At 44.5% G+C, this 72,089-nt stretch overlaps 2 protein-coding genes across 2 annotated transcripts; both read left to right on the top strand.

The window, feature by feature from the left end:
* Positions 1–6,312: 6,312 nt before the first annotated feature.
* Positions 6,313–11,236, top strand: SMIM30 (small integral membrane protein 30). Its single transcript, XM_074984095.1, has 3 exons — positions 6,313–6,377; positions 6,642–6,725; positions 7,924–11,236. Exon 3 carries the CDS (start codon positions 7,987–7,989, stop codon positions 8,170–8,172), a length of 186 nt encoding a protein of 61 aa, XP_074840196.1. The 5' UTR covers positions 6,313–6,377; positions 6,642–6,725; positions 7,924–7,986; the 3' UTR covers positions 8,173–11,236.
* A 32,917-nt stretch (positions 11,237–44,153) lies between these two features.
* Positions 44,154–46,703, top strand: GPR85 (G protein-coupled receptor 85). The gene has a single exon (XM_074984094.1). It carries the CDS (start codon positions 44,242–44,244, stop codon positions 45,352–45,354), a length of 1,113 nt encoding a protein of 370 aa, XP_074840195.1. The 5' UTR covers positions 44,154–44,241; the 3' UTR covers positions 45,355–46,703.
* The last annotated feature ends 25,386 nt before the right edge of the window (positions 46,704–72,089 follow it).

Genomic DNA, 72,089 nt, shown 5'->3' with positions numbered 1-72,089 from the left:
TTTCCCTCCTATTGTTCCTTAGAATCCTGAACTCTAATATTTCATGATCACTTTCACCCAAGCTGCCCACCATTCTCAACAAGTTCCTCCCTATTGGTCAAAATCAAATCAAGAACAACCTCTCACCAAGTTGCTCTCTCTACCTTTTGAAATAAAAATAATTGTCCCAATGCATTCCAAGAATGTGTTTGAACAAATTTTGCTCAATTATATAATAGTAGTAGCAACAATGATCTACATGGTTGTATTTTAACCATATAAAATCACAGTAATACTGTAGGCACAAATTATCAAAGTATGTTATGTAATGTGCCAATGGAAAAGTTATGGTTCACTGGATATGATTATCTTATTTGTATGCCTGTATCATTTTCGTGTCTGAAGTTATGAATATTGACAAGGTACCCATATTTCAAATGTTCTTGCTCCTGGGCAACATCCAGAAGGTAATTTACATCCAGTCTAGCCAGCACATTGTTAATAAACCATTCAAGTTGATGGCCATCAACAAATACAAAGGGCCATGGAAGAAGCTTATCCACGCCTGATGGACTTTCCTGTGGGCATTCCAGCCAGAATATGTGTCACGTGGTACTGAATTCCATCTTGTACCTGTGCTTTTCCAAAAACTATGCTGCGGTCTTTGCTTGGAACAATGAAGTTCCTTCCACATGACAGACACAATGAAAGGCACAGAAATCACCTGTTTTGCTTTTTTCTTGCTGTAGTCTCTATGATGGATGTATAGAAGCATTCTATCAGAGAAATTCAGAACCTCCCAAACGTGGAAGCAACCAGAAAATTAAGCCAACAGTTTATTTCATTACTACTTCAAACCTAAGCCAAGAACTTTGCAATTATTGTATGTATTTGATTCCTTTAACCAATTTAAACTTTCACCTCTCTCTTCTTCCTTATAAATAAGCCTTTTGCTATTAGATACTGAAGAATTAGCAACAATGGGATTATTGAATAAGATCTGAGTTATATATTGACTTGAGTATGTGGCTGGTCCTTTGGGATCATATGAACCCTTTGGCTGATGACACAGATTTTAAATAACCATTAAGTCTAGTGTTGGAGTGTAGCAGCAAGAACTGGAATACCCTAAGAAAACTGCACACATGACCTGTTGCTAGCCAGTGTGGTGAGACAGAAGTTTACTTTTGCTGCTGTTTTGGTTTATCTTATGAAAGAATAACCATCAGTTTGGGGGGCATCTGTCCTACTTCTCAGCAGTTTGTCTTTAACTTGGTATTCTCAGTAGTGACCCACAGAGGCATGGTGACAATTACCATGACCAAGACTACTTCAGAGTCACTGTTTCCCAGGATAGCACCTTTCATCCTGTAGGTATAGCCTGCATTCTTCATCCCTAACTCTAACTTCACATTTAGCCATACTGAAACATCTTGTTTGCTTGACCAGTTTATCAAATGAGCCAGGTGGCTTTGTATTGGTGACCTGTCCTCTTCACTATTTACAGCTCCCCCAATCTTTGCATCATCTGCTGACCTCATCAATGAAGATTTTGTGTTTTCTTTTATGCTGTGCCTTTTTTGTACTTTAAAAAAACAGTGCCAGTACTTAGCCGGCTCCCTGCCCCTTCCCCCAGCTAATCCTATGGCTGGGACTGCTGAGGTGCCAGTACTCAGTACCGGCAAGTAACAGCTCAAAAAAAGCACTGCTTCTGTGTCACTGATAAAAATATGAAATAGCTTAAAACCAAGAACCAGTCACTGCAAAACCCCACAAGAAAGGCACCCATTCAACAATGACTCTTCGTTTACAATTACATTTTCAAACCTGTCAGTTACCCAATGAAATTTCAAGAAAGATATCTAAGTTCAGGAGGAACCTGGATGGTTAGTATAGGTTTTATTAGTTAGCCTTGTCAACTTAGCTAGTGTGCCTCAGAACTGTTCTCCTTGCTCCCTATAAGGAAATGTATTGCATCCAGCAATGCTGACAGGTACATGCTGTACTCGTCCGCAATGTCAAAAAACACATTCCTGCTTGTAAATTTCCACACTATTTGTTGCCACCTCCACCTATAACCTAAACTTTTCAATGTTTGTTATTTATTCCTACACAGTAGATGTGAGGTGGTTGCACAATGGAGCTGTAATTCAGCCAATTACTCACAGAAACAATAATGATCAAAACCACAGGACAGAAGCCCTCTTGTACCTTGCCTAGGGAAAAGGCAGAAGAGTATAAACTCACAGTGACAGTGCGGGCCTGAGCAAAGTCGTCTTGTTTCACCTTCCTACCATTTAGCCTTAATAAAAATTAAAAGCAACTGAAAAACTTAGGAAAATAAGTTGGGAACTCCTACCTTCTTCCCTAAATCTGGGAAACTTGTCCGGTTGTTGTGGAGACAGGAACACATGGGCCGTATCTACACTTAGAGACAACTTAGAAATAGCCATGCTAATGGCCATTTCGAAGAATACTAATGAGATGCTGAAATGCATATTCAGCACCTCATTAGCATGCTGCCAGCCGTGGCACTTCGAAATTGCAGCTTTTTGCTCCCACGCGGCTCGTCCAGATGGGGGTCCTTTTCGAAAGGACCCCGCCAACAGCAGATAGGAACAAGGGGATTTCAAAGGGGACATTTCAAAGGGGACATTGATCTCTAGCAGTGCCTGCTCTACTAATCCCCTGCCCACTTCATGGGGAGCTCAGCAGTCCTGCTTCATTCAGGGGACTCACCACTGTGGCCCACTGCAGCTTTGGTTTAGCCCCTCACCACAGGGGCAGACTCCAGTCTATCAGAGCCACTCTAGCATAGCTAGGTGCAGTACAAACGGGAAGGGGAGTGACTCAGGTCCACCCTATACTCTGAGTCCTGGCCCAGGAACCCTCTGGCAGCAGCCTTATTCTGTCCCCTTTTTCTCTCTCCCCCCGCCACTTCTTTGCCCTCTTGCCCCTTCTGGGCCTCTATCACAGAGCAAGCAGGCTGGCAGGTATCAGGCCAGAGCCTCTCCCGAGCTCCCCTTAGCCTGCCCAGCACTGCTCTGCCAAGGTGCTGTTTTAAGAGGGAGCTGGGCCTCTCCTCCTTCCATGGGTAGGACCTAACCACTCCAGCTCTGCTGGAGCAGCTCCTTATATACTAGGCTGCACCAGAAAGTTGCCCTGTGACTGGCTCCGCCCAGGAACCCTTCACTTATTGGCTGGGGGAGTTGCACATGCTCTCTCCAGCCTGCCTTAGCCCTTTTCTTGCAGGAGAGGGCACTTGCCCCACTACACTCACCATAACTTATTAAACCTGTTGTGATGTTGATGAATTAATTAGAATTTTGGTTCTAACCCGTTCTCATCACTACTGTGAGATTTGTTGACCATGTCAGTCACTGGAACATACTTTCACATACAAGTAGCAAAGAAACCGTGTCTTTCCTATAAAATGGTACTTTAGCCTTAATCATCCACCTGCTGGTACTTGTCTTAATGGCATACCTTTCAAGACAGCTATTGTAACATGTTCTACCTTTGACTGTCTATGAATACCGCTCAGAAACCCCAGGGCCGCTAGAGTGCAGATGCCCCTCTCCTGAGTAGCTGCTTATGGTGAACGCCTCCCTGTTGATCCATTGCATGTTCTGGCACATAACTGAGTCTGAGGGAAGTGACATCATATATTTGTGTGGGGATCCAGGCAACAGTAAGAACAGAGATGTGGTGGGGATGTCACTTCCTTTCATCTGTTCTGCAAAGCTTTTCTGGAAGCAAAGGATGCGTAGATGTGTGGAATAGTGAAATGGTTATGGTTGAAGGTGTCAAGGGCTACGTCTACACGTGAAGCCTACATCGAAGTAGCTTATTTCGATGTAGCGACATCGAAATAGGCTATTTCGATGAATAACGTCTACACGTCCTCCGGGGCTGGCAACATCGACATTCAACATCGACGTTGGGCAGCACTACATCGAAATAGGCGCTGCGAGGGAACGTCTACACGCCAAAGTAGCACACATCGAAATAAGGGTGCCAGGCACAGCTGCAGACAGGGTCACAGGGCGGACTCAACAGCAAGCCGCTCCCTTAAAGGGCCCCTCCCAGACACACTTGCACTAAACAACACAAGATCCACAGAGCCGACAACTGGTTGCAGACCCTGTGCCTGCAGCATGGATCCCCAGCTGCAGCAGCAGCAGCCAGAAGCCCTGGGCTAAGGGTTGCTGCACACGCTGACCATAGAGCCCCGCAGGGGCTGGAGAGAGAGCGTCTCTCAACCCCTCAGCTGATGGCCGCCATGGCGGACCCCGCTATTTCGATGTTGCGGGACGTGGATCGGCTACACGTGCCCTACTTCGATGTTCAACTTCGAAGTAGGGCACTATTCCCATCCCCTCATGGGGTTAGCGGCCTCGACTTCTCGCCGCCTAACGTCGATGTTAACATTGAAATAGCGCCCAACACGTGTAGCCATGACGGGTGCTATTTCGAAGTTAGTCCCGCTACTTCGAAGTAGCGTGCACGTGTAGACATGGCTAAGGAGAGCCATGTCATGTGGAAAGGTGTTCATTATGATTTTGTAGCTTTAACAAAGATTGTACAGCTAAATAACACTGAGTTAGCATATTTTAATATAGGGGAAGATTGAAAAGAGTCCCCTACATAGAATAAACAGCTACACCTTAATGGAAGTATTCATTTGTAGGGAAATTAAATAGCCTAAATATTAGAATATCATGTGAGTTAGATTTGGCCTGAAATTTAGGCTTTTGTTGAAAAAACAAAGCAAGTTTTAAGCAAACGCAAATAAAAATGTCCGTCCAGTCTCTAAAAATGCCAATTGAAACAATATTTTTGAACGCTTTTCAGCATTCACAAGACAGATAATGCAACATATAAGGCAGCAATTTTACAATGTCGAACCTTGCCACCAAGCACCATTCTTCAATGGAGAATATACAGAAAAATAATCAGGAAAACTAGCTTTTACACTTGACTCTTTCAGGTGATCACAAGTAAATGAGTTAACTGTTTTAAAGGTGCTCTAATGATTTTCACATCTTAGAAGTGTTTTGAGATTTCTGTATGAAAAGTGTTACACAAAATGTTAATTAGTAAAATTATTATTTATTATGGCTGGTACATGAAATTCTAACAGTCACATTAATTAAGAATTGGCTACACCAAAAGTGAAACTAACTTATCTCATTTACTTTCTCCAAGTCGAGATGGCAGAAAATGAATGACCAGCATGCCAAGAAAACTAGATTTTTAAATTATTTCAGTTTGAATAAACAAAGGCATTATTAGCTAGATATTTAAATGTGTGTGTGAGTGACTGTGTGTTCCTTTAACTGGTTTATAATAATGTTTGTTTATTAAAAAATATTGCCCCGAATTAAGATTTTCATATATACTTCATGTCTTTTAGCCCTCCCTTACACTAGCATTATTGGAGAATCCCCTCAACAATGTATTGCACAGCAAGCAGCTGCACTGAAGAAGGTAATGCTGGCAGGTAGCTCTGCATTATCCTTCCTACTCTTATTCTGTGCCCTAACTGTGGTATGCTTTTGTAGCTTTGGTCTAAATTAAATCCCTGACCTGTCTGTCTGACTCTAAAAAGAGAGAACTTTGCGTCTGTTGGGGCCGTATGTTTTTGTTTGTGTGGTATCAAACATAATTTTGGCTCCTGCAGAAAGAAAGAATTATGTATTAATAGCAATAATGTGTATTATGAATTATTATCTTACTTCTAATTATCAGGTAGTACCACAAAGTTGTTATGATTTCGTTCTAAATGCTGCAGGGGAATAATTAGTATTGTTTTAGGGGATTAAACAAACAGACATAAAACATTTGCCTGGTTATTAGTTTTTGATAATAAAAAGAAGTACAAAATGCATACCTACATACAGGCATACAACTAATCATAGAGAGCTCAGCAGGGTTTTTTTTTTTCTGTTAAAAAGCTACATCACTATTAATCATACATTCCAAGGTCCTGATTCTACCGTCATTTACACGGATGTAAATTACGAGCAAAAGTCCCGGGAGTTGCACTAACGGAAGACTTCGGCAAGAGCCGAATCAGGTTCTAAAAGTGGTGTAAAACCCCGAGCTTAGTGGGGAGCAGATGAAGTATAGAGATGTGTCGACTGCTGCATACTCAGGCGGCAATCAGTCTATTGCCACTGGGGAGAAACTGCCTGAATTCACCGCCACCCCTCCCGAAATCTGCGGCCTGTGTGCACCGAAAAGGTTAACTCTGGCCTACTCCAATGTACGGTGGGAATTGTAGGCAAGCGCGGATGCCGGGAAATGTAGTAAAAAGGTCTTCGTCGGTCTCTCTCTTCCTCTAATGGCTGCCTCCAGGACGGGAGTGCACGGGTGCCTGGCTCGTGCTAAAGGGGGTGAGGTTCTAAACGCTGTAGATTAAAGCGCTCCCAGGCTTCGCAACTCAGCCCTAGGCTTTCAGACCTAGAGTTCATATTTTGCACAAAGTTGTCTGCTGAGAAAATTGTATTTGCCTGTCACGTCTTGCTGCACGTGACTCTTAAGCTGTGAGATCTTTTTACTCCATCGCCTGTTCCTGTTTTCCTTTCCACTAGATATGGCTAGCAAAGCTTTTCCATGTCCAGCAGCCGAGCAAATAACTCTCTCTTGATTTTTGACAGGTGATGCTTGAGTGGAGTTCATTGCTTTACAGATTCCGGTGCTAACCAAAAGGGAACAATCAGAGCGTAATTATAGAGGTTAAGGTAAGTTGCTGTTAGATTTTCATTAGAAGATGAAGTCCTGTCGATAATTCACAGTGTTATCCTGTTTTCTCAGTCTCTTTGTTCAGCAGCCCTACAAACTCCAGTATTTGGACAGAGGGTAGAGCAATCTGGAAGTGTACGCATGAGCAAATTCATTCAGTTTTAGTTCCACTTTTTTAGGGGAGGTAGAATGTTATTTTGCTGGTTGGGTCAACGTAATTATGGTAATATAAATGTTGTATCACTGACCAGGTTAATATTGTAAAGCAGGGATCTCTCTAGCAATGCAAACCACTTGGGGATAATTATGGGAAAACTGAAAGAGAAATTTAAGTGACTTGCCCTAGATCCTATAAGAAACTTTGGCATAGCCAGGAATAAAATCTAAGGGGTTGTGTACAGTGGGATATCAACCAGAATAGCTCCCCACCTAGACACATTCTATTCTGGAATAAGACTGGTTTCTTTCTGATTTAGCATAATCTTATATGGAAGTAAAGCTAACCCGAAAAAAGACCCCCATGTTCCAGAATAGAACATCCACACAGGCACCTTTTCCACAATAACAATTTTTGTTTTAAAGTCCCACCCTCCTTTATTACAACATATCTTCCCTAAAGCTGTATTTTCACTGACCTAAGAGGCTTCTTGTTTTTGTGCATTAGCTATCCTGCTGTGTAATCCTAGTGGAGAAAAGGCACTTTAGTGGTACTGCGAGATAAACCAGAAAAGATCAACCCTGGGCAGGGAGTACAGTGCTGACATGATAACCTTGTTATCCCTACCCTTGCTCTGGCTTATTTATACCTGGCCCTGCAGATTTCCAAGACCAGCATCTGATGAAGTGAGTCTGTGCTCACGAAAGCTCACGCTCAAAACTTTTCTGTTAGTCTATAAGGTGCCACAGGACCCTTCGTTGCTAGTGCTGACATCGGCTATCTGCCTTATGCTAACCACTATGGTGTCTTCACTTAATATTTTACAGTGCAAAATCTCCCAGGTTTTTATCTTAATTGTAAAGAAAACCCCTTTTGTTTCTTTGAAAACTAGGCCTGAACCTCCCTGCTTGGTGGATCAGTCACACTATAGTACATTTCTGTACAGATTTGGTGGTACTCCAGTACATCTGTTGACACAGAGTTCTTGGAAATAAATGTAAAGTAAAAGCCCTGTCTTGTTCCTTTTTGTTTTATTTTAGGTACATTCGAAGTACCAGCTTCTCCTTGCTTAATCTCCCTTCCAAGACCACCAGATCAGCGACATGGCTTTTCTTGGGGACACCTCAAAACTTTTTGAGGTGCTCATTTCACTGTTGCTTATGCTGCCTGCAGTGGAAGCCCTGGACACTGGGGATGCAGTTGCCCTCTTGCTAGGCATTGTTCTGACTATCATTGGATTCTGTGCCTGTCTAGGCTTCTATGCAAGAAAAAGAAATGGACAGCTATGACTTTTTACAGACCTGGTCAAGCATAATCCTAAACGCTATTTGTTATGATTTAGGATTTAAAACTGAACCTCGGTTCCTGACAACTTTCAAAACCCTGGAGTATGAACCTGCAAACCCTTCTTGCCATGCCATCCTTTGTAATAAAAAGTAATAATGGTCAAAAGGGCTTGCAGGATCTGTCTCCATTTCAGTAAGAAGATGATTATTTCATATTCCTTGGGATGAGGGGTTGTGTTGAAATAAGATGGAAACAAGCTATTTGAAGAAGAAGAAATTGCCCACAGTGAAAGTTTATCTAATGAGTGCAACACTTCTACAATTTGATTTCAGAGGTTAGTCAGCAGGAAGGCAGCCATAAACCACCTTGTCAGGATAATAAAGATTTGGAAATACTGATGCACTCTTAATATGATAGCTAAAAAACAGCCTACTTAGACTTCTGCATGAGTGCAGATGTTCTTTCTAATTAGAGTTAATCCCCTGCAACAGCTCACTGCTGCTGTCGTCATGCTGAGACATGGGGGAAATAGACAAATATTCAAACCCATCTGTATTTTTATCTTCTGTAGCTTGGATCCCTGTTACAAATTAAGTCAAATTTAATCAATAGCTATGCCTAAGGATTAGGCAGTGATTTTTCTTAAAAACATGTATGAAACATTGCATATTATATGAAATACATCAACCAGTCAAATCAAACAAGGAAAAGGTTTCTGAAAACAATACTGGAATGACCAAATGTTTTGTGCATGCACTGTTGCCCTATATGCACTTATGTTGAGTTTTCTTAGAGATGCTCAGATTTTGGGGATTGTTTGTTCTGAAACCAATAGAAGACTTACATATTTTGTTCAGTGACTGTTTTTCAATTCTGAGGTGTAGGGTTATTATAACCAGATGATTATGTATTTTTCCCATGTGATCAATAAACTCAGTACGCTCTTTGACAAAGTCTAAATGCCAATGAAAAGCCACCTGGATATGCTTGAACATACACTGCTGAACATTTGAGTTAGCACCCCTTGGGTTACTTGCTAATGTCACAGTTTGAAACACAGTTGTCCATGTGATCGCTGTGTAAAATTGGAGCTGAAGCTTGTGCAAAAACAAAACTAAATTTGTGGTTTGAATCATATTACAAAGCTGGAGAGTGTTTCAGTGAGCTTCAGTCATGTAGCTAACAGTTTCATTTGCCACATGGTCAGCCAGGTCCTCTAGTATGTTCTTTTATAGGCTTTGTACTGCTTGGCTTCAAGGGCTATGCTAAAAATAAAAGGTACCTGGCCCTTCTGGGCTGATAATGATGATGAAGAACTTCTGATGCCACACCCACCTCTGCTGCCACCAGAAGGGGACATATTGAGGGACACCCTTATAGCACATTAATTGTATTGGTGGTTTTGGCTCCACGTGTGTTAACAGCTGGAAAATGGCTGCCCTAACGACCAAATGGGTAGAGGCCTGCAACAAGCAGCAGCAGAATGTGCAAAGGTGAGCTTTACAGCATCTGCAAACTCTTCCTACACAAGCAGTGTGGTAGCTGCTCAAGCTGTACCAGTGCAACTGGTCTAGTGTCAATGGGAGACAATGAAGAGGCTAAGACAGATAAAAATCTGTACTTTTTACTGCCCACCTCTTCACCCTGCTGCCACCCATCCTCCTCCAAATGTCTCTATGGTGACATCACCGCAGAAGATCACCTGCCCAGGGTTGATCTTCCAGGGCACTGTTTCACGCATGCACAAAACAGCACTTTCCAGGGTCAACATCAACGTCATAACTCCTCACAAGCCGTGAGGATTAAAGAAGGTCAGTGGGAGGAGCGCTTCTGTTGACCTTTTCCATGAAGACAGCCATGGAAGTCGACAGCTGAAAAGTCGATTTTAGCTATGCAATTGGCATAACTAAAATTGCATAGCAGCCATCAACTGCTACATCTACTGTAGACATAGCCCGTCAGAAGTGCAGCATAGAAAGGGCTAAAATGTTCATGAGACTCACTCGACAATTCCAAGACATCAGACGAGTCATATTTTGAAAAGCTGGAGTTGTAACGCTTCCAAATGCCATTTGCATTTTGTCCCATCTCTTCCTCTTGTGAGGAAACTAGACAGGGGAGAAGAGAATGCAGTTGTTAAAGCCATGGACTTGTCCATTTCATTAGTCTTCCCTTCTAACAGCTTCCAAGTACCCTACAGAACTACCATCACAGGACCAAATGCAGTCAGTCACATTAATACCTGAATATGGAGAGAACCAAGATTCCCCAGCTCAAATGCTATACAGCAACGCAGCACGTAAGGCTGTTCTGTTGACATGCAGGGGTCTCTCTAGCTTCCTTAACAAGAACCCTCTCTCTTCCTAAGTTTCTGCCAGTCAGAGGAGGAGTTACTTCTGCATGCGACAGAGGTAACAATGAAATTTGTGTTTTAAGATGTACTAGCCCAAGAGAAGGGAACAAAGTGCCTAAAGAAGCTGACACTCTCCCAAGTGTTCAGTGTAGGGCCACTGCATAGCAGCAACAGATGTCCTGGACACGGCCAGGCAGCAGAGCAGATGCTACCAGAGAGCCTTGCAAATCTTCTCCATGCTGTAAACAAGAGCAGGCACATTCCGTGATTTCCTTCCTTCTCCTCATCTCCTCCAAGCCCTTAACTTCTTCCCATCACTGAATTTATTTACCTTTGTCATATTCTGAACTCAGCAAATTTCATTGCAGCTAGCTCTCCCAAGCACCTCCACTTTCATTTTAGAAGAAAATCTCTGATAGCTGGTTCTTACCTTAGTAGTTCCATACAATTAAGCAATAGCTTACCCTGTACAGTGGCACAACCATACCATTAGTTTTAAGCTATGGGATACCTGGTATTTTATTATTTTGCCTATAACTGCGTGTTCCTATCTAAAGGGCATTCAGAATGCATAATGGTGTATTTGCTGGGTTATAATGGAAATTATTTATTGTATTGTTTGAAAATTGCATTTGTTTGATTAAGAGCACGTCATGGCTGATCTTCCTGTTTTTCCTCCGTTTTTAATAAACTCAAAGATGTTCTACTGTTAATGTGATGACTCAGCACTTACAAGCCAGGCCGGGGGGGTGTGGGGGGGATGAGAGAGAAGTGACTGAAAATGGTTTAAAGAGATGATTCAGTTCTGCAAGAAGGGGAAAATGAAATGAGAAAAATAAGGTAATGAAAACAGTTCAAATAAAGTGTTTTATTTCATGTTAGTTAATTCAGGGCGTCTAAGTAAGTGTAAGTGTTTTACATTTACTTGTCATATAGGATGTTTGGTTTTGTCCTATTGCCAAGTATATCAATACTGTCTCATTTCACTGTTCACTACCAACATCATGGTAATTTAAATCTCCTTAAAGGTACGATACAATTCCTCTGACATCAACCACAAAACTCCTTGACCACGAGTTGGTGGGAGACACAAGGTATTTTTATAAACTGTTCATTCCCAGGATTGCAATAAATGGCTTTCTTCATACAAAAAATCCGGCAAGTAATGGCAGCTTTTCTAATCAGGTGCCCAAGTCAAACGACTATTGTACTTTTGCCAAAGAAAATAATAATAAGGAGCCCTTGAATATTGAGTAGAAGCCATCAGAGCCAAGGATGACCTCACCTTGTCCAACACCCACCACCAGAGCAAATCAGGCCTCTGCATCTTTCAGTTACCCAACTCAGTTCTCTATAGTCTTTCGGCAACAACGGTGGGATTGGGAAAAAATAATGGCAGCTCTCCAAAATGCCATGCATTCATGGCATCAAAATGAGCTGTAACTCCCAAAACACTGCAAGTCTTTGCACTGTAACCCTCCCTCTCCTTTCATAAATGCTTTCATCAGATGTAAGGAAGTTAAAAATGTTAATGTTTAAATTGTCACTGAACATCTGAACTAAAACTCCATTTCAGAGCTAATGCTTCAGGGCTGGTGAAAATTCAGATTCAGTACATCAGCTGCACATGGGTCATGTTTTAAATATTTTCTTTGCAGCTATAATGACTAGAGACTTGGTTTTTGTTTTGGGTTTCTTTGTCTTTTAACTGAAAGCTGAGTTTCTGTGGAACTTGGATTTGGGGACTATCACTTTTGTTGTGTATGGACACCACCTAGCCCAGGGGGTCAGCAACCAAAATAGTGAGATGAGCAATTTTTTTCAAATTTGGTAAAAAACTCAATAATTCAAGAGCTGCAATGCATGTGAATACAAGACAGTCCTTCATAAATAACATTAAACTATACTTTTTGTAATCCCTATTTTAAGAACAACACACACAATTGTTTGTAATGTGATATGTTTACTGCAGGAAGTTCACAACCTTTTTATATACTCAATTTCCTCACGCTTTACATGGACGTGTACCACTGTTTTCCTGACTTTCACTCCCAAACCCACTTTAATTATGCCAATCTTACTTCACATGTACATTTAGTTTTCTTTCTTAAAATACGTGTTGCTCTTCACAGCAGCAAAGCCACAAGTTTCCTTTTCCTTTTCAAAATCAAGACTTTACAGTATTAGCAACACAGTCAAAATATAGATACACTATCATATTCTACAATGCACAGCCCATATTAAAGGGAGAGTTATCCAATGTTTTGAGATCACATGTTTGCCATTCAGATATCAGTTGGGCTCACTGTTGAGCTTTTAGACATTCACTGTCTATCAAAAATAATCAGGAGGGGTTTTCTTTTTACTTTGCAATTATAGCATCAGGAGCCTTAAAGAAGTACTTAGAGATGCATGCAGCTCAAGAGCCTCAGGTTTGAGGCCCCTGATCTAGCCCAATGGGGCCTGGTCCATGACTGGGACCTTTACATGCTACCACAGTACAAACCATAAATAATAAAATAATGCCACTAGAAACAGACTACAGACCACAGACTCAAATTTAGCCTTAAGCCAAATTCAAGGTAAAAGAAATATTCATAGAACATAAGAATGGCCATACTGGGTCAGACCAAAGGTCCATCCAGCCCAGCATCCCATCTGCCGACGGTGGCCAATGCCAGGTGCCCCAGAGAAGGAGAACAGAAGACAATGATCAAGTGATTTATCTCCTGCCATCCATCTCCTGCCCTTGTTCTGAAGGCTAGGGCACCATACTTTATCCCTGGCTAATAGCCATTTATGGACCTAACCTGCAAAAATTTATCAAGCTCTTTTTTAAACCCTAATAGAGTCCTGGCCTTCACAGCCTCATCGGGCAAGGAGTTCCACAGGTTGACTGTGCGCTGTGTGAAGAAAAATTTCCTTTTATTAGTTTTGAACCTACTACCCATCAATTTCATTTGGTGTCCCCTAGTTCTTGTTTTATGGGAAAAGGTAAATAATTTTTCTATATTCACTTTCTCCACACCATTCATGATTTTATATACCTCTATCATATCGCCCCTCAATCGCCTCTTTTCCAAACTGAAAAGTCCCAGTCTCTCTAGCCTCTCCCCAAAGAGAAATGTACTTTCATCAAAATACCTCATTTTTATATTTTCTGAAACTTTTTGTGAAATTAGAACAACTTTAAATAATTTATGAACTCAATGACATTTTCCCCAACCATCTTGAGAATTAGGATGGTTGTGAAAATTATGCAGCAAATGTTTGTATTCTCTTATCATAATTTTAAATGGGTTGTTCCTGATCAGTCATAAGTAACATGACGTAAGTTCTTTTTCTCTGATCATCTGAACCTACACAGGCAATCTGAAGGGTTAGTAGAAGTCATTTTGACTTATTTGCTGAGAATACATGGCTGAACGTAATTCACTCTCTCTGTGCCGTTTTGTAATACAGCATTGTGGAAAGGTCACCCACAGGCAACCTCCAAAAACGATCAAGGATTTTAGCAGATCAGTAATCTTGAGAAGCCTGCAGAAGAGCAAGTACATTTACCAGAGATGCATGGCAGAGAAGCAGGACATATGCCTTTCCTCACAAGAAGAAATTGCCAGTTCAGGGTGTTGGTCAGACCTATATTGTAGTGGTTGCTGTTAGTAATATAGTAAACATAGTAATATTTACTTCCTATTGTAATTATGGGAGAAGCTGTGAATCCCAGATATCTTTGTATAATAATGGCTGTGTCTACGCTAGCCAAAAACTTCGAAATGGCCATGCTTCGAAATGGCCTGGCTACTTTGAAGTCCCCTTATTCCTATGAGCAGATGGGAAGAAGGGGACTTTGAAGTAGCTGGGGTCCTTTTGAAAAGGAGCCCCGTCTGGACGAGCCGCGCGGCGGATGAGCCGCATCAATTTCGAAGTGCTGCAGCCGCCCGCATGCTAATGAGGCGCTGAATATGTATTTCTGTGCTTCATTAGTAAACTTTGAAATGGCCATTTGCATGGCCATTTCGAAGTTTTTGGCTAGTGTAGACAGAGCCAATCATTGGCAAATAGTGACTTTTTAATTACAATTTGACTGCAGTCAATGAGGACTTCATCCTGCTCAAGAAGCCTACTAAGGTCAACGGGAGTCTTTTTGCCTATTTAAATGGGCACTAGATCAGGCCATATTTCCCTGTCAGATTTCAGCTATCACAGTTCAGTGCTTTTTGATTTATCTAAGAGAGGTGGAAATAACTGTGGGGTGCGGACGATGGTTGGGTTTGAGAGGAGAAGTGGGACGGTGGTATCATTTCCCTTGGCTCAAGGGATTTTCTTAAACTCTCTGCCCACAAAAATCCTCTGCTGGATCCAGAAATAAAGCCTAGAAAATATCACGGCAAACCCAGAGCAAGTCAGTCCACTTGTTCCTTTCTGGAAAATCAGGCTGTATTAATAGTGAACAAATCTATTCACTGTTAAAGTCTATAGGAAAGCTGTCAGCAAAAGCTGTGAATCTGTTCAGTTATCATGTAAGACCATGGGGAAACCAGATGTGCTAGCATTCTCCCACTGAGTCTAGTCAAACTCCGTCCCTGTGGCATTAAACCGTTATGGAAAAGAAGGCAAATACAGCATACAGAAAGTAATCCTTTTATAGGCTGGGATTTTGAAGGGGCTTATAGGGACTGAGTGCTTTAACTCCCAGTGAAATTCAGTGCTTCAGTTTAAACCCTGAAATGTTAATATCTCATTCCTGACGAAACCAACTTTTTGAAAATAAGAAACGTTGCCAGTCTTGTCCTGGATTCCTCCTACTGATAGCAGTGGGATGATCAAGGGTGGAATACAACCCTTAATATGTGCTATCTGAATCTTCTATTTTGAAAATCTCAGGGCCAGATCTTCAGGCAATATGAACTGAAATGTCAGTTATGCTGAAGATCCGGCTGTCAGCCTTGCAATTAATTTTGGACAGCAGTCACTCTAGGTCTGACTCTCATCATTTGCTGATGTGTAACACCATTGACTTTAGTACATTTACTCCTGATTTACGCTGATGTGAGATTGGAATTAGTTCTGAAAATCACTATTAGCATTTCTCTCTTATTCCTAATACTGCATTTGACCTAAATTTTTACGCATATTGAAAAAGATTCCCCCCTGCTCTCCTCGCACATGCACATGTTTCAGAACCGGTACATTCAGTTTCAATTCAAATATCCCTCCTCCCAAACTCCCTTTCCCTCCATAGATTTATGAACCAAAGAAGGTAGAAATGATCAGGTGAGCCCAGCCTCAACAACATCTCACTAATGTATTTTGTAAATTGATACAGAAATATACACAGGTACATGGGCACTGCATACAGATGTGCATTACATACTCAAGATCCTTATCTGGGTTATATTAACTATAATCTCAATAACAAGCCAATTCTGTTTCAGAGCTTTTCCACATCTTTCCTTCACTCAGTCTGCCTGGTGTTCCCTTCATTAAATCTCAATGCGTTTTTATGAGCTTTCTTCTTTTCTCTTCCAACTCAGATGTAATTTAATGAACGTTCAGTAAGAAATAATTTGCACTTGATTCCAGATGGATGAACAAATATGTTAGTTAAACTGTGGATTATAAATGTATTGTACACAGAATCAGTACTCAGAGATTCCAAGGGCAAAAGGGACTATTATGATCACCTAATCTGAGCTCTTGCATAATACAGGCCACAGAACTCTCTCCCAGCTCAAAATTACAAGAGCACATCTTTTAGGAAAACATTCAACCTTGATTCTAAAATTGACAGTAATGGAGTATCCACTGCAACCCACGGCATGTTGTCCAAATGGTTAATTACTCTTGTTTAAAATCTACACCTTATTGCCTGCCTGAATTGTCTGGCTTCAACTTCCAGCCATTTGTCTGCTAGATCAAAGAGCTCATTATCACATATTGTTTCCCCATGCAAGAATTTATAGACTAAAATCAAGTGACCCCTAAACCTTCTTGATTAAGATAATGGGTTGAGCTCTTTGAGACCATCACTATGGCTATGTCTACACACGCCCCTCCCTTTTGGGAGGGACATTTAAACTACATGGCTCAGAACTTGTTAATGAGGCACTGGTATGAATATTCAGTGCCTCATTAGCATAACGGCCAGTTGTGCTTCGAAAGTGTTGCTTTCTACATGCAAACTGGCCATGTAGATGCGGGTGCTTTGAAATAAACCCCCGACTTCGAAATTCCATTATTCCCAAAACAGGTTGCTTGTTTTGTAAAGCTACAGACTAACACAGAATCCCCTGAAATCTTTTTCAGAGTCGCTGCTTCCCAAGATAAAGAGTTTCTTCTGTCATCAGTTTCTAAGGGATGTATGTGTTTATCTCCCATTAGATTTTATGGGAATTAACCATAATCCCCTGTGCATCTCGGATAGTACTGGCACTTTGAGTAGAGTGAAAAGTCTAGAATAGCAGGCATAGGAAAAAGTGATCACCTTCTGCTCACTATGTTGTTAAATTAATATTGTACTTCACAAAGAAACCATAATAATTTGAAATTGTCTGGAGGTAGTGGAATTTTCAAAATGCTGCCTTACTTGGTTATGGATTGAATTTTAACAACAATAACAATAAGTTGTCAAGTAACCAGGCTCAATCACATTTATTAATCAAAGATTTATTATAAGAAAATCAATACACCACAATACAGAAAAGATTTTACATGTTACCAAATCAATCTGTTGATGTGATCCTGCTTCTCAATTCATTCCCAGCTAACTCCCAGACACCTTCTCCTTTATATGTAATGTTCAGCATAAAGAAAATTCCTTTCCCTTAACTGATCTACCCAACAGTTCCTAGTATGATAGCTCATATTACATAACCAGTATGCTAAAATCAACTGCAACCAAGTAATTGCTATAGAAAACATCTGTGACAACAAACAATTCCTGTTAAATGAAAAGCACCTTTCAATAATCATTATTTTATCAATTGCAGAACATGTCTGTAATAACAAGCATTCCTTATCCATCATAAATGCTCTTTTGTCTTGGTTTCCTGAACTTCTGGTCATATTTTCTATGAATATGTGGGGTCAGAGCAAGATATTACATGCCTTCCATCACTGATTTCATAGGCTGCATCTACACGTGTCAGATCTTCTGGAAAAACACAGGCTTCTTCCAGAAGATCGGGGGAGCATCTACATGTGTAAGATGCTCTTCTGGAAGGAATCCAGAAGAAATCTCCACTTCTTCCTGATCCCTAATACCGGTCTCACAAGGGGAATAATGCCTTCTTCCAGATGATTATTCTGGAAGAAAGCATGTGTGGATGATCGCGGATCTCTTCTTCTGGAAGAAGCGGTCCGCCATGACGGCACGCCCCCCCCCGAGAGCCAGCAGACACAGTAGCAAGACCCTGAGGGGGTCTACGGTGCCTAATTCCAGCAGCAGTTAAAGCTGCAAGGACCTAGAAACCACAGAGCAGGAAGTGGGGGCTGTGAGGCTGGCATCATGTTCTGGACTACAGTGCTCAGCTCCCTGCGACCGCAAAGCCAATGGTCAGCAGCTGCATGGCCACCAGCCAGTCCTCCCGCGCCCCCTAGGGCAGCCCCAGGGAGTCAGGGGACGGAAGCCAGAAGAAGGAGCAGCCCCACTGAAGGAGGGCCCTTGCCTGGACAGGGCTAGAGCTGAGGGACCACTTCACGCTCTGGCAAGAAGACATCCTCAGGGACACGTCGGGGCACCGGCAGAACACCGCAGCCTGCATCTAACTGGCCACAGCCCTGGCCGCCTGTGGACATCTTGCCTGGACTGTAAGACCAGGTCCAGTGTAAGATCAAAGAGCTCCACCAGGCATACACAAGGGCCAGGGACAGCGGCTGTCGGTCTGGAGCTGGCCCAGCCAGGTATCCCTACTATAGGGAGCTGAGGGACATCCTGGCAGGTGACAATACCTCGCCACCACACCACGTCATGGACACAGTGGCCAAGGATCCCCCTGCTGCACCGGAGGGGGAGGATGGCAGCTCCTCCAAAGAGCCCAGGGAGAAGGGCGAGACCCCCAGCCGACACCAGGGACCCTTGGATGACTCCTCCCCCGAGGGGTCTGTTGTGATTGCCATGGCCTCAGAGCTGAGCAGCTGGACCACATCTAACCAGGCATCACCGGACCTTTACAAGGTCACGCCAGGTAAGTGCGCGGCATGGGGCATCCCCCGGTGGGGGCACATGCAGATCCCACTCCCGCAGCCGCCATGCCCTACAGTAGAGTGTGCCCTGGGGCCGCAGGTGAACTGCAGGGCACCCTGCAGGTGACCCCCCATGAGTCCCTGCACACACAGGTCCACGCAGGGTGGAACCTGGGGTGCACAGCTGCACCCAGCCTACCTGTGCCCTGGGCATGGAGCCCCCTGTGCCTGACCACATCCCTCTCACCCAGTGCCCCGTTCCCACACGGGGCCCCTCACAGGTGGCAGCATCCCTAAGGAGTGTGGCTAGCCAGACCACTGTGCCAGGCCCATGGCTTGCAATACAAGGGCTTCCTGGGTCCAGCCCAGGGTGGGGTGCCCAGGGGGCCAGGGGACTGCCTCAGGGGGCTTGGCTGTGGCCCTAATCCCCTCTTTCCCCCCACCTTGTTTTACAGGGGCTCAATCCCAGGGATGGGTGAAGCGCCAGAGGCACCCAGGCCTAACCTGGAACATGCAGGCAGGAGGTGCTGGAAGCCCACTGCCTAGAACCAGACCCATGCATGCAGCCGCAGCCCGGCAGGTGTGGAGGGCCCACCGGTGGAGTTGTGCACAGGAGGCAGTTGCATATGCAGACGCCCTCCACTGCCAAACCGAGGTGGCAGAGAGGCAGCTAGCCCTGGAGGCGGAGGACCGCCGGTGGTGCCAGGACACTAGGGGGAGGTGGTGGGGATGCTCCAGCAGGTGTGTGGGGTGCCCATGGCACTCCCCACTGCTCCCCCTGCTGCTCCCTCAGCCCCCATGCTGCTCCAGAGCCACAAGTCCTCCCTGCCCCTGAGGCCTAGCTGCCCTCCTTCCCTGGGATCTTCCCATGGCAGCCCTTTGGGACCTTGGGGCCTGGCTCCTTGCCAAGGCGGGCAAGCTTTTATTTTTTATACATATATACTTACTATAGTTTGTTATTTAAATAATACAGTTTTGGTTGGCACCCCTGTGTCTGTGTTCATTGGGGGGCAGAGCAGGACCTGTGTTGGGGCCTCAGCTCAGAAGTCTCCGCGAGTGAAGGCCTCCCAGAGAGCCTCCCAGATGTGGATACCATCCCAGTCGAGCTGCTGTTTGGGTGCCATGGGTGGCTGCTTGTACTTCTGAGGTGGTGGGGCCAGGCCACCCTGGTGCTGTGTCCGCTCACTTGCCTCTATGAGAAGGTGGAGAGTTCAGCAGGCGGCCATGAGCTGCGGGACGTTCTCCACCACCACATCGAGGCACATGAGAAGGCACCTGAACCGTGCCTTTAAGCGCCTGAAGGCACACTCCACAGGGTTTCATGCATGTCCCAGCCAGGCGTTGAAGACCTCCCGTGAATGGGTCAGGTGCCCCATGTAGGGTAGCTGCAGCCATGACTGTAAGGGGTACACCGGGTCAGCTACCAAGCAGAGTGGCATGGCGATGTCACCGATGATGACTTTTCGTTGGGCGACGTATGTGACTGCCTCCATCCGCTGGCACAGGAGGAATTCCTAAGGATGCAGACATCATGTGCGTGGCCAAGCCAGCCAACATATACATTGGTGAACCAGCCCTGAGCATCCACCACCACCTGGAGCACAATGGAGTGGTACCCCTTGCAGCTGACATATTGGCCGGCAGGACGGAGCCCTGATGGGGATATGGGTCCCATCCAATGGCCAGAAGCACTGGGGGAAGCCAAGCTCCACGAAGCCTGCCATGGCCACACTGAGGTCCCTGAGGTGCACGAGCCACCACACCAGCACATTGTTGATAGCCCTTACGACCTGCAGGGGACAGAGAGCAGTGATGTTCATGGGTGTGCCATGGGGTACTCTGTGACGGTCCCTGTCCACTCCCTCTCTCCCTGCATCCCTCCCTCCCTATAGCCCCCATGGCAGGGTGTCTCTCCAGGAGCAGGCTTGTGTAAGGGTCGGGTATCGGGGTCCCCTGTGATGGGCCCCTGGCCCATGTATCTGGTCCCCCACCTGGGGCCATCATGATTTGTATGGAAAGTTCCTAGACCTTTCTGCAAATGAACCAAAGTGCTGACACACGATACCTTTAAATCAAAAAGAGCTCTGCCTGTCGGATGAATCTTAGAGTGTGAGCATATGGGGCCCAGGTGTTACTACTGCCTGAGACCACCCTTCCGGCTCCCCGGGCCAGGCTGGGGCCCAGTGTGTGGCTTACCTCCAGTATGACAATCCCAACGGTGGACTTGCCCAACCTGAATTGCTGCCCCACTGAGAAGTAGCTATCCAGGGTGGCCAACTTCCAGAGGGTGACGGCTACAAGCTTTTCCATCAGCACAGCTGGCCACATCCCTGTGTCCTGGAGGCAAAGCAGAGGGGGCAGCCAGGCACAGATTTGGTGGAATGTGGCCTTCTACATACCCAGGTTCCGCTGTTACTGTTTGTCGTCCCACTGTGCCATGACCACTTAGTCCCACCAGTCACAGCTGGCAGCGTGGGTCCAGATGTGGTGGACATGCTGTTAGGGGGTCATGCTGGAGCAGGGGTGGGTCTGGGTCCCCGGTGCTCAGGCTGTGTTCATGAAGCAGGTTGAAGAGGGTGGCCAAGAGACTCCCCAGCCCCCTTGTCAGGGTGAGCCTTTGCTGATGAAGGACCTTGGGATCCATGGCCAGCAAGGGAATTTTTGCAGGAGCAGTGATATGGTGCGCTGTGCAGGGAACAGCGCAATGGGCCTCAGCAGCTAGTGCAGGAAGGGTCTATTGGGGGGGCCCTTTAACAGGCTGCATGGCCAGTGCCCTGGAAGGACTCTCCGGCATTGCAACCCCATCTGAGGTGTTGCCTGCCCCGTTCTTCCAGAAAAGCATCCGCACATGTGTGAACATGATCTTCCAGAAGACCAGGCAGCTCTTTCGGATGCTGCTTTGTGTGTGGATGCTCTCTTCCGGAAGGTTCTCCTCCTCAAGATGTCTTCCAGAAGATCCTCTTCCGGAAGCTCTGACACGTGTAGCCACAGCCATACACTCCATCATTTGCTCACACTCTAAGATTCATCCTACAGACAGAGCTCTTTTTGATTTAAAGGTATGGTGTGTCAGCACTTTGGTTCATTTGCAGAAAGGTCTAGGAACTTTCCATACAAATCATGATGGAAGTTTTGTATCACCTGACAAACGTATTATTTAGCCAACCATGTCTTAAGGCTCTAAGACAATAAGAATTGTTTGATCAAATGTTGTGTACAGTTTAGTACACAAGATAGGTTCTTGGATTTAATGGCACAGAGTATGTACAGTATGAATGAGAATAAATACGAACTCTATTATAGGCAGTAATACCAAAGCTATTCATATACATGAAGAGCTCCATTTACAGTAGCTGATGGGCTGGGGTTTTGCTTTTTATTTTCTAAAACCATTTTCTGTTTTGTCTATGTAACAAGTATTCTCAAGAATTAAGCCTTGAGGAAGAAAACTTGAATGAAAGAACATTTTTTCACTGTTGAATTGGTTGATCTATGTGACCTTTTTTCAGTAACTGCTTATTACCAAAACAGGTAAATGTACAGATTATATGAGAGTCAGATAGTTCTATAAAGTTTTATTAGTACATATGTTTCTGTAAATTTCCGTAATTTATGTGTGTATAGAATATTTTCTCTGTATCATGGAAATAATAAAAGCCCTGAACTAGTGCTTGATACAAACAAATCACTGAGGAAATTCACATACTGCCTGGTAGCACAAACATTTGACTTTCCCCACAATGATTATGGGACAGACCAAAAAAAAAAAAAAAAGCCTTTCCCAAGAAACTGTGGTGCAGTAGAGCTGTATTCACATTAAACCATTCATTAATGTCAAATTGAAGTCTACTATACTTTTTGTTTCCTTTTCTTCATTTCAGCTTGCTGAAAGCAATTGCTGTGATCACACATCCTCTTTTCATGCTTTCCAGCATTGTTCTAGTTCTTATCCCTTAAAGAGTGGTTTGGCATGTAGGTTTTTATCGTTAAAAAGAAATGCTTGCATTTTTTTAATCACACACTGTCAGGTTTGTGATTTTAATGTACTTTACTGTATTCAATTGTTAGGAGCAATGTTTGACTATACATATGGCCCTGTTTCAGAAAAGCACTTAAACATATCCTTAAGTAAAACATTAAGAATTAAATTGTGGCCAAAGTGAAGTAAATAGCAAAATTCCCATTGACTTAAATATGGCAAGGATTTTAAAATGCCATAATTAAGGTAGTTTATGTAACCTTAACTATGCCCCCCTGTAACAACTGAAGGGTGTTCCAACCACACTCACTAAAGTTTTTTCCACATAGGCCTAAAATCAGTCCACACGGGAGATAGAACCTAGTCCTGCAATGCTGCCAGTTCTCAGGTTCCTGTTCCCTCTTGAAAATTTGCAAATCTTGTTCAAAAAATTTCAGAAAAAAAAGCAGAAAATTTGCATATATTTCACTCCCTGTATTTGTATAAGGTCGGAACAAGTGTTCCCTGTAAGCTGATGAACAGAGCGCTTACAGAGCCTACAGCTGGCAGCTTGTGTTCCTATGGTCGTGTACATCTGCACATGCCTTGGTGCACGTAACAACATTTATTCTGCCCAGGGATAAATGAATTAGAGAGAACACTGTGCTGAACTGTTTTAGCTGAAACTTACTTGGGAGAAAAGAATCTCTCTCTAACTGAGAACAAAAATGCTACATTTTAGCCCAAATATTAAAGATTTGAGAAACTAATAAGAAAATGAAAAAGAACATTTGGAATGAAATGCTTGCACAAACCTAACTATACGCAAAGGTAAACACATATACGTATGGGGGTATAAAATGATGAAATACTCTCTGATACCTCAATTTTACAAAGCAAGATGCCATGTTGCATTGCAAAATAGGGTATGTTTTACTGCAAGTTCTCGATATGGTGCTGTGAGGCATCAGCATGTTGAGTGTATATATGGCCAGACACAAGTCCCAAACTGTCTGAAAATATGTTATTATGATTATCACTAACTAATAGTTTGTAGAACCCATTTTCACATCTCATAGAGCTGGAAGGGACTTCCAGAGGCATTGATCCCACTCCCCTGCTCCCTTGGCAGGACCAAGCACCCTCCCTAATGGACTTTTTTAAATCTATTTGTCCCACACTCCCAAAATGGCCTCCTCAGGGATGGAGCTCATAACTCTGGGTTTACAAGGCTGAGGTTCAAACCACCAAGCTCTCCATTCCCCCAAAGAATGGGCTGCCCATGGCTAGTGGAGAATGGTTTCCATCCATCAACCTGTGGCTTACAGGCCCAGCACAATACTGCTGTGCCACTCTGCTCACTTGCTGACTGTGTTCTAGAGAAGCAGGCCCACTCACAGGGCCCAGGGCAGAACCGACAATGGGCCCCACAACGAGTCCACCTGACATATAGGCAGTGCTGCACACAGGCCCACTGACAGGAATTCCAGGTGCCAGGGCAACACAATCAGTGGGCCCCTGGTCCCTCTCTCTCAGACAGAGCCCCAAGCCACACACCCCCACACACACACACACAGGGAAACCAGAAGATCCCCTGGTCAGTGGCAGCCCCATTCCACACCTACCTGGAGGTGCCCCTCTGATGCTCCCTCCCCTCTCGGTCCCCCACTGATCCTGTGCCAAGCTCAGCCCATTCCCCTCTCTGCCCCATCAGCAACCCTCTGCCCAGTTTGGCTCCTTCCCATCTCTGTCCCTCCAGCTCACCTTTGCCCCACAGCCATCCTGTTCTGCTCCCCACCACTTGGTTCCTTTCTCCCAGCTGTCCCTGCCTACTTCTGCCTCCGCTTCTCTTGCTCTTTTCCCTTCCAGTCCCAGTTCCTCTGACCCCTCAGCCCTCACTCCCTGCCATCCCATGCACAGCTCTACCCCCAGAGCTTAGTTTACTCTTCTTTTCCCAGCCTGCCCCCCACCCTACCCTCAATTCCCAGCCCATCTCTCTCCTTCAAGCTCTCTCACCTGATTACAACCTCTGGGCCCCCTCCCACCCTGCAGCACTGTGGATCCCAGCTCCAGGGCTCCCTGCAATCCTATCACACTGCTCCAGCAGCACTATTTAAAAGGGCCTGGGACCCGCTTAAATCTACTGAGCCCTGATGGAATTGTCCCCTTTGCCCCCCCCACACCCCACATCAGCGAGCCTGCAGAGAAGAAACATATTTAAGATTAGTGAAAATATGTAAGTAGTAAATTTGTTTTTCAAGCTCTCTCACTGTACATGAGAACTATACCAAAGAGTCCCTCTTCCTGTCACCAATTCCAATTCTGCTCCATTTACATAACTATTTGATACCTTCTGCAGTTGTTTGTGCTTAGGCAAAACCAGTACTGCCACCCCAAGAGTTTACAAGTCACCAGTCAGGCCATTTCCTACCTCCCCGCCCTCCAAAAACCCATAGGATTGACTTAAAGATTATATTTGTGTTAAAAACAACTTTGGTTTCTTTATACAGTAAACTTTGAGTTACACGGGGGTTGCATTTTTGTAACCCCGGCATAACTCAAATTTTCACGCAAGTCGGGGTTGCGGGGAAGAGGGAACCAGTCTGCTACCTGGTTCTCAGTACCCCTGGGCTTGCAAGAGCTTGGAAACAGATCAGCCCACCAGGGCTGGCCAGTTTCCTGGCTCCCAGAGTGGTGGGGAGCCAGGAACCAGCGGGCAGCCTGGTTCCCGTCTCCACTCTGCTTGCAGGACCCAGGAAACTGACCAGCTCATGGCAGTCAAAAGTCATGTCGTAATGAAGCTTATAGAGAAATATGTATAATTAATTGGATTCATTAAACTCTAGAAGAAAACAAATGAACTAAATGAGTCATTCTTGCTATACAGCTATTTTTACTGCTCATATGCATTTTTCAGTGCCCCTCAGGTATTGCATATGATACTGTGAAGAGTTTGTAGGTCTGGGGCAATTCTATTGGGGGAGGAAGCAATGGTGGAAAGAGGCTTTGCTGGGTCTCATACACTTTCTTTAATTACCAACAACTTCCTGTTTCCCAATAATGGTATTTGTATCTTTCGGCATCCCTACTAGGTTAGGCACTCAGGGCCTCGGTGCAGATCCTACTAAGCAGGAAGGGATTTTTTTCATAGGAAGGATTTCCCGGTAGAAAATGTCCTTTTTTGAAAGGAAAAAAAATAGGTGGGGAAATTTCAGTTTTGTTGAAGCATGTCAATTGGACATTGGGAAAAATCCAAATAATAGCTCCCCCATTGGCTGCTTGGAAGGCTCTTGTCAATTTCACCGATGCAATATTATTAACTTAATCTTTAATACTTTAATGAGGTGGGCTACTAGAGCCATATTCAGGCACCTGCCTGATCTTAAAAACTACGGAGACTCAACAGTTCATATTTCTGACTTTTTGTCCTGATTTAGGATGATATTTTGTTTTAAATGTGACATTTTTATAGGAGGGGATTTCAACAATTTCTACCCTATCATGAACCTCAGCCTGGACCATTCCACACAAGAGATCCATTTCCTGGGCAATACAGTATAAAGGAATGATGTTCACATAAACACCACTCTATACTGGAGACCCATTTATCACTATTCTTACTTATATGCCTCCAGCTTCCATCCAAAGCACATGACACCATCCACTGTCTACCGCCAAGCCCTAAGATACAGCTGTTATCTGCTCTAATCCTACCAACAGAGATAAAAGCCTGCCAGATCTTTTTCAAGAATTCTTAAACCTTAATTACCCACCTGGGGAAGCAACAAAACAGACTGACAGAGCCAGACTACCCAGAAGTCACCTACTTCATGATAGGCCCAACAAGGACAATAACAAAACTCAATTTGTCATCACCTATAGCCACCAGCTTGTGCCACTGAAAACCTATAACCTCTCCTTGAACATGATTCCTAACTCTCTCAGACCTTGAGTGACATGCCTGTCCTCTCCTACAGAGTCACCCAATCTCAAGAAAATACTCACCAGCAGCCACACACCGTACCACAGAAACACTAACCTAAGAGTTTAGCCCTGCAACAAACCCTGTTGCCAACTCAGTTCACATATCTATACAAGTGACACCAACACAGGACCTAACCACATCAGCCACACCACTCTTATACCTGCACATCCACTAATGTGATATATGCCAACATCTGCCAGCAATGACCCTCTGCTATATACATTGAACAAACCAGACAGTCTCTGCGACAAAGGACGAATGGATATAAATTCAACATCAGGAATTGGAATACATATAAACCTATAGGGGAACACTTCAACCTCCCTGGACATTAAAAATGGATTTAAAAGTAGCCATTCTTCTACAAAATAATCTTACCACGAGGTTATAGAGAGAGACATATGAATTGGAATTCATTTGCAAATTCCACATGTGGCCTGAACAGAGATCTTAACTATCTTATGCATTACAAGGGCATTACCTGGTCCTACTAGCGAGAGGTAACCCTTTTTTTTGCCTCTCCCCACCCTGCCACCCCACTATATAAATGATGGATTCTATTTGTCTACACCTTTTATCTGAGGAAGTGGGTTTTAGCCACAAAAGCTCACTACCAAATAAATTTGTTAGTCTCTAAAGGCAGGTCTACACAGCAAAGTTATTTTGAAATAACAGCCATTACTTTGAAATAATTATCCTAACATCTACACAACACAACCACAATTTCAAAATAATTTTGAAATAGTGGTTGGCTTATTTAGAAATTGGTAAACTGCATTCTACGAAGCATAGTGCCTATTTTGAAGTAGCTATTTCAAAAGAGGGACTAAGACAAGGAATAGAGACTATTTCAAAATAAGCCATACTCTGTCCAATGGCTCTACTTAAAAATAGGCACTGTCTGTGTAGACACTGTATTTTGAGATAGCTAAGTGCTATTTTTAAATATATTTGTGTGTGTAACTGTGTTATTTCTAAATAAATTATTCCAGAATATCTCCTCAGCTGTGGCTACACTAGCCCCTGCCTTTTGAAAGGGGGATGATAAACAGCCACTTCGGCAGATGCTAATGAGGCACTGCCATGAATATGCAGTGCCTTATTAGCATAGTGGCAGCCACAAGCATATCGAAAGTGCCGCTTTTGAAATACATGCCGACAGGGGTGTTTCGAAAGGACCTCCTGACTTCAAAAGTCCCTTCTTCCCATTTGGTTTTGGGAAGAAGGGGCTTTCAAAATCCAGGGGGTCCTTTTGAAAGGCCCCTGTCTACATGAGTGGTGTGTGTTTTGAAAGCAGCACTTCTGAAATGTGTGCAAACGCCATTATGCTAATGATGCACTGCATATTTATGGCAGCACTTTGTTACCATCTGCCGAAGTGGCTCATTAGCATCCCCCTTTCAAAAGTTGGGGGCTAATGTAGGCATGGCACTCTAAAATAGCTTATTTCAAAATAAGGCTGCTGTGTAGATACACCTTAAGATGCCACAGGACTGCTTGCTATTTTGTAGTATGTCGAGTCATCACTGGGCCATTGACCAGTTTGGCTAAAGATAAAGATTGGAATACTATTTGCAAAACTCAAAGGTCACAGAATCACAAAATCCTAGGGCTGGGAGGGATCTTAGGAGATTATCTAGTCTAGCCCCCAGCCTAAAGAAGGATAAACACCAACTAAATCATCCCAGCCAGGACTTAAAAACCTCTAGGGATGGAGATTCCACCACCTCTCTAGGTAGCACATTCTAGTGCATCACCACTCTCCTGGTGAAATAGATTTTCCTAATATCCAGCCTACAACTCTCCATCTGTAACTTCAAGCCATTGTTCCTTGTTCTGCCATCCATCACTACTGAGAACAACCTCTCTCCATCCTCTTCAGCACCCCCCTTCAGGATGTTGAAGACTGCTATCAAATCGCCCCTCACTCTTCTCTTCTCCAAAATAAATAATCTCAAATCCTTCAGCCTTTCCTCATAGGTCATGTGCTCCAGCCCCCTAATCATTTTCATTGCCTTACACTGAACCCGCTCCAATGCATCCACATCCTTTCTGTACTAGGGGGCCCAGAAACTGGATGCAATACTCCAGATGTGGCCTCACAAGTGTCGAGTAGGGGGAAAAAACAACTTCTCTAGATATGCAGGAAATACCTCTCCTAATGCACCCCAATATGCCATTAGCCTTCTTGACTATAAGGGCACACTGTTGACTCATATCCAGCTTCTCATAATCCCCAAGTCCTTTTCTGCTGCACTGCTACTTAGCCAGTCAGTATCCAGCCTGTAACAATACTTGGGATTCTTCCATCCCAAGTGCAGAACTTTGCATTTGTCCTCGCTGAACCTCAACAGATTTTTTTTGGCCCAATCCTCCAATTTATCTAGGTCACTCTGGACCCTATCCCTACTCTCCAGCATATCTACCTCTCCCTCTAGCTTAGCATCATCTGCAAATTTGCTGCGGGTGCAATCCATCCCCTCATCCAGGTTATTAATAAAGATGTTGAACAATACTGGCCCCAGAACCAATCCCTGGGGCACTCCACTTGAAACCAACTGCCAGCCAGATATTGAGCCACTGATCACTACCCCTTGTGCCTGACCATCAAGCCAGCTTTCTATCCACCTTACAGTCCATATATCCAATGCATGCTTCCTTAACTTATGGGCAAGAATTTTGTGGGAGACTGTATAAAAAGCTTTGCTTAAGTCAAGGTATATCACATCCATTGACTTCCTCATGTCCACAGAGCCAGTTATCTCATCATAGAAGTTAATCAGATTGGTTAGAGAGGACTTCCATTTGGAGAATCTATGTTGACTACTGTTGATCACTTTACCCTCTTCCAAGGGCTTCAAAATGGATTTCTTGAGGATCCCCTCCATGATTTTCCAGGGACTGAGGTAGGGCTGACCGGTCTATAGTTCCCTGGATTGTCCTTTTTTAATGATGGGTACTACATTTGCCTTTATCCAATCATTTGGGACCTCTCCCGATCTCCACGAGTTTTCAAAAATAATAGCCAAAGGCTCTTCAATGACATCTACCAATTCCCTCAGTACCCTTGGATGCATTAAATCCAGATCCATGGATTTCTGTGCATCTAACTTTTCTAAACAGTTCTTAACCTGTTCTTTATCCACCAAGGGCTGCCTACAGCCTTCCCATACCACATTGCCTAGTGCCGTAATCTGGGAACTGACCTTGTCCATGAAGACTAAGGCAAAAAAATCACTGAGTACTTCAGCCTTTCCCACATCACCTGTCTCCAGGTTACCTCTCTCACCCAGTAACAACCCCACATCCTCCCTAACAACTCTCTTATTGTTAACATGCCTGTAGAAACCCTTCTTGTTGTCCTTCACATTCCTTGCTAGCTGCAGTTCCAATTGTGCTTTCACTTTCTCGATTACTCTCCGGCATTCTCCAGCCATATATTTATACTCCTCCTTAGTCATCTCTCCAAGTTTCCACTTCTTATACACATTCCTTTTCAGTTTAAACTCACCAAGGATTTCCTTTGCAAGCCAAGCTTGTTCCCTACCAGATTTGCTTTTCTTATTGTGCATCAGCATGGTTTATTCCTGTGCCTTCAATGAGACTTGTTTAAAATACTGCCAGTTTTCCCGAACTCGTTTCCCCTTCATATTAGCTTCCCAGGGTATCCTGCCCATCACTTCTCGCAGGGAGTCAAATTCGGCTCTTCTGAAATCAAGGGTCTATATTTTACTGCTCACCTTTCCTCCTTTTGTCTGAATCCTGAAATCTACCATCTCATGAATGTTGCAGCCCAGGTTGCCACCCACTTCTATATCTCCTACTAATTCTTCCCTATTTGTGAGCCGCAGGTCGAGCTGTGCACAGCCCCTGGTTGGTTCCTTCAGCACTTGTAGCAGTAAGTTACCCCAACATTCTCCAAAAACTTCCTGGATTGTCTGGGTGCTGCTGTATTGGTCTCCCAACAAGTCTGAGTGATTAAAGTCTCCTATGAGAACTAAGGCCTGTGATTTGAAAGCTTCTCTTAGTTGTCTGAAGAAATTGTCATCTACCTCACCTATCTGACCCGGTGGTCTATAGCAGACACCAACCACAACATCACCTCTGTTGCTACCGCCTCTGAGCTTCACCCAAAGGCTCTCAACTGGCTTTTCTCCCTCCATGCACTGGAGCTCTGATCAATCATACTGCTCCCTCACATACACCACAACTCCCCCTCCTTTTCCCCCATCTGTCCTTCCTGAACAGTTTACCCCCTTCCATGACAGTGCTCCAGTTATGCAAATCACCCCACCAAGTCTCTGTTATTCCAATCACCTTCTTTGACTGTGCCAGGGCCTCTAATTCTCTTTTCTTTGCCCAGGCTTCTTGCATTTGTATACAAACATCTTAGATAATTAGCTGATTGACCTAATTTCTTCTTTCAAACAAAGGGTCCTCCTTTGTTGTTCCTTCCTCCTTCACCACTTTCCTCAGGGCTTGTGTCACCATCCCGCTACAAACCTAGTTTAAAATTCTCCTCACTAGGCTTGCAAGCCTGCTTGCAAAGATGCTCTTTCCTCTCTTCATTAGGTGGACCCCATCTCTTCCTAGCAATCCTTGTTCTTGAAAAAGAATCCCCTGGTTGAAGAAACCAAATCCCTCTCTCCAACACCACCTGTGCAACCACATATTTACTTCCTGATTCAACGATCTCTACCTGGGCTCCTTCTTTCAAAGATAGAGGTTAGTCTTCTACATCCATGTTTAGTTATATCAGCATCCCTACTCAACAGTTCCCATTGACTTGAATGTGAATTTGTGAGTGCTCAGTACTTTTGAATCAGGCTGAATATGGATGTGGGAGTCTACCTCATTAAATCACTAAAAGAGTAAATATAAATATATCATTTTTAAAATGTTTACATGTCTAATTGGTTAGGAACTCAAAATGGCCATTACTACAGAAACATTGCAAATTTGTCTCTTTGTAAATGTCACCCCCTCTGCTTTTATTCACTTTTGGCCAGATGCTCAACTGGTATGAATATCAATTGGTCAGCTGACCAGTGGAGTGACACCACTGTGAAGATCTGTATGACTTTGAAGACCAGAATTTTTTGCTCCAATGTGGCTTTGAAATCATTAGTAATTTGGTAGCTTTTCAATAAATTACAAGTGAATTGCAGATGTCAAGAGCTGTTGAATTTTAAAATGTCTATTGTTGTTTATAAACCTAGATACAAGCAAAGAAATATTTTCTTGAAAATAATAAGCCTTGTACTATGTTTGATACTCTTATATTTTTGCATATATACATAGCTAAGGGTATGTAAGGACCAACTATTTAAAATTTGACTTTTTGCAGATATATAATTACAAGAATAGTTTTGCAGTGGAAATTATGTGTGGCGACAGTTAAGGCCACTTGCATACCCAATTACCTGTACCTGATGTACAGTGTCTATATAAGCCTATATTTCTTCAACAAATAATTACAAATGGTAACACAATAAGCCCTAGATTTAACAGACTAATGGGGGGAAGGGGCATCCATAAATCCTGAAAGTCCATTAAACTCACTAACCTTCCCAGCTCCTCTCCAGCGATGAAGGCAGAGCCCAGTGGTTCCTCCAGGTCTAAGCCACCCATGCTCTGCTCTGAGCGTGGGTGCTCCTCAGCTCCGAGTTGCATGTGCTCTGCCCTGCGCCTGGGGGCTCCTCCCAGATTCAAGCCCCTTGCTATCAGGGCAGAGCATGGGGGCTCCTCAGACACTGAGCCGCCTGCACTCTGCCCTGAGTGCTGGGACTCCTTCTGGCTCCAAGCTGCCTGAGCTCAGGGCAGAGCATGGCAGCTCCTCAGGCCCTGAGCTCCCTGTGCTCAGGGCAGAGTGCAAGGCCTCCTCAGCTCTGAGAGGCCCACTCAGCTGCAAGGGGGTGCAGGGAGAGCTGGTGGCAGAAGTGGTGATGGTCTGAGCCATGGCCAGGGACCCTGCAGCTGCGGCAGTCTCAGCCACAGCCAGGAAGCCCATGGAGGCAGTGTCAGTGTCAGCCATGGGGTGGTGAGCAGCTCTGGTGAGTTGCCATTTACAGTACAGTACAATACTATACTCTACTTTCTTTTGGAGGGAGGAGGCTAGCAGACGTCCACTATTACTGATGTCCAGTAAAACGGATTCCACTATATCAAGGGTTTACTGCATTTGCATGAACTAAACCCAGGCTCAAAAGAGATACCGTATCTTAAAAATGTGGAGCTAAGAACTAGATCTATAAATACAAGGAGGGTCCAGAAGATGGAGGTAGGTACGTACCAGGATTGTCTAAAAGAACCTAGGTGCCCAACCACTATTGAAATTAATAATAGTTAAGATACTGAGGCATTTCTGAGTTTCACTATTTCCATCTTTAGGTGAATGTTTTACAGAGAGATAAACATTTAAGAAAAAACTCATTTCAGCTTACTTCCTGGTCTGAGGCTGTCTAGATTGCAGGCTTCTGTTAGGAGCCTGGAGGTCTCCCAACAGAATCCTGCCGCTCCAGGAGCCTTCTGATGACCTCCTCTTCATCCTTAAATGTTTATCTCTGCAAAACATGCAATAGGATTCAGTGAAAAAAGTTGCCCAGGTAGTTTTGAAACATTTTAAAGAATCTCACTAAATGTTCCTGAGGATATGATCCTATATTTGTTTTAAAAAAAACAACACTTCATATCATAACAATTGCAGTAAACACATATATAAATTTCCCTAGTGGACAAGCATGTAAAGAAAGAAAGTGATTCTATAGGTAAGAATAATCTATGCGTCTGAAGTAGAACAAAGATAAGAGATTTTTAGACATTTGCACAAGATCTACTTGTGTGTTGCATATCAACTGTTTGCAGATCAGCATCTCTCTCTGAAGCTTCATTGAGACGTGCCTTGAGAGAGACACTCTCTTTGAAGTATGTCAGGCTGCAGCAGAGGCTTGTGTAGGCATTTCAGCTTACAATTGTAACCCTTCTGTAGGAAGGAGTTGGCAGCAACCAGGGCCAGGTTCAACATCTAGGGGTTCCTTTTCATCCATCTCACACAGAACTGGCTCCAGCCTCCACCCAGTAGCCTGGGAAATTCACACACCCCACACACCCCTGCCTTGGAGAGGCAATGCTTCCCCACTCGCAAGCACAGAGTCTGAGTGGAGAAAAGAACTTTCAATAAAAGAGGCTGAAAGGTCAGTTAGCATAAGCTTGGGAAAATACCACACCCAGAGTTCATAACCAATTCTCAAGTAAATGTCCCAGCTCAAATGCATTGAGCGATGTCCTTGGCCTCTCAGGCTCACCAGTCCAATATGGTAAACAGCCAACCCACACACCCTACTTTCTCCACACCCCCAATTCAAATGCCCCACTTACAACTTGGTCCAGTCATGCAGGCACTGACATCTCATGAGCCGTGTCTACACGTGCACGCTACTTCCAAGTAGCGGCACTAACTTCAAAATAGCGGCCGTCACGGCTACACGCGTCAGGCGCTATTTCAAACTTAACTTCGACTTTAGGCGGCGAGACGTCGAAGTCGCTAACCCCATGAGGGGATAGGAATAGCACCCTACTTCAACGTTCAACGTCGAAGTAGGGACCGTGTAGTCGTTGCGCGTCCTGCAACGTCGAAATTGCGGGGTCCTCCATGGCGGCCATCAGCTGAGGGGTTGAGAGACACTCTCTCCAGCCCCTCCACTCAATGGTGGCCGCGTGAAGCGGCCCCTTAAAGGTCCCTTCCCCCTCCCTTCCTGTGCAGGAAGCTGAGGGAACGTGCAGGCGGCAGCCCAGACACGCGGCCAGCCTGCACGTTCCTCAGCCACCCAGAACAGGGCCAGCACCTGCCATGGCTGCCCGGCAGCCCCCCCAGCGCCCCCAGGGGACCGCCCCCAAGGGGAGCCAGGGCAGCCAGCCCAGCCAGGCGGGCAGCCAGGCTGGCAAGCGGCAGCGGGGCCCCTCTTGGACGGAGGCCGAGCTGCGGGACCTGCTGGGGCTCTGGAGCAAGGAGGAGGTGCTCCAGGTAATGGGAAGCAAGAGGCGGAACGCGGATGCGTTCGCTCGGCTGGCCGACGGCCTGGCTGCCCGGGGTCACCCTGCCCGCACTCCTGATCACGTCAGGAGTAAGGTGAAGGAGCTGCGGCAGGGTTACTCCCGGGCCCGGGATGCGGCCAGCCGATCTGGGGCCACCCCCGTCACTTGCCCCTTTTACAGGGAGCTCAGGGACATCCTGGGCCCCCGGCACACCTCCTCCCTTCCGGCCACCCTTGATACTTCGGCCGACGAGCCCCAGCAGGCCCTACAGCCGGAGTCCGCCCCGGAGGTAAGCCCCACACCCCAGGGCCCCTCCCTGGAACCCACCCCCGGGACATCGCGGCAGGAGGAGGAGGAGGAGGAGGAGGGGGGCTCCTCCTCCACAGAATCCGGGCTGCAGATCCTCCTCCTGCCATCCCGGAGCAGCAGCCGGGCCTCCGCCCCCCGGGGATCTCCAGACCATGGGAGTGGACCGACAGGTATGTACCCGCCTCTGGTTACACCCCTGGGCTTGAGGGGCGGGGGGTAATAGATATGTGTCCAGGGCCCCCCATATGCTCACATGGTCATGGCCCCAAGGACAGCAGGGCCATGTCCCTCACAGCAGTGCATCAGCACCTGCCCCCCCCCCCGACCCCGCACGATAGTGCCATGCCCCATCCCCGGGGCAGGGGGGAGCAGAACCTCGAGGGGCCCCCGGGAGGAGGGGGTGGGACACCCCGCAGCAGCAGCAGCAGCAACAGCAGCAGCAGCAGCAGCAGCAGCAGCAGCATGTGATGGAGTGGGGGGAGTGCAAAAGGGAGACTCAGGCTAGATATGAGCAACAAGAGCCGAATAGCTCCCAGGGGCAAAGGATGATCCTGGGGCTACAGCTGGCAGGTGACACCTCTGCCCTGAACAAAGAGGAGGGAGGAGCCGAGCTGGCTTGGAACTGGGGGGGAGGGCGGGGGCCACAGGTAGAGGCTAGGGGAAGGGAAAGCTGGAAGGCAGCCAGCCTGAGGAGGGGGAAAGCTGCATCCCAGAGGGGCACCCCTTGGGTCTTCTCCCCAGGATGGGTTGGAAGGACTGTCTCTTCCGACAGCTGGTGCTGTCACTCCTGGGAGAAACTGGGCATCTGTGGCCTAAGAAACCTCTCCTGTCAGACCCTGCGGAGTGAAGTGAGAGTCGCTCCCACCAGGGGACGGGGTGCAGTGCAGGGGGACCCCTGAACCCCATCCATCACAGCAGCATCTCCCGGGGACGGGGATGGGGAACCTGCAGCACAGGGCTGGGGGGACAAAGGCCACGGCTCGGGGCCCACACTAACGCCTGTCTCCATTCTTCTTCCCCCCCTCCTCTCCTGTGTCCCGCACCTGCACCATCAGAAGGACCGGAAGAGAGCGCCGGCGAGGCATCAGTGGTCCCGGAGAGCCCTCCGGGGCCATCGCTCCAGGCAAGCCCCTCGGCCGAGGACCGACCGGCCCCACGGCGGGCTAGACGGCGGACCCCGCGCCACCACCAGCCGACAGCGACGGACCCCCAGCTGCTGGCCATCCACCGTCGGCAGCTGGAGCTCGCGGAGCAGCACCTGCAGCTGCAGGAGCGGGCGCTGGCCTGGCGCCAAGAGGCATGGGGGACCTACATAGAGACTTTCAACCGCCTGGTGGACTACCTGGCCCCCCATGCCGCGCCGGCCGCCGCAGCACCCGACGTGCCTGCTCCACCCGCCGCACCACCAGCTGCTCCGCCCGTCACCGTCCCATCCACCGTTGCCCCACCACCCACCTCCGAGGGCTGGAGCGCCGAGGGACCCCTGCAGCCAGCTGAGACTCGCCGGGCATATCTTCCGGTCCGCCCCGCCCCCAGCCAGCCCCGGACAAGGCTGTGGCCGCGGCAGGGCTCCCAGCCGCCCACGCCCAGTGACGGACTTTAGGGGCGAGGGGCCCGGGACGTGGCCCCCCTCTTGTATATAGTTGGGACTTATTATTTTGTGCCCCCCGTTTGCCCCATCCCCCCCATGTAAATAGTTCTCCCCTTTATCCTCCCTGGTTTTCTTTTTATTACTGAGCACACTTTTTTATTACTATTGTTTTATTTGTACATATTACTTTGGTTCCACACATGTTGCATATAGTTTGTTCTTGTTTTATATTTATAGTTAAAAAAAAAAGTTCTAAAAGAAAAAGCAGTTTAAGTTCAGCCACAAGTGCGTGCTGTCATTTGTCCAGGAAAAGTGGGAGGGGGGTGCGGTTGGGTGCTTCATGGTGTGGGCGTTGGGGCAGGGAGTGTGGTGGAGGAAGGGGCGGGCAGTGGGGGGCCTGGCAGAGTTCACCCCGCGGCCTCATCATCGAAGTGGGCCCGCAGGGCCTCCCGGACCCGGGTCTCTTCGGGGTCCACCTGCCGACTGGGGGCAGCGGGTGGCTGCACGTCGGCCCTGCCGGCCTCCACAGCCCAGCCCTGGAAAAAGGCCTCCCCCTTGCTCTCCACCAAATTGTGCAGGGTGCAGCAGGCACCCACAATCAGGGGGATGTTGTTGGGGCCCGCATCCAGGCGGGTCAGGAGACATCTCCAGCGTCCCTTCAGGCGGCCAAATGAGCGCTCCACCACCTGGCGCGCGTGGTTCAGGCGCTGGTTGAAGTGCTCCTGGCTAGCGGAGAGATGGCCCGTGTACGGGTGCATGAGCCAGGGCCAGAGGGGGTATGCCGCATCTGCGATGACGCAGAGGGGCATGGTGGTGTCCCCCAGAGGGATCTCCCGCTGGGGGATGTAGGTCCCCGCCTCCAGCCGGCGGCACAGGCCTGAGTTCCGGAAAACACGGGCGTCGTGGGTGCTGCCAGGCCAGCCCACATAAATGTCCTGGAAACGGCCCCGGCTGTCCACCAAGGCCTGGAGGACCACAGAATGGTAGCCCTTGCGATTCATGTAGCGTCCTCCACTGTGATGCAGGGCGTGGATGGGGATGTGAGTCCCATCCAGAGCCCCGAAGCAATTGGGGAAGCCCAGGGTGGCAAAGGCCACGATGGTGGCATCTGGGTCCCCCAGCCTCACGAGCCTGTGCAGGAGCAGGGCATTGATGGCACGCACAACCTGCAGGGAAAGCACATGGGACAGCACCAATGAGGGGTGAGCAGGGTGTGCGTGGCCCTGCCCTGCCCTCCCCTCCCCTGCCCTGCCCTCCTCTGCCCTGCCCTGCCCTGCCCTGCCCTCCCCCGCCCTCCCCTCCCCTCCCCTCCTCTGCCCTGCCCTGCCCTCCCCCGCCCTCCCCTCCCCTCCCCTCCTCTGCCCTGCCCTGGCCTCCCCTCCCCTCCCCTGCCCTCCTCTGCCCGGGCCCCCCTCCCCTGCCCTGCCCTCCCCCCGTGGGTTCTCTTACCTCCATGAGGACAGCCCCGACAGTGGCCTTGCCGGCACCAAACTGCTGCCCCATGGATCGGTAGCTGTCAGGAGTGGCCAGCTTCCAGATAGCGATGCCGACCCGTTTCTCCACTGTGAGGGCACGCCGCATGGCGGTGTCCTGGTGCCTGAGTGCGGGGGTGAGCCATTGGCACAGCTCCATAAATGTCTGACGGCTCATCCTGAAGTTCCTGAGCCAGCAGTCGTCGTCCCACTCCCCAAGCACCAGCCGCTCCCACCAGTCGGTGCTGGTGGGGTAGCTCCACAGCCGCTGGCGTGTGAGGCGGGGGTGGGGGCGGGGTGCTGCAGGGTTGGGGGTTGAGCCCTGCTGCCCTGGGGGCAGCTCCTCCTCCGGTGTAGCAAGGAGGTGCTCAGCTGCCTCCCGCATGGCATGGAGCAGGGCAAGCCCTGCTCCTGCCGGGAGGGCTGGGTGGACCTCTGGCTGCTGCTGCTGCTGCTGCTGCTGCTGCTGCTGCTGCTGCTGCTGGGGGTCCATGACTGCGGCGCCCGGGGTCTGTGTGCCTATGGCTCCTCAGACCGCGTGCTGTGCAGGCTGAGTGTGTCTGGGAGGGGCCCTTTAAGGGAGCGGCTAGCTGTTGCCCCAGAAGTGCTAGTCCGCCCTGTGACCCTGTCTGCAGCTGTGCCTGGCATCCCTATTTCGATGTGTGCTACTTTGGCATGTAGACGTTCCCTCACTGCACCTATTTCGATGTTGTGCTGCGCAACGTCGAAGTTGAACATCGACGTTGCCAGCCCTGGAGGACGTGTAGACGCTATTCATTGAAATAGCCTATTTCGATGTCGCTACATCGAAATAAGCTATTTCGATGTAGGCTTCACGTGTAGACGTAGCCATGCTGATGCATTTCCTCATGGACCTGAGACAAGGCCACCTTTGTGCTGGTCCAGTGTTCTGCTTGCTCCTACCAGCCATCTGCCAGTCATATTGCCTGTCTGCCACTGCTCCTCCTACTGGCCATCCATTGCTGTGGGTTTGACCTGAAGCAAAAACCTGTCATTTCAGCTTTTAGTGGTTTTAGCCACCACCCTGCAATTTCAGCTTGCAGCATCTACCAAAGTAGAGTCTTATACAAGATACAAACACTAGTATCCAGCCCTATCTTACAACAGGTGGGGGAGACTAGTCAAACCAGGCTTATAGCTGTATGGCCAAAGCCTAAGCAGGACCAAGACACTCAGCTAAATAGCTCAACCCACATCTCTCTCCTCCTGCTTTACAATGCTTTAAACCACAGGACCCCTGTATAATCCATGTCTTACGCAATTATGATGACCTGTCCCCCACAATGACTTAGAGCATTGGTGAGACTTCACAATTCTTATGCTGAGTGTTAGCATAAATTGCGATTTTACAACATGTTTGCAATAGGCAAAACCTCATTGCTTCCTGGCTACCCATCAGGCTTTGTTTGCAAGGTATCACATATGCACACCTTTGCATTCTCATGCAAATGATTTCTGGGAGACACATTCCTCCCAGCCTTCAGCAAGGTATCACATATGCACATCTTTGCATACTCATGCAAATGATCTCTGGAAGATACATTCCTCCCAGCCTTCAACAACATTGAGCTCCTGCTGGCACGTTCTTTACACAATAGTGCACAAAGGCTGAAAAGAGATTTCATGCCAGAATTTAGCCTACTGTTTAAGGTGTTTTTTTCCCCTAATACCTCTCCTCTTTTCGAGAATCAGATTTACTAAAGCTCAAAACATCTTCCACTCAGCCTTCCTACTGGCTCAGACCTATGATATTGGATTTGTAGGCCTGTCCCTGCTGAGGCCTTCCTCCCAGCTGGTTCCTGCTTCTTGCAGACTTTTCTTCCAGGCTTTTCACCTCAGAGCTCTGGAGAGATACACACCCCAGGCTACCTCCCTAATTCTTTCCTGACTTCCACTCTTTGATAGAGAACTCATTCCCAGACCTGCTCCAGACACACCAGGTTATGTTTAAACTATGGTATAGCAGCACTATTTTGAGCACAGTATTCTGGTTCCACTACCCCTCACCGTGAAAGGGGTGATGCAAACCTTGAAACGGCCTTTATTTTAAACTTTGGTGCCATTTGGATGGCCCCCCAAGTTTGAAATAAGAAACTCGAAATTACATAAATTATTTCAAGTTAGGGATACCATCTAAACACAGTTTAGAGTTTTCCCAAGACTGTCCTTATCTCCCAGCCAGCCATGTCAATATTCTAACTGCATGGTCCTGGTACTTTCTGATCCCACTACTGGAAGAAGCAGACTAACCCCTTAAAGTCAGTTCACCCTGTGTGAAAGTATATTCCCTACTGGCCTTGGTGTTTGGGCTCTGAAATTACACATGTGCAGTAAGTGGTATTAATTTGTATTAGACCATCTTTTATGTGTATTTTCTTACTGAGTGAACACATTACCACACTGTGTTCTGTGAATAAATCCTACCTGTGAGCATATTATAACAATTATATTCAACGAGTTATACATCAGACAACCTGCTTCCTAATCAGAATGTTGAAGATACAGCTGATATGTGATTATCAAAAATACATAATTTTTAAGCTATTCAGGGAATTCTTCCAGTGTATTTGATCAGTCTATTTAATTTGCCAGCTCATAGCAGGCATTTATTTGTCTTTAAAGTTCTTTTAACCATAAGTATATGAAAAACTATTGTATAACAATATGCTTGGGAACACGTATTTGGATGCAGAAACTTACCTAAGGTGATTATAGAGTAACAATTGTATACCTTGGAGCGACGTGACTTTCATAACCTTTTTAATCACTCAGTCAATTTTAAAGGATAAAATTAACCCCCTCTGTGGAGTACACACACGTCATCTATGCACAGATTGAACACAAAAGCCCTGGAAATGGGGCCAAAGCTTTGTGTGGGCTCTCGACACAAAAGATGAATTTTATCTGAAGTGAATCACTCACGTCAAAGGTGGTGGGGGGGGGTTATTTTGGTTTTGCTTTCAATAGCAGCCCTTTTCAGTTGCTGCAGTCCCTTTGGGCTAGAGTGTACTCCCACTGAAGTTAATGGATTTTGCCATTGAATTCAAGGCTGCTTTAAAAGTGAAACAAATCCCAAACAAACATCAATTTTGACAGCAGGTTAACAGAAAGGACTGCAACCTACTAATGATGTCAAGATAACTGTGTTCTGAATGGCCTGAGCTACATATACTGAGCTCAACCCTAGAAATCCACCCAAGAAAGAGTTCCCTTTGACCTGAAGAGAAGGTAATCAAGTGGAAGCCTCGCAGGATCAAAATTTCCCAATGAAAATTACCCAACAAGCTGTTCCATAACAAACTTGAAATAATCTTTGTTATTTTGGTAGCTGTTTTTCCCCAACTCACATTTTATTAATGTGACATAGTATATATCAGGGGTCAGCAACCTTTCCAAGGCGGATTCCCCAAATTTGACCTTTGACCTCCACATATGGTCCAAGTGCTGGTAATACTTTTTAAAGTCACAAATTGTCCTACTTACAAAAGCTTCATTAATAAACTAAGATTCAGCACTTTACCATTTAGGTGGTGGTTGGTGGCCTTAGCTGGTCGTGCTGTTAATCCACAGGCAGCATGGCTTTGAGCAAGCTCCTGGCTGCATGAGGGAGGAGGGGTGGGACTGAGCTCCGGCCTTGCGTAGTGATGAAAACCAGCTCGCCTGCCATTCTTGGCGTGTGGGGGGTTGCTGACCCCAGTATATATAGTGCATTTACACAATGTGTGTTGGTAGATAAAGATACACTCCCTCTCAGGGGTGTCCTCTTGTCTGAATGGCCAAATATGGTACCCTTAGCTGTAAGAGGAATGATGGGCAGTTCTGCAAGTCTTCATTAGAGTCCTCAAAACTTGCTTCATGACACAATTTACCTTTAGTGTGTGTGGGATGGGGAGTTAATGTGTGTTTCCCAACCACCCCTCTGCAAAGCACCCCCCACCCTTTCCAGTGACTGCTCGAGGCTCAGGGCCCCTTTCGTGCTCTACCGTTGCCAAAGAGAGAACCAGCTGGCCTGGTTACCTCCTGAGAGAGGCGAGGCCTGGACCTCCAGTGGCTGCAGCCCAGCAGCTGCAAGCCACAGGGCTCTGCCTCCTAAGGGGCTGCAATGTGCCAGCCATCAGGAGCCAGGCTCCTACCCCAGGCCCGATCGGGAGGGGGAGGGGAGAGTCAAAGGCACGAACGAGGAGCGGGCAGCAGCCTCGTGCCCCCCCCAGGCCCCGGCTGGCTCCCCGCGAGCTCCGGCTCGGCAGCCGCCCAGTACCTCGGCGGCGGGGAGAGACTGTGCCGCTGCGACAGGGGGGGAGGAGGAGGAGGCTGGGTGAGCATGCGCCGCCAGAGCCAGTGACTCGGTCCTCAGTCCAGGTACCAAGGGGAGAATCAGCAAAAGCCACTAGCAATTTACAGCCAGCAGACGCTGTGGCGTGTGTGGCTCGCCAGCGCCAACAGGTAGGAGGCGAGGGTCTGGGGGGCAGTGCGGGGGGCGCGGAGCTGGTGCAGCGGCAGGATTTCGGGGAGAGACCTTCCTCCCCAAGGGCTTTTTCTTTCTTTAAACTAAACTGCATAATGGACGTGGCCACAGACAAGGCATCTTCAGCTGGGCTGGGGAGGCCGGCCAGGCTCGGGGCGAATGGGGCTGCAAAGCCCCAGCAGCCCGCAGGCGCCCTTGCAGCCCAGAAGCAAGCCTCCCCCTGCATCGCTGTGCATGTGTGCGCCTGTCTAGCTCGCTGTGTGGGGCGGAGGGGATAACGGGAGGGAAACCGGGGGTGGGGGGAGGATTTCTTGGTTTTAAAACGTTGCCATGATCTGATCAGCCTCTGTTTACACAGCAGCAATCAGGCGCTTTGTGGCTGGTAAGAATGGAAGGCTTCCAGTGGAATTCAGTGTGAGTCTCCTTTGTACGCCCGAGGTGGCGTAGGAAGCACTTCTTGTGAATAGCCGAGGAGCCTGATCGCACTCGCGGGGGCTTGTGCCCCTGGCTTTGGAAAAGCAGCAGGCAGTTTTTGTTGTGCTGTATTTTATTTTATTTTATTTTATTTTCTCTTTTGCATGAAATGTGTTCAGCTGCAGTTCTCCGGCAGGGTTAGTGTAGATGGAGTCCTAATTAACTAAAGAAAGATGCCTTCATTATACGTTTATTTAAGCACAGCCGAAGAAAGACAGCCCTTCCAATGGAAGGGAATTATTGCTTGGGTGTGTTTCCTTTCCACCTTTCCCTTCCATGTTTACATTAACCAGGGTATAATAATAATGCTGGGGCTTTACAGATAATGTTAGGGCTGGGAAGATTTGTAATAACAAAGGTGGGGGGCAGGGTGGGAGAAGGGGAGGAATCCTTTAAAGCACAGTGCTGTTGTCTGTCTAGCAGCCGTGTTTATTTCATAGCCTAAATGACAGAATGATGGTTTACAGAGGGAAAAAAAATAGTGAATACTATTTTCTTTTGATGGGCATGAGCTAACACTGTGTGATAAATGTGCTTTGGTGACTTGGGTTAAAAAACAAATTCTACAGGGTTTCTTTGGGTACGATCCATATCTACACAGCAGCTGCCTCTAAAACATTGACAAATATACAGAAGTAAAATAAACGTAGGTAATGTCCAAATAAAAATGGTCTTGTAGGATTTCTTCTAAGATGCCAGTGCTTAATTCCTGGAGTTTTGAGTTGGGGATCATTTTATTCTTAAAAATTCTGAGGCATGAACTACAAAATTGTATATTCTACCAATTATAAGGTATACACCAAAGATGATGTGTTTGGTGAGTTCAGGAACTGTACACTAGCCAAATCTGTTCAATTCCAAGTAAGCCAAAATATTATACAATAAGTATGCAAGTCATGTATAAATGCCTCGTGGTATATAAAAACAAATAGTATTCAAATTTATAACTTAATTTGAATCCCCATAAATTAACATCTTTGTAAGCTCTTTCTGACATCATTACTTATTAACTTAAGAACTGATAGTTTAATTTTTTTTTCAGATATTTTGATGGCATGACAAGTCAGAAAGAAGAAAAGAGGATGTACTGTATGACTAGACACAAGATCTGTTCTGTTTGTGGATTACATTTTCAGTAAGATGTATGGATCTATTTTTCCCTTGTTCTTATATATAGATCATAAGACTTGACTGAGGCAATATCCATATCATCCATCCATCTATGGCGAACTACAGCCATGCAGCTGACAACATTTTACAAAATCTCTCTCCTTTAACAGCCTTTCTGAAACTGACTTCACTGGGTTTCATAATAGGAGTCAGTGTGGTGGGTAACCTTCTGATCTCCATTTTGCTAGTCAAAGATAAGACCTTGCATAGAGCTCCTTACTACTTCCTGTTGGATCTTTGCTGCTCAGACATCCTCAGATCTGCAATTTGTTTCCCGTTTGTTTTCACCTCAGTAAAAAATGGCTCTACTTGGACGTATGGGACTCTTACTTGCAAAGTGATTGCCTTTTTGGGGGTTTTGTCCTGCTTCCACACTGCTTTTATGCTGTTCTGCATAAGTGTCACCAGGTACTTAGCTATTGCCCACCACCGGTTTTATACAAAAAGGTTGACTTTTTGGACTTGTTTGGCGGTTATCTGTATGGTGTGGACCCTTTCTGTAGCTATGGCTTTCCCCCCAGTTTTAGACGTGGGCACCTACTCATTCATTAGGGAGGAGGACCAGTGCACCTTCCAGCATCGCTCTTTCAGGGCCAATGATTCTTTGGGATTTATGCTTCTTCTTGCCCTTATACTCCTAGCCACACAGCTTGTCTACCTCAAGCTGATATTTTTTGTTCACGATCGCAGGAAAATGAAGCCAGTCCAGTTCGTTGCCGCGGTGAGCCAGAACTGGACTTTCCATGGCCCTGGAGCCAGTGGGCAAGCAGCAGCTAATTGGCTGGCTGGATTTGGAAGAGGTCCCACACCACCGACCTTGCTGGGAATCAGGCAAAATGCAAACACCACAGGCAGGAGAAGGCTACTGGTCTTAGATGAGTTCAAAATGGAAAAGCGAATCAGCAGAATGTTTTACATTATGACATTCCTCTTTTTGACCTTGTGGGGTCCCTATTTGGTAGCCTGTTATTGGAGAGTTTTTGCAAGAGGGCCTGTTGTACCAGGGGGATTTCTAACAGCCGCTGTCTGGATGAGTTTTGCCCAGGCTGGAATCAATCCTTTTGTCTGCATTTTCTCCAACAGGGAGCTGAGGCGCTGTTTCAGTACAACCCTTCTTTACTGCAGAAAATCCAGGTTACCAAGGGAACCTTACTGTGTTATATGAGGGAGCATCTGTAAATCTTTAGCCTTGTGAAACACTACCCTTTCTCTGCTAAGCAATTGTGTGGCCTGTAGCCATGTCTTGAGAAGAAAATCAAGAGTGGGAAGTCAGCAGCTGTAAGGATTTGGGCAACATTCTGCAATCATTGCAATAGCTCACCTATAATCCTATTTTAAACTCAAAAGTGTTCCTGCTGACCAATGGTGAAGGTTTGTAATTAAGAACAAAGGACTGAACAACTGCCCTGAATTCCTTTATGTGGTTGAAATCTAGATAATGATTGCAGATGCTAAGTATCAGTGCTAAATGCTGTGTATATCACTACTTTAAATAAGACCATCAAAACGATTAGCATTGGACAGCTTAATAAATTAAGTTGATATGAGGTTAATGTGTTGGTAAAACTAATTTTAGACATCTGAAGATGTTTAAAACATTTCATACAGTTATTGTTTTGCAAAGACTGAAAATTGGGAACTCTAAGTACTGTAACTGATTAAAGATGTGCCATGCATTATTGGATTATCACACTGACAAATCGTTTGCCTTGTGAATGAGTTTTGGGGAGCATTTCAAAGCAGTATTTTTGTTCAAATTAGACTTTACTCTTTTTTTTTGGAAATATATTACACTTTCTAAATGCCATTTCCATAACAGTTAAATTACTAGCATTCAACAGTATTCTGTGGTTTTTGCTGATTTGGGATAAAGTTTATTGGATTCCTATTTATATTTTTTAAAAAGTAAGATATCAGTCTGTTAGGCAACATTAACCTAGGTAATACCCAGTCATACATGAACAGTCATAATTATACAGTATAAACACATGTTGCCTTAAAGGGTTATCTACTATCTTCCATTTTGTTTAACAATGAAGCAAATAAGCAAAGAACATTGAATCAGTAACTCTGGTTAGTCATTTGGGAGTGCATGAAAGACCACATAATCCTCTCTTTCCTTTTTTACTGCCATGGTTCCCAAAATTAGTATGCACATCACTGGGATGATGTATTTTTTTCTAGGTGTGCTGTCCATTCTAGTTTGTTCTGAGAAACACAGGCAGTTGATGTACGTTTATATTTTAAAACAGCTGTCATAGGGAGACCGCAGCCTTGGTATGATATCTTCCACAATTTGTGAAGCATTTATTCTACTGAAGGCACAGTCTTGTTTATACTTTCTGCACATTTTGGTGTATTAGTTGTTTTAAATTATTTAAGTTTTAACTTGTGGAAGCATATAATATGATTTCTGGTACTTTAAAAATACATTAGAGTCTGTGAGTCTTTCCTTCTTTAAGGTACAGATGTGTGGATTTCAATATAAAGTTGCATTTGCCAAAATTTATCTGTGTAGCCTGTTAATTTTCTTGGAATAAAATTTTACATTTTTCCAGTTTTCTACAGTTAACATTTTTTATTATTATTTTGTCTAGTGAGCTAGCATGAGACTTGAAAATGTAGCTATTATGGATTATTATTCTTTGCAGTCACTGTATTCCCAAACTGTAAATGCATGAATGATGGGGACCACAGGATTGATAAATGATATTATCTACACTGGCACTGTTGTGTAGTTTATCATAATTACACCCCTTGTATTTTAACATGTCAGTTATATTTAAACGTATAACAGTACTAGACATAAACTTCCCAGTTTATTTTTGGTAAGTGTATATATTTGAAGCACAATATCACGAGTCTCTGTCAGACATAAAGAATTTTGGCTTTCTTAATGTTTGAAAGAAGAGATTAGCGGTTTTTATTAAATATTGGTATACTCTGTCATTGCAGTTTGAAGGCCAGCAGGATAATCTAAATATATAGAGCAGTAGTCAGTAACTGAAATGCTTAAATTATTATAACATTATACAGTATGTATGCAGCAATTCAGAGAGTTGTGTCTATCTGTGATCAGACAACTTGATCCCAGATTTTTAGTGAGCAATCCATTTGACCTCACTTATACTTTAGACCAAGACTGATTGGTTGAGAGGCATGGTTTAGTTTACTAACACCAAACCAAAAAAAAAAAATCACTACATTAACAATTTGTCATTGGTACAAGAATATTGAATATCTTCATTTGAAATGGAACTAAAGATGTTCTAGCAAAAAGGTTTTTTAATTACATTGAAAAAAGCTTTGAAATTAATATCAGCTAAAAAATTGTCTGAGATAACAAAATGGAGTAAAAAGTAAATTATATGTTGAGAAAAATTCTGGAAGTTGTCCCACTTAAGTTTGGCAATAACGTCAGTCTGATTTCTATAAACTAGTAACCTTTACAAGGAACATAAATATTACATATTGTAATAATGATGTAAATATACATACAAATGTAAATAAGGTTATAGTAGTAGATAGAGTAGGTTCTGAAGATTGACTAGATAGTTTTCAAGTAAGATACTTTCAAATATTGCAGATTCAGGTCTGGGCCTGGCTCCTAAGAAGATCAGTTGGTATTTGCCCATTAACTTAATGTGGGAGCTGTAGCAGACCCAAACATTTCTATAATACTCAGATTCTGGAATACTAAGAGGGTTGTATTTACTGTGCAGTAGGGGAAAAATTACTTTAAATTATTTCCCTGGAAATTTTGCAAAGACTAAATGATGTAAATTAAAAAAATAAACAATGAACAAGTCTGAAGGCAATTTTTTTGCTAAATATTTTTATTTTTGATATTAACATGCTTTGTTTTACAGTTTGATACATTTCTTCGGACTTTAATCACAAATGCACACTTGTGTTATTACTCGACAGAAAGCCAGAACTATTTTCAAAATTGCCATTAGTAAGGTCCTATGACAGAGCTACTTCATTTTATTCTGTACCATAATAAAATAACTAGAGGTCATTAATTGAAATTAGAAGGCAACCTATTAAATTATGTTTTATGCAACATTATAATTGCTTTGAGGAACTCATTGGCACATGATGTTACTGAGACAAATATTGTAAATTAAGAATTCTATGAGGCTTATATGCTTACATTAATTAAAGTAGCATGTGTAGTTATTGTAACTTGTCATTTAGATCCTGGTTAGTGTATCAGTTTCATGCTTCAGGGTATAAATTGATTAGGTCAAGAAGATTCTCTCTGTGTTACTACATAGTTATCGAGGTTCAGAATTGGGCCTTTTTGCTTCTCTTGGAAGTTCTGGGAGTAGGACACTGCCAGAACCACAATAGTATGTTTGAAGGATTAATGGTCTCTTCTGGTACTGCAATTAATATAACTACTGTATATCTGCATTTACCTTTTATTCTCACACATTTCACTTAAAGTTAGTTGTTTTGGTTTTGATTTTGATCTTGATGATGAAGTAAGGGAAGAAATGCCTGTTCCTGCTCATTTTAATTCCCTTTTTGAAGATAGCAGGCAGTAGGCCCCCTGCAGCTGTTGCTAGTAGCTTTTAGAGATGTCATTCCCCATTTCCTGGGTGACAGGATCTGGTCCCTGCGCCATCGGGGCTTCAGCCAGAAAGTAGATGAAACAGAAAGGAAAAGGCCCAAATAAAACTAACATTTCCCCCCGATAATTATTGTTCTGCTGCCCAGGAGACATCTGATTTTGTGAAGTTTGAGTTTAAAAACAGTACTAAGCACACATTAAATGGATAAAAATATCCAGTTAGCAAATGAAAGAAGCATTTTGTACAGCTACAAAATATTTTTCTGAAACAGCTTTCAGTCAATTTTTAGGCCTTGCGGGCATAGGAGACCAGTGTATTTATCCCATGAGAAGGGTGTTGTGTTTGTTCACTAGTGTTGTTTTTGCTCTGCTTTCATGCATGTGAACATTTACTTTTATTAATACAAGTCCAGTGCTGGAGCAGCATGTTATCACTGAGGGGGCAAAGAGGCCAGTTTGATGACTTTTGAAGAGGAGAATTAGAATTCATATTTTGACTAGAAGATCTGTGTTTTTATAAATTTGAATAAAAGTTTTGGGTTATCAGGACGTTGCACAATCATATAATCTTGCATACCATGTAGTGAACGTCCTTCTATTTAGTATTCATTGAGAACTATATGAGTGCATGTGACAGCACTGCTCTAACTGACTTTTCGGAGGAAGAGGCAGGATGTTCATGTTAATATATTGTTCTCCACAGTGCCTTTTCTGTTTTTTTTTTTTTAAAAAAAACGAGGAGATGGTATTCAGCCAGCTCCTCCTCCCTAGCCAGTGTCACAGCTGAGGCTGTCAAGGTTTCGGCAGTCCCAGTACTGGCAAGTACTGGCACAAAACAAGCACTGGTTCTCCAGGATCAAACATCAGTATAAAATTCCTTCATAATAAAAATTAAAGTGTCGGTTTCACACATACGAAGTTGGAAATGACTCCCTAGGATGGAGTACTGCAAAAAGGTATCTAGGGGTCAAAGTGGACCACAAGTTAAGTATGAGTCAGTAGTGTGACACTGTTGCAAAAAGGGCAAACATGATTCTAGGAGGCATTAACAGGAGTGGTGTGACTGAGACATGAGAAGTAATTCTTTTCCTCTATTCAGCACTGATTAGGCCTCAGTTGGAGTACTGTGTCCAGTTTGGGCACTATATCGTAGGAAAGATATGGAGAAATTGGGGAGGATCCACAGAAGAGCAACTGAAATGATGAAGAGTCTAGCAAATAGCACCTATGAGAGAAGATTAAAGGAATTGGGTTTGTTTAGTTTGGAAAAGAGAAGGCTGAGAGGGGACATGATTGTAGCTTTCAAGTACCTAAAAGGAGGAGGGAGGAAAATTATTCTCTTTAGCCTCTGAAGATTAGACAAGAAGCAATGGGCTTAAATTGCAGCAAGGCAGGTTTAGGGTGAACCTTAAGAAAAAATTGCTATCAGGGTGGCTAAGCCCTGGAATACATTTTCTAGGGTGATTGTAGAATCTCTGTCATTGGAGATATTTAAGAACAGGTTGGATAAATATTTAACAGAGATGGTATAGATAGTGCTTGGTCCTACTGTGAAGGCAGGAGCTAAACTTGATGACCTTTTGAAGTCCCTTCAAGTTGTAGTATTCTATGATTCTATTACTGAAGTGACTTTCAGTCAGGAGAGTTCACTGAGCTAAATTTGATGAGGAAGAATTACAAATTCCCCTGCACTGATGGGAGTGTATGGCATTGTGCAGTATCCCAATCCCAAATCACATAATTTAAAATTACACAAGATTTTCCCAGAATGATCTGGAAGTCTCTCATGTACATTATAGCTAATGAAAGGGAGCTTCAGGGTCGCAGAGAGCCTTTGGCTAGCTATCATGGAGATAGCATATGAATATGTTACAGATTACCTCATGATACGTAGCAAAGTTCTGTTTTTCTCTTGTGTAGCTGATTGGTATCACTGTATAAAAAGAGGTTGACCAAAGAAATAATACAGTAAGTAACCTGGATTTTTCTTTGTTGTCTAAGCAGAAAACATAGTCTCACAATAAAAACAATATTTAACCTTTGGTAATTAAATATATTTTGTTATCCACATAATACATGCAATTGAAATACACCTATTATTAGAAATAATGAAGATTTTCAAAAGTCAGTGGTGATTCCTTCATTGGTTGCTTAAAGACGATTTCACTGTAATGTGAAAGCTAAAAGTCCTGAGTGTGAATTAATATACTTTACTGTCGACTATTGTGTCTCCACTTTGTTGCGTTAATATATTTAAAATCAAAGTCAGACGGTAAAGATTATGACAGAAGAATGAAGTAAACCCTGGCTAGTAGCTGTCCCAGGTCCAGCATTTCAAAGCAGCCCAGAGCTACAGGCCCCTTCGAAATGTCACAGCATCACTGCTCAGGCTGCTCACAGGTGTGAAGGAGTCGGGGGAGGACAGTGCCACAGTCTGTGTGGCACTGATATCTGACCACTTTTGGCCCTGCCTCTTCTGTAGTGCAGAACCAGGCCCTCCCTCTGACCTTGCCCCGTAGCCCACAGCAACTTTCGGTGCCACTATGAGAAGTAATCCCATTCTAGGCACGTGCCATTTTCTTGGAATAACCAAACTCTTACATTGCTCTAAGTCATAAGAGAAGACTGTGTACCAAATTTTGTAGTCATAGTCACTCTTACCATTTCAAAGTTCTTGATCAAACAGACATACAAACAAATTGTCTAAAATATATGGTAGAAGATAGGAAATGCATAACGCACAAGCTCAGGTTCTTATAGTAATGAAAAATAAGTTAACTTGGTCTTAGTGCTCATTCTGTTTATCAAAGGATGCATTTAACAGCCTAGCAATTCTGACTGTCACATGCCACCGTGTATGCGCTGTATGGGAACTTAATATTGTTATGAGAATTTTGTGTATTTTCTGACTCTCTTTTGACCTTGCAAACTCAGGGCTTGTTATTGTGGATAGTTCCACTGGTCGAAGAAGATAGAAAATACAACATTTGTGAATGTTAGCAGGTCAGGTCCTTAAAATGGACATTGAGGCTGCCCTGGCAAAGGTGTACAAGAAAGTGAAAAAGGGCAAGGAAAGATTTCACCTATATCCTCATCCACTGTGCATGGGGCCAACCACATTTCCCAATCTGTGTGCTCCCAAGATGAAATCCTTTGCTATGTAGAAGGTCAGCATCAGGCCTGTGCTCCACATAAAACCTATTTGGGGGGATTTAGAAGGTGCATAAGTGTGCAGACATGTATCCATTTGCACATTTCTGTAACGTTCTGCCCTCTTACATGCACACAAGCCCTTCTGAAATAACGGTTTTGTGTTTCTGGACCTTGCAGGCTGGTCTCTGTGAGGGCCCCTCAGCCTTAAAACTTGTTCCCATTTAGGCCAAAACTTGTTTGTCTCTCTGAAGGGCATGCTGCAAGGCTCCTTTGCTGGGAGGACTCTGGGGGAGAACATAAAGATCAGAAATACATACTTAGCTACTGCATTGTGTTTTATGGTAATTATTGGATGGGGCACATAGAGTAGTCTGTTTGGTTAACTGTAATTTAATGACGGGTCAAAGGCCAGAGGATAGTGCGCCTTTCGACGGAATGTGTGTATACACGAAAAGTAGACAAAAAAAAGGTAAATACAATTCAGTAGTTTTCAGCTAATGCACCCTGACATAACTGCAGCACTGTGGACATAACATAACTACCAACCTAATCAAAAAAAGTTTTGCTGAGCATGTAATTGCTCAAAACTTTGGTTCCGATTCCATATTTGCTTCTCAGGCAAAATTCCAACTAACCTCAGTGGAAATTATACCCCAGTAAAGAATCCAAGATCTTTGTTATTTCAAAATAGACAAATAAAATTGTTCCACTCAGCGAGTCCTCAGTGAGGGCCAGCCACAGAAGAATTTTAAAAGTTCAACCACTTCTTAATATATTTGTGCGCACAGATAGTCTGTTGATTTATTTTCTCTGTGTGTGTGTGTCTCTGTGTGTCTGTGTACATACAAACAACTAAAGGATTTAGCACAAACTTTGTGAAATAATTCAGTTCAGCTGAGACCAAGCATGAAGGTTAGAGTCCAAAAGGATATGTATGAACAAGTGAGCACAGTTGTAATGAAAGGGAGGGGTAACATCTGTAACTGACTAATCTGTAAGTGATGCTTTGGGGGTCTATCGCAAGCCTTTCTGCTTCCCTAAATGGATGTCTAAGTGGATGGTAGGGCTGCTTGCATTGCCAGCGGCTGTGGGTGGGGCAGGGGGAATGGCATTACTTCGCTGCTCTCACCACACTGCACAGGTGTGTAGGGAATGGCTGCAACAGAGGGGGAAGCCAAAATCGCACTCTGCTTCCTGGCTTGTTCCTTGCTAAGCCCTGCCCTCTGAGACCTTACTTCACAAGCATTGTTAGGTCACAGAGCAGCTGTTTCAAATGGAATTTGTGAAAGTTTTCGTGGGAAATGTTTCTGAGTCAGCAATTCTCTCTGGAATTCCAATTACTTGTTTCTATTTTTATTGAACAAAATGAAAAAAATGTGATGAAATAAAATGGTTGAAAAGTGTCCCTTTCTGCACAACGTCTAGGGAACTTCCTGGGGTTCAAAGATGGCTCATAGGCCCAGATAGCGCTTCTGCAGAAATGGAACCCCCAGTGATCCTCTCCAACATTCCACTCTTGTTCTGGGGTGATGTGAAACCACAGTAACAAAACCTCATTGCACAGCTGCTCTAACTTTGTTCCTTCCCCCAAGAGCCATATTTCAGGTTGTCTTTCCTTAGTTCTTTGGTGCAGAATTTCCCGTTTTGAGTGTGTCAAGTGAAAAGTCCTCACCACATGAGTCACCTCCACTCACAATAACACGTTAATTTGTCAGAAAGAAAAGAGCATCACGAAAGAGTAGCTGGCCCATAATGAGTCACAGAGCTGAAAGACTAACTGATAAGGACAATCGTGTGGTCAAACAAGGCAGCATGGTCCAGAACTGATAAAAATTCTTTAGGCAGCAATTAAGTAGGACATAATTAATATTAAGACATTTTATTTAAATGTTCCAAAGCCTGAAGGAATTGATTTCTCCTTTTGACATTTTCTTTACCCTATATCTTCATCCCAAGCAAGGCCATTTTGGCTAACAGGGAGACTTTGCATGATATTGACTTCTCTTAAACCAGGCCATCTAAGGACAAAATCTAACTCCTAAATAATTTAGTACTTTAAGGCTCAGAAGAGACAATTACTTCCAAGTCAAACTACCTACAATGGAAACAGAGCCCCTGTTCTAAAATAACACATGTAATGCATTAAACATTGGCACTGGCACTCTGGATGTTGTCAGACTCAGCACATATGGAATTATACAGAGTCCAGACAGATGAAAGAGAAAGTGAATTAAATGGAGCTGAAGTAAGGCCACTTCAGTTCGGAATGAGAGTGACTGCCCAAGAGTTTGGCACAGTTTAATTAATCAACTTTAAATTGACACCTTTAATTCAGATTCATTTTATCAAGTGTTGCCACATAGGCAAGCCTAGAGTGTCTCGAAACAAGCTATTACTAAGGCATGTTACTATTTTTAACAGTCTATAATGAACTATAATTTGCATAGGTACAACATTGGTGGTTTTTACACAGCTGTGTTGAAAAATCAGTTAATATGACCTCATTGCAAGTATTGGCAAAACTCCCATTGGTTTCAGAGGAACCAGGTTTTCATTCATAAAGCCTGACTTTCACAGATACTGAGCATTGACTACAGCTATAGTTATGGTCCTCAGCACAACAGCAAATTGTGTCTATAGGACCCAGTATAGCCTTCCTAGTATTCTGTCAGTCTTATTTAAGTCTAGGATTTATGCTGTGTCTGAATTCCTATTAAAGTTTATATTTAGTACCATCAAGCCCAGGAGATCCCTGTCTCAATAAGTTTACATTCTGTTAAGATACAAAGCAATACATGGATACAGACCAGATTGTAGCCAGTGGTCTCAACACATCAGCAGCCTAGACAAAGTCAAGGTTTTGTTTTTGTTTTTGTTTTTGTTTTTTGTTGTTTTTGGTAGGCCTCGTGGCAATGGAGAAATTTTAAGTTGGGTTCTGAAGCAGAATAATAAGGCTCTTCCCAGGCATGTGGGGCAACATGGGAGAAAACACAAAGGTTCTTTTTTGAAAATTTAGCCAGTGGTCGGCGGAGGCTGGTATACTGGGCTGACTGGAGGCAGGACTCAACATCTCAATATTGAATGAGCAGTTATGATAGGTAGGGTAGGGGTGTGTTATGAAGATACTTGAAAGTAAAGACAAGCAGTTGAAGTTGGGTGTGCTAGAGAAGCGGAGGGCAGTAGCAGAACGAAGGGTGGAACAGAGGAAGGAGGCTGAAAGTGACCAGGTGATGGCTGGAGAGATTTCAGAAAGAGAGTAGTACTTGGCAAAGATGAGTCAAGTGGTCTTTTGGTTAGTGGGCAAGTTGCACCACAGCTGCAGATTGAATGAAGAGGTGAAGGTGATGAACAGTAAAGAGGGAGATGCAGCTAATAGGTCAGATGGGTTATCAGCATGGAAGTGAAAATCACCAGTGATGAGTAGGGTAGATTGTGAGGAGAAGAAGAATCAAACCAGGAGTCAAAGTCAGAGAGGAAGTCTGACAGGAGAGGTTGGCTGGATAGTACATTATCGTAATCTGGGCAGGTTGAGGCGAGAACAGTGCTTTTTGAAAGAGGAGAAAGAGTGGGAAGGGGCATAACAAAAAATTAGAACCATCAAGAATGAAAGAAGAGAAGCCCACCACCTGCACCATGGACTGGGAACTGTGAGAGACGAAAAGGTCTCCGTAAAATCGGGCAGCTGCAGAAGCTGTGTTAGTTGAAAGAATCAAGGTCTCTGTAGGAGCCAAGACAGAGAGGCTGTGTCTACATGAGCCCCCTCCTTTTGGAAGGCGCATGTTAATGAGGGAGTTCAAACGATGCTAATGAGGTGCTCCATGAATATACAACACCTCATTAGCATAATGGTGGCCATGGCAAATCGAAAGTGCCACTTTCAAATCACACACCGCCCGTGTAGCCAGGGGCCTTTCGAAACAAACCCCCCAGTCTTCAAAAGCCCCTTCTTCCCATTTGCTGTTTCTGTTCTTGTTTTTTGGTGCACTATGAACACTGGTCTACAGGTAAACTATGTGTTCTTGGGTAGGTATTCCTATATATTTAGAAGGAGTTGAGCCTGGAATTTTGACTCATTTCAAAGTGAAGGATAGCTTTTTAGGACAGTGAAAATGCTGTGCATTTTTGGTGCAGTTTGAAAGCACCTCAGCATTATATTATTATTTCATATATCAGCCGCATTAAGGTCCAGTGAACTGATCATTCAGCTGGAAGTCAGCAGCTCCTGGTTTCCTCTTGCGGCTTTGCTACTGACCTAACTTCCTGTGTGACCTTGGACACATTGCTTGGGCCATTTTTTCAGCTGTCCACTAATTTTAGGCACCTCAGCTTTTGGGTTCCTAATTTGAGTCACGTAGGGCCTAATTCCCAGGAGAGCAGGACACCCGTAACTCCTGGCTAAGTTAATGGGATCTGCAAGTGCTCATCACTAGAGATGGTTAAAAATCTTCTGTTGAAATTATTTTACAAGCTCTCTAATATCCTTAGAAAAATTCAGCTTTTTAAAACCTTTTTCAGATTTGCTTTTTTTAAAATAAAAATCAGAATTTTCTATGAAGAAAACCCAGTTTCCCACGCAGCTTTGCTAATCACCTCTGAAAATTAAGGCCCCTATGTACTTCTAGTGGGGCATCCAAAAATGAGGGGATCCTGCTGAGAAAAATGTTGGTTTTGGCCTTCTTTTGTATCTCAGTTTGCCCAATCTGTAACACTGGGATAATAAAACTTACCTTGCATGGATGAAGTGAGAATTCATTAGCTAATATTTGTTCAGCTTTGAAAATGAGAAGTGCTTAATACTATTAATGTAATTATGGAATATGGATAAGTTAGTGTGTTCTGATAGTCCCATCCTGCAGTGAGGTTTGTCAGCAAAATATGACAGCAACCTTATTAAGGTTGTCAAAAAATTTAACTGTATGTGTTGCTTACTGATCTGCCATGTGATAACTGAAGAACTGTTGAATTCTTGACCTCAGGGATAATGTAAGCTTTTGCAATTAGAAAAAAACAAATGTATTTGCATAAGCTAAAGCTCTTGGAGTACAAGTGCATTTGTAAAAGGACACTCAAAACATACTGAAGACTCATGACAGCACTGATTCATGGTGAAAAGCCCAAATATAAAAATCTCTCATGAAAATGAAAAATAATACTTCAGTCATCATCATCAAAACAACTGTAGGCCCAGTGCCCGTTAGTGTCTGATGCCTCGCTCACTATTTCCTTCCATCTTTCCCTGTCTAATGCAGATTAGCTTAGTTTCTGTCAACTAGCTCCACGCCAATCTACTATGTCATCTACCCATTCTCTGTGGGCTCTGCCTCTCCCGTTCGAACTGTCCATTAGGATGAGTACCAGGATCTTGATTTTTTGTTCATCATTCAGTCTGCAAATATGCCCAAATAGCTGTAACGTGCATTGTATAACCTACTGCAGTAGGTTCTCTTTTGGCTGTACTTCAGTGGCATCAAAGATCTTCAGCAAATTTAACAACACCTTTCTCTAGACTGAAGAAAGGTGACAGTAGTTGACGTGGCTGAAATAGAGACACTTACCCTGTCAAGATGAGCTGTTTCTGAGGGCTGAAAAAATAATCTGCATGATTTAAAATATTTAAAGCTTGTTTTCGGGCTTCCAGATGTGCTTGCAAAAATGCAAGCCGGCAGTTACACGTAGTTTAGGCAGAGTTGTCTGGACAATTCCATATCAGACTGCATCAAACATTGTTACAAATAAACGTAAGTTCTCGGTGCCTGATTTTGTTTTTTAAATGACAAATATTTCCTTTACCCATGCTGCAATGTTCTCAGAATTTAGGAGTTGAACTTCATTTGATATCTTAATATTCAAAACAAGATTATCACAGCTTCTGTTAGGAGCCCTAACTGCAAAATAAATAAATAAATAAATAAATAAATAAAATGTAGGTTTTTATAGATAATGGGACAAAGGCAGTTTTTAATCAATTGGCCTTTACTCAGAGACCCTCACATCAGTAAATTCTAAGTGAAATCTTAGTGGAGGCTGAACAATCATGCCTTCTTTGTGCATGAACCTAAAACCGTCTGGGCAGACAGATGGGTGAATCATCTGACTGCGCAGCAACATCCCCTTCTGCCTGAGGGAAGAATCATCTTCAGATGAGGGGTTCTTGATGTGGGTGGGAAGAAGGCAGTCCAGTATTAGAGATCATCAGTGAGCACTCTCATTAAAAAGGAATGCAGTCTGAAGCAGTCATAGCTTTCCTGCAGTCCCCTGCTTATCGTGAAAGCCGTGGTGGTGGGGAGGGAAAGCAGAGGGTAGTTCTGGGGGCAGCCAATGGGAAAACACTCAGGCTCCTGGAGAGGTGCTGCTAGGCTGCAAGAAGAGAGCTGCAAGAGACCTGAGAGCTGCTGTGAATGGCCTTACTCTCCAGTGGATCCTTAAAATCCATCTGCATTTCAGAAGTTCCACAGAGTTTAGGAGCTGGATCTACTCCTTCTGCCAGCCCCCAGCAGAAGAATTTGAATGAAATCCTCTCAGAAGGAGTTTGCTGTGTTTTGCTGCCCCTGTGCCTTTCTCAAAGATCTCAGAACAGGAGGACTTCAAGATTTGGCCAAAGGGACTGTTACGTTTGGAAGAGTTTTCAGGGCTCTGGTCCTCAGTTGAAGGGATTACGATAGATTTGCTCTATGGGTTCTGACAGCACCTGCCACCCAACCCAGGTTTCAGTTCACTTGCGTCAGAGTTTGCACCCAGCATGGGAGAGGAAGAGGGGTTCAATGGCACACACTGACTACAGTCCCCGCTGCTCCAGAGGAGCTAGTGTGGCTGGCACATCCCCCAGTGTGGGTGGACCCAGCCAGCCAGGGTGATGAGCCATACCGGAGGAAGAAAAGTGATGCAGCATCTCTCCTGTAGAGCCACAACCAGGCTGCTTCTATAGAAGCTGAGTTCCAACTGAAAGCTGTGTCCCACTGGACAGCTCCACAGGGACAACCCTGCCTCCTGTCCTGGGACTGAGTGCCTCCTTCTCTGCCTACACTGCAGCAACAGCAGAAGGAGATCAGTATTGCGCCCCATTAACTCTGCGAGGTGAATCTGGTTCATTTTTACCATACCTGGGGAGTGTTTTCACTCAATTAAAAAAAAAAGCAACTGATTTCAACAACTTCATCAGCTTTTGACCAACCTGGAAAGTCATTTGATGTGCATGAGCAAGACAGCTTTGTTTGGTATAAGAACCCAAGTGAGAAATGTTTGTGTCCAAGATCATTATGGAATTAAGATGTGGGGACATTTAATCAGGTCTCCCTATGAATAAATAGCATTCATCCTCCTGATGCCCAGAAGGTGCAAAGGCAAATCCCAGGACCAATGCTTTCAGCACAACACTGCTTCCTAGAGCATTGTGAGTCCCTTCTCCTCACATACCAAACAGGCAACAGGAGGGAAGAATGCATGCAAAAGGCCTTGATCTCTGCTGTTGGAATGTATAGCGCAGTCAGAAAAGTAATGAAAACAAATACTGCAGAAGCTCTGGAAATATAAAGACATTAATCCAACCCACGCATACTGACAGATGCATTTCAGCGTTGTGTGAGGTGCATTTTGAACCTGGGCATTTTGAATGTTGGAGAGAAGAACCTGCAGCAACGTCGATGCTTTTTAATTTGGCTTAAAGATCTTTTGGCATAAAACGAACACAGCAAAATCAAAACCCAGTCAAAAGAAAATGTTCCTCCCAAGCCCATTTCAGATGGAGCTCTTTGACAGCAATGTATCCCTTCACATTTTGATAGAGGCTGTGTCATCTCAAAGGTGATATGTTAGCTTGTGCCGGCGAGAGCTTCCCAAAATAAAGCTCATCGACAAAGCATTAACTAATAATATCACCTTTCCCCTGAAGTTTAGGTATTCTCTGTGGATGTACTTATGAACATTTTTAAAAGGAATGTAAATTGATTGTCTCACTGTCAAATCTGTCTAACCAGTGAATTGGATATAGATTGAATCTAGTTCTAAAATGTACTAAGGAAAAGGCCACAGTGTCAAACAGACATTGTGAAATTGTTAACATCATGTGAATTTTTGCACTTAAGGCCTGATCCTGCAAACACTACTGTGAGCTGTAACACGCACTACCATATGGTATCAGTGGTGCTACTGCCAGTAGCCGACACCTCACTCAGACTGTGGTGCTGGAACTAGGGGTGCAGGGTTACTACCACACCCCTGCGCTTGCAGTAGTAATAACCAATACCAGATACGCTGTTTCCCTCATCAGCACCTCATTGTAAAATTGTGTAACTTCACATTCCACTCCACACTGAAAAATCCACAGCTCTGAGTGACATCATTGTACTGAACTAGCCCCCAGTGTAGACAGCTCTGTGTCAATGGAAGAACTTCTCCTGTCTCTGGATGTACTGCTTTGTACAGAGGTGGCTTAACTAGGCCAATGGGAGAAGCTCTCCCATTAGTGTAGGCCAGGGTTTTTCATGAGTCCACCCAAGCCCCTCCACTCAGACAGGCAACCAAAGCCCAAGGGTTTCAGCCTCAGGCAGGGGGTACATAACCTGAGCCCCACATCCTAATGCTGAGGCCCTGGAGCTTCTGCTTCACTCCCAGATGTTGGGGGTCCAGCTTTGGCTCAGGGCCCCAGCAAATCTAAGTCAGTCCTGGTGACCCCATTAAAGATATTAGCTGCCCTTGGGCAGAAACAAAAGCCCAGATAATGGCTTGCAAAGAAATAGCAGGATGACTCTGCTCTTACATTGGGTGAAAGAAGGACCATCAAAAGACTGCCATGCTAACAGGGTGCATAACGATACACAGAAAGGGCGAAAGAGAAGATGTCTGTTTTTTTACAGGAAAAAAAATTGTTCTGGTGATAAGAAAACTCCATCCTGAGCAATGCACCAAAGGTCTGATCCTGTGCCCAGTGGGGTTTTCCAAAGGCTTGTGAGGACCCTGGATGAGACCTTAAGACACCTCTTTGAGGAAAGAAAATAGACAAATGTAGTTATCTCATGAGATTGGGACAAAAATAACATCACTCCCATGAGCTTTAGCAGGGCCAGAAGTTCATCCATTGTGGTGAATTTCTTAAGGCTTAAAAATCAAAGTAATTTTTTTTTAAAAAGCAATTGTTAATTGAGTAGTTTTGTGGCGGGGGAAGAAGAAGGGTCCCCAAACTCCCCTGAAATTTCAGCTCAGAAATAGAAGAGGGGAAGCAAAATATAAAGGACTCACCAGCATTGTTACCTGTGTGTTTGTGTGGCCACTCAAGAGAGACTCAAACGCTGCCCAGCTGATCAGTGGAATGCCAGCTGCTAGGTTTTTTGCTTCTACTGGTGGTGTACATTATCGCATGCCTGGATGCACATAAAAATTTATTCCACACCTGGATGGAAAAGATTCGAGGGAACATAGCTCACTGCCAATAGCACGTGCTTTACCCTTCTCTGCTGACATGCTGTCTCCTGCGTGGTGGGAGAGAGGCACAAATCTTATAGAGCTGACTGTTTTGATATCCTTACAGCAGCTGCATGGCTGCTTCATAGAGCTGAGGAAGTGTAAAGCAGCAGTACTCCAAGATACGAATATCATCCTTTGTTTTAACAACAGTGTAGATAAGGCCTGTACCTTTTTGGCATTGCAATGCTCAGAACTTGCTTCCAGGAGCAGTATTGGTTTGGGGCAAGTCTCACCAAAATGAGCTATTCAGCACTCACATCAGCTGGAATGGATTTAGCTACCGAGTTTTCTCTTTTGTTGTGCTTTTAATTTGTTTTTGTTAGCTTGATATGATTGTACTATTATTGTTGTACAGCACAGCCAGGTAGCTGAATGGAGTGCTGTGTAAACCACGGGAGAAAAATGTGCATATCCCCTGGGCCTTTGAGAACATGCAGCATGGGTTGACATGCCCAGGAAAAAGGGATTATCTCCTACTCATGGTTAAAAGGAAAAGAGTACTCATGGCAGAATTGCTCAGCTACTGGAATGGCGGAAGGGGAGCAAACAGCTGAGCTGCTACAGAGGAGGACTGTGCAGGGGACTGTATTGTTTACTCATCATATTGCAATTCATTTATTGGGTCCAGTTCTGCAGCCTCATTGTGGGAGTTACTTCAGTCGTAGGGGCTATATTGATCCATGCCTCACATAGGAACTCAGCTTCCTAAGGGAAAATGTGGGCTCCTGATTCCAGCTAGCAGGGTTCGCTCCTTCAGTCTCCCCGTTTTTTTCCTCTTTCTCTAATGAAAGAAATCATGCAGAGAAGTGACTGATTAATCTCAGATCCTTGAGGTGGGTGGATGCTGACAAATTCTTGTGTCATCTCTACCTTTTTGTCTGAGGGGCTATTTTCCCTGTTGTATTTCAATACATTAATAAATTCTTCCTGCTCATTAGGACTGTAACAGCTAAATAGCACCCTTTTAAAGCAAATATGCAACAGCTCATTCAGCTGAAGGCAACACACAATACATTGTAGTGTAGAGTGCAGCAGCTTGCAAACATGGTGGAAAATAAAAATTCTAACCCAACCTTTTCCATATTAAATTTGTTTCAGATGAGGTTTGGCTTGAGATCTGGGCAGTGGTTCTGACTGACTCAGATTTTGATTGAAGTGACCTGCCTCCTTCCCATCATTAGTTTGGAAGTGTTAAATACAAATGGTAGAGATTTGCAATGCAACAATCCATGGCAACAGAACTCTGCCTTTCTTCCTGGCATTTCCTTTTCAGACTTCCATGCAAGCTGGACTGAATTTTGAGCAGTAAGTATTACCAGGTGCAATAATTTCACATAGTAACTGACCTATTGCAACATGCCACTAGTACAATGTCCTTTCCTCAGCTGTTACCTGTAATGCGAGTTTTGGAGAGATTAACATGGCTATATTTTATTTTCTGGCTCGTTAATTAGAACAACAATACTGGCAAAGCTTTCAGATGATGATAGAAGTTTGGACTCCAGGACAGAAAGTGATCACAACATAGGAGACTATACCCTTATCTAATTTCATTCCAGCGGGTGTGCCTTTGAATGGAGATATCAGATGGCAAAAGCAAAGGACAGTTCATAACTTGGAAGGCAGGTCCATCTTTAAAGTGCTGCAGCATAGGGGCACTGAAGCAACTGCGTAGCTGTAGCACTTGAGAAAAGATGCTCCTGTCCCCAGAGGATTAGGTGGGTACAATTACATTTGCTGAGGGGGCACGACATTTTCACTGATATCAGTCTAGTGGAGAGTAGACCTGGCCTCAGTTAACAGGCCTGTCCCAGTTTCCAGCCACACTAATATAGAATCTTCCAGTCCCAACATTTCAAACAGGCCCTCTTTTTGGAAAGCTTCTTAATCTCCCATTTTAAATCATTATTCTAAATGCTGAATAGTCTGAGGAATAGGGTTGCCAGATGTCCTCCACAAAAATACTGGGCACAAGCAGTAGGAGGTGGGGGGGGTTGAACCAGGTGAACTGGGGTAGGGGGTTAGCTGGTGTGGGGGGGGTAGAACCTCATGCGCTTGCGGCGGCTGACAGTTGAAACCCCAATGTGCACTGGCAGCTGAGAACCCAGCGCATGCTGGGGGTGTGAGCTGGAGATGGGGGGTTGAGCCAGGTGGAAGGCGGATTGAACAGGGGTGAACCGGGGCAGGGGTGGGTTAAGCTGGCAGGAAGGTTAAAACCCCTGTGCACGCCACCAGCGGCTGACAGCTGGGGCCACGGGGGGGAGGGGTTGAGCCAGGCGGGGGAGTTGAATGGGGGGTGCACCAGGGTGGGGTGGTTGAGTGGAGGCGGGTTGGAGCCCCACACAGTGTGCTGAGGGCTGGGAGCTGGAGCCCCACATGTGCGTTGAAGCCAGAGCCCCAAATGCAAGGGGTTTGAGCTGGGACCCAGGGAGGCAGGGCAAACCAGGGGAGAGAGAGGTTGAATGGGGGTGCACTGGGGTGGGGTACTTGAGTGGGAGGGTTTGGAGCCCCCATGTGCTGAGCTGGGGCCACATAGGGGTTGTGGGGGTTGGGACCAGGACATGTGTGGGTTGGGACATGGGGGTTGGAGCTGGATCCACTGGGGTTGAGGCCCAGGCGTGCCACTGGAGCCCCCTGCAGGGGAAGGTGAACTGGGGCACGCGGTGGGGGTAAGCTGGGGCAGGGGAGTTGGGGGGTTGAGCTGGTGGGGGGGCTTAACGGGGTGAACCAGTGTGATTGTCAAGTGGCACCACTCTGGGAAGCAGAGGGAAGGGGGTTTAGCCTGCCTGGCTGGCTGCAGCTGCGAGAAGCTAGGCAGGCTGAGAGCCCAGCAGCTTCACATTGAGCGAAACTCACGTTAAAGTGAGTTTCATGAAACGTGAGGCCACATAAACTGAGGGATTACTGTAAAATTAAAATACCAACATTTACATGTCCAGTATTCTTTGATTTTTTTTAACGAAGCAGGGAGCCCAAATACCGGACTGTCCGGTTCAATACCAGACACCTGGCAACCCTACTGAGGAAGGAGCAAGTGGATTGTCCTCTCCATGGCTCCATTACAATAAATGAGGAAGATTCCCTGAAGCGCAAGGTCCCAAGTATCAGCTATTAGTGGCCCAGCCAATTTTAAAACTCTGTTGTTGCCAGTTAAGTATTCCTTTCAGGCCACTTGACACAGAACTCTATTGATCTGCAGTGACAGGTAGCCTTTTCTGGATGCTGCTTAGATATTTACTTCATTGATTTAATATATTTTCTCTTTGGTCTTCATAATTGTACTGTTCTTTACATAGGGCCTTTTATCCTAAAGGCTCTCTAAGTGCCCTAAAAACTATTACTGTTGTGGAACTGGTAATACGGATGGTGTATTGGTATGAGTAATAGTTTGGGACTACAAGACATAGGTTCAGTTTCCAGCTGGGCTGCAGACGTCCTCAGTTAACTCACATAGTTTCTCTCTCCCTCACTCATCCTACGTATTAAAAATATGTCTTTCCTCAGATATACTGCAGCTTTGCACTAGCAGAACTACAGTGGCTAAATCAGGGTTTATTCCAAGTCCAGGCTAAGCCTAAACCAACATTTTTAAAGTCCATCTGGGATCCTAAAAGGTAGGCATCCAAAACGAGAGGCCACTTGTGAAAAATTTGGCCTCAGTATCAAGGTTTGGCCCCAAAGCATTTTGGGAAATGTCTGTATTTATAATGGCTATAAATAGCAAGTCAAATACAAACCCTTTACTACTATGCCTCATTGTGGAGGTTGGACATTTGGTGATGTCCTTCACCACTGCACTATTCCTCCAGAGTTTAATGCACATTACGGGAATCATGTAGCCGACAAGACTTTTAACTCCTCTATAAACAGCTTTTGATGACAAATTGATTTTTTTTTATGCTACTGCAATAACTGTGTTCCAGGGAAGGCAGAGAGGTTGGAGCAGACAAAACTTATACATTCAATTTCTTGTCTAAATAATTTGTGATTGTGTATGATGTAAACACATTATTTGATATCCAACAATGCCAGGAAAGAACACTTTTTATTTATTTTAAGGCACTGGGAAGCAGTGGGAGGACAGAGGAGATGGGTGGCAGCAGAACACATCTGAAGAAAAATATATTCTATTAATAATGATTCCAACATGGAGCATGTCTGTGTAAGCCATAAAGAGAATAGTTTTCGTTTCAAAAGTATTGTTTACACTTATCTGTCTTAAAGACAGACACTTATAAATCCATTTAATTTGAATTCCTACATGGCCTCTACAAATAAAAAGAATGAATAACTGAATGGCAAATGTTCTTGCCAATTCCCTGCTCTAAATGTGAATCATTATTGAAAACATTATCATAAAAATGAATTATTTCTACAGAGAAAATAAGAGATAATTTTTACAGCCATGCTTACTGTACAGCTCTGGAAAATGTGAATTTCTGCTCCAGTTTGCATGCCTGTGTAATATACCGTCAGTCACAAACATACAGACACGACATTGCCATCTATAGTTTACTATTGCCATTTTTTTTAATTAAAATTATTTTGTGATGTTGTGTTACACCACTAGGGGTTTGGCTCTGGTGGTACAGTCCAAGCTCAACAGGGATACCTCTGCGACTTATTTCAGATCTAGTACTTGTAGGAACACACAAAAAACAAGGAAAATAGCAAATACTCAGTCACAGGAATAGTGTCTAATGTCTTTTTTCATCAATTTCAATAACATTATCAACACAGTTATAACAATCCAAGCATAGATAAATGCTACATATATCCAAATTAAAGCTACAGTCATAGTCACAGCCTCCTAGATAGTATTAATGTCTAACAGGTCTCTCATGGACTGATCACCGGTAGAGGGATAGTTCCTGCTGGAGTTTTCCTTTAGGGTGCCCAGTTTTCCCAGTCTGGGCAACCTCTTTTATAAAGTGTTTCTGAGTATAGCTCATGTCCTGTGCAAATGCATGAAGGAGTCAACTCTCTGTCTCCTTATTTGTATTATGTCCTTTGACAATATTTGGATATACTGTTTTCTAGGGCTGTCCCTAGAGGTGTGCAGGGCCTGGGACAACCCCCTACCTCTGTCCCAGGCCTGCTTCCCCTCCACTCCACTCCTTCTTCAAATCCCCACCCTGCCTCTTCTCACACCGGCTCCACCACCCCACTTACCGCCCCTACCCTAGGAAGTAGCCAACTTTACCACATACACCCATGACTAGCACACAGTAAACCCAGAATACACAGGTAATTATTTTGATAGTATTCTAATTTCTCTGAACTTTTCTGGCTCTAATCTTTTGTCCCCCTTTGCTGAAAGAGTCAGAGAGTGCTACAATGTTTAGCCTACAAGCCAATTTGAAGATTCTTCCTTTTTTGTCTAGGAAGTTTTAAATTCTCTTGGCCAAAAAAATCTGTCTGAGTTCTAGACCACACTCTTTGAAACGTGGTATTTCCTTTTCTTATTGCTGTATAGAAGTACAGTTTCCTATTGCAAATACTCCTAAGTTTATTTAATATAATGGATTTCTCCAGCCTCAGTAATTTTAAATGAATCAGTGTAACGGTTAGGCCGAATTTGTTAATGGCATACAAGTACACATCATACATTTTAGTCACTCAGAGGGGTTTTAACTCAAGTACATACTTTCTGAGAAGCATTTATCTTAACATTATCCCATTGTCAGTTAGATAAACAGTATACATGCAAAAGTAATTTTTCTAGGATTAGTTGGACCTGGCGTGAAGGTCGAATCTCCAGTTTTAGTGACTGGTTTCTCCCAGTGAATTCATTCAAGGTGTTATCGCACCTGTTTTCCTCTTCTGTTTCTGGTTTTCGAGAGGTCTCTCTCAATAGGACTTTAAAGGGCAGAGTACAAAAGTTGATGGTTAGCAACAACAAGTTAAGCTGTTACCAAGCAGGGACACTAGCACTGCCAGGCAATGACATTTCCTCTCTCAGCCTCTCTCATCCTAATGTTTGGCTTGTGGGAGTGACAGGGAGGGTAGATAACACAGGGCATTTTATACAGTTTCTTTTAGGCTGCATGGCCTGGGTCCTTTTCTTGGCAATGATGATGTGAACCAATTAGAAAGTGAGTCATGCTTCTGGCAAAGAATTAGAAGGTCCAGCCAGGATATGAGTGCATCCCTTCTGATCACCCCATAAAAATGACGGGTCGCCTTTGTGACTTCTTGAACTCTGTCTGGCTTCTGTGCTATTTGCATCAGCACTTTCACTTCCTGCAGAAATATCCATTTTGGAGCTAGAACAGTATCTTTCTGTAATGTCTCTTCACACTCCTGTCTGGGATGGATTTGTCCTTGTTTAGAATTTCATAATGCATAAGGTGTCAGATGTCATGATTTTACTGAGACAGTCAAGATATTTGAAGCCTTGTCTTACATAGGCACCTATTATAACTCACCCCCCATTCTGATTTTTCACACATGCTGTCTGGCCATCTGAATCATGCACCACTATAATATGACTCATTTGTTTGGTCATTTATCAACAGTAGATAGCACTTAGTGACATTACACAAAAAACAGACACACACAGTTATATTTGTACCAGTTCTTAATTATTCCCTATATGTCAGTGATAAAGATACCAAGATCACTTCCTTTGCAAAACTCTCTCTGTGCAACTGCCAATCATGCAGTTAATGAGCCCTTGTGTTCCTTTAGGCATTATGATATTTGGATGGGTTCATCACAATGACTTGCAGTTGACAGGGGCTTCCCATCATACCCTTTGACCGTATCAGCTTTTTTAATACCAAACAAATACTTTGTAGACATAACTTTGTTAGAGATTACTCATATATCTTATTGATCACATTTCTGTTCAAAATAGAAAGCATGGTCCAAACTATTCGCAACATTTTGTTATCATGTAGCCTATGCAATGAAGGTTCTTCAAACTAATGAATGTGTTAGATAGCTTCAGTTTTCTGCTGCAGTTTCATAAATCTTAATTGACCTCTTTTATATTGATTTTTTCCAGTAGCATATTTTATACTAATCAAATATTATAACTTGATCTACTCCATCTCTCTTACAAATTTGCAAACATAAAGCGTATAGTTATTGATCTGGGTGATTGTTATGGACTGAATTGAAACCCTTTTAGGACTGGTAGGTGTGAATTCACCCTTCAGTTCACATAACTATAAGCATAAGACCCACCTAATATGGAAGCTGTGTGTGAAACCTGGAAGCTTTGGGTGAAACCTTGCAGGAGCTTTTTGATGAGTATTGTTGAAGGCAGAGGAGTTGCGTGTATGTGTGGGTTGGATGAGCATTCTTTTGGGCAGGTGTGTATTTGCAGTACCTTTTTTGTGATGGTACCTGCTAGTACAGCATACCGGCACCTTCTTTCAGAGCAACGTTGACAAATAAATCAATATTCCAGCACAGCTCTGCAGCCCTTACCGGCCTGGCTAGCCCCAGGCGGCAGCGTGGCTCCACGGGCAGGTGGGAAACAGGTTGTGCCCCACTTTACCTCCAATCAGTCTGCAGGGTGTATGCAAAACAGGGCAGAAATGCGTAAACAAGCTTGGAGAAGTCCTCCAGCCCCTGCGCCGCTGCTCCCTCACACTCCACCCTATCATGCTCTCCCTGTCTGCTTCCCACAGCCTCCTCCCCTCACCTGCCACCTGCCGGCCCTGCCCCCAGCATAGGGCTGCCTGGGGGAATTAAAGGGTCTGTCTGCCCAAGCAGGGGAATGGCACACATGGTCTGCGGTGTGGAGGGGGAGGGTGGAAGCAAGTGTCATAACATGCTGCTTACCAGGACATTGCTGTTGAATCATGTTGCAGGGAAGAGCTGGAGCCAGGCAGGCTGGCAGTAGAGCTGTGTGTGACAGGGTCTCCAAGGGACTAGAGCAAGGAGCCTCAGAGTAACTTTCTCCTTGATTTCCCTTTAATTAGCGAGCCTGCTTCAGTGCAGGCAGGGGCTGAACAAGCTGAGATTTCTGGCTGGAAAAAGAAAGAGAGCATGAAATGTGTTTTGGAAAAAGCTGTGGCAGTTTATGATGCTTGTAGCTTCCTGCTGGGGACTTGAGAGCAGCAGCTGCCTCAGGGTTGCAGGAAGAAGGGAGGAGGGGAAGGGTGAGAGAGGCATTTTCTATGTATCAAGATATGGGTGCTGGCACCTCTTTTTTTTTTTTTTTTTACAAAAAAAACAGTGTGTATCTGTGTGTGTGTGCATGGGCATGCGGGTGTGAGTGTATACAGGGAGTGCTCACAGGAACTCAGAGTGTTCACAGAAACAGAAACTTGAGGTTAGTCAAGAATAAAAAGCACCACAGAGATATCTAGAAGGAGCCGCTAAAAAGCGTGTGGTTGACCCTAGAAGAAACTCAGGGAATGGATTTTGGGTCAGGGCACAGACTGAAAAGTGGGCTCTGAAAGATATGAGAAAAGGAAGCTGTTTCCTGTGCTTTGATTCCTCATGCAAATAAATACCTGACTACCATCAGAGGAGAAGCCATGTTAGTCTGTGTGCACAAGAACAAGAAGTCCTGTGGCATCTTATAGATTAACAGATATATTAGAGCATAAGCTTCCATGGGCAAAGACCACATATCTGAGGAAGTGGGACTTTGCTCACAAAAGTTTATGACTATTATCAATTTCTGTTCCCAGATAGAATATCTATAGACCTCAAATTTTGACTAACCACTCTGGTTGCAAAGGGGCAACAATATTAAATCAAAGAAAGGGGAAGATAATCCACAAATCAGTAAGAGTTTGTTACTAACCCTAGATAGTTAGTTGTTTATACTTAACCTACATCTGAGGGGGAGGCTGTTGATTTTAACAAATACAGGGGAACTAGTTGAGAATTTGAAAGTGAAATACTGGTTGAGTGACACTTCAGAGTAGCATGGGCTTTTCAAAGTGCCTATGGCTTCACCCATGCCAGCATTTCAAAGGTTGGCACTTCAAAGTTGCTGCAGGGGAGAATTAGCTGAATGAAGTGCTGCATATTCACCACAGCACTTTATTAGTAATCTCCCACCGCACTGATTAACATGCCCCCTTCGAAGTTGGGGGCAAGTGTAGACAAGCCCAAAGAGACATTATTAAGGGTGCAAGAGCAAACTATTCCACTGCATAGGAGAGACAGGAAATATGGCAAGAGACCACACTGGCTTAACCAGAAGATCTTGTCCTACAAAAAAGTGGAAACTAAGTCAAGTTACACGAGATGAATACAGACATATAACAAAAGTACATATGGGCAAAATTAGAAAAAGCCAAGGCACAAAATGAGATCAAATTCGTTAGAGACATAAAACATAACAAGAAAACATTCTACAAATATATTGAAAGAAAGGGGAAGACCAAGGACAGGGAAAGAGGGGAAAACAAAAATAGAAAATGTGGAAGTGGAAGAGGTACTTAATGACTTCTTTGGCTACGTCTACACTTACCAGGAATGTCGACAGTTGCTACGCAAGCTACATGGCTTCTCCTCTGATGGTAGTCAGGTATTTATTTGCATGAGGAATCAAAGCACAGGAAACAGCTTCCTTTTCTCATATCTTTCAGAGCCCACTTTTCAGTCTGTGCCCTGACCCAAAATCCATTCCCTGAGTTTCTTCTAGGGTCAACCACACGCTTTTTAGCGGCTCCTTCTAGATATCTCTGTGGTGCTTTTTATTCTTGACTAACCTCAAGTTTCTGTTTCTGTGAACACTCTGAGTTCCTGTGAGCACTCCCTGTATACACTCACACCCGCATGCCCATGCACACACACACAGATACACACTGTTTTTTTTGTAAAAATCTAAAATCTGTAGCCACCAACTTTGGTCCCTGTCCTCACTGCAGAATGTCAACAGGAGTGTTCTTCCATCAACATTCCTTAATCCTTGAGGTTCACAAGGAGTTCTGTGGTCCATATTGACCCTGGAACATGCCATGTCACACATGCACGAAATAGCACCCAGGAAGATTGGCTCTGAGCATTCAATCTTCCACAGCTAGTGTAGACCTGGCCTTTGTTTCAGTTTTTACCAAAAAGTTTGCTGGTGATTGGATGGCTAACATAATGAATATCAGTGAAAATGGGGTAGGTTCAAAAGTTAAAAAAGGAAAAGAACAAGTTAAAATTACTTTGACAAGTTAGATTTTTTCAAGTAACCACAGTCTGATTAAATGCATTCTAGAATGCTCAAATTGATTGCAGAGATAACTGAGCCATTAGCTATTATCTTTGAAAAGTCATGGCAGGTGGGAGAAATTCACCTGTCCATGTCCTTTTTAAGCTATCAGCCATCACCTATCTGCTGGTCTGCATGTTCACAGCAAAGTTCCTCAGATTTGGATTGATGCCTGCTAAGGCTCTGAGGCTATGTCTAGATTACAGCAATTTGTCATGGCCAAATTAGCAAGCAATCCGCTTCGTTGACACAGAGCGGCTGAACTGCCCAGCCTCGCTCTCAACAAAACGAACAAGCGAAAGCACAGCAGACAGATCTCTGTCAACAGAGGTGAGCAAGATAAGCCTTGTGGGGAGCAAGATAAGACTGTCAACAAAAGAGCTGCATTCTGTCGATTTACTGTCGACAGAAAGCCTTGGGAATCTGAATGTTCCCTGGGTTTTGTCAACAAAGCACCAGTTTGATTGACAAAACCCTCTAGTGCAGATATAGCCTGATTCATTTGCCTAGTAGCCCTTTCACAATAGATTTAGAA

The sequence above is a fragment of the Carettochelys insculpta genome, chromosome 1, assembly GCF_033958435.1.
Source record: "Carettochelys insculpta isolate YL-2023 chromosome 1, ASM3395843v1, whole genome shotgun sequence".
NCBI lineage: Eukaryota > Metazoa > Chordata > Testudines > Carettochelyidae > Carettochelys > Carettochelys insculpta.
This window is presented reverse-complemented; position numbering and strand designations above follow the sequence as displayed.

Bases quoted from the DNA above. Each gene is read 5' to 3' on its own strand.
- SMIM30 (XM_074984095.1), top strand. From the start codon at position 7,987: ATGGCTTTTCTTGGGGACACCTCAAAACTTTTTGAGGTGCTCATTTCA.
- GPR85 (XM_074984094.1), top strand. From the start codon at position 44,242: ATGGCGAACTACAGCCATGCAGCTGACAACATTTTACAAAATCTCTCT.